This window comes from Drosophila miranda (assembly GCF_003369915.1).
Source record: "Drosophila miranda strain MSH22 chromosome Y unlocalized genomic scaffold, D.miranda_PacBio2.1 Contig_Y2_pilon, whole genome shotgun sequence".
Taxonomy (NCBI): domain Eukaryota; kingdom Metazoa; phylum Arthropoda; class Insecta; order Diptera; family Drosophilidae; genus Drosophila; species Drosophila miranda.
In genome coordinates this window covers 4,534,398-4,604,593 of record NW_022881614.1, presented here as the reverse complement: position 1 = coordinate 4,604,593, position 70,196 = coordinate 4,534,398, and the positions used below count along the sequence as shown (strand labels likewise).

General features: G+C 44.1%; 5 protein-coding genes and 3 long non-coding RNA genes across 14 annotated transcripts; 2 read left to right on the top strand and 6 right to left on the bottom strand.

Moving 5' to 3' along the window:
• Positions 1-1,815: 1,815 nt before the first annotated feature.
• Positions 1,816-2,719, bottom strand: LOC117192359. 3 transcript variants are annotated; one of them, XR_004474313.1, is made up of 3 exons: positions 2,318-2,719; positions 2,036-2,252; positions 1,816-1,965 (listed from the first exon to the last, which is right to left on the bottom strand). It is a non-coding gene; the product is annotated as an uncharacterized LOC117192359 (long non-coding RNA). The 3 variants fall into 3 exon arrangements; XR_004474314.1 differs by having other exon boundaries at positions 2,036-2,211; XR_004474315.1 differs by having other exon boundaries at positions 2,036-2,201.
• A 2,044-nt stretch (positions 2,720-4,763) lies between these two features.
• On the bottom strand, positions 4,764-5,676 carry LOC117192930 (mitochondrial import receptor subunit TOM40 homolog 2-like). Its single transcript, XM_033397660.1, has 2 exons — positions 5,311-5,676; positions 4,764-5,198 (listed from the first exon to the last, which is right to left on the bottom strand). The coding sequence occupies exons 1-2, from the start codon at positions 5,674-5,676 to the stop codon at positions 4,764-4,766; spliced, it is 801 nt and encodes a 266-aa protein (XP_033253551.1).
• A 2,757-nt stretch (positions 5,677-8,433) lies between these two features.
• LOC117192358 lies at positions 8,434-9,338 on the bottom strand. Of its 3 annotated transcripts, none has more exons than XR_004474310.1 (3): positions 8,936-9,338; positions 8,654-8,870; positions 8,434-8,583 (listed from the first exon to the last, which is right to left on the bottom strand). It is a non-coding gene; the product is annotated as an uncharacterized LOC117192358 (long non-coding RNA). The 3 variants fall into 3 exon arrangements; XR_004474311.1 differs by having other exon boundaries at positions 8,654-8,829; XR_004474312.1 differs by having other exon boundaries at positions 8,654-8,819.
• Positions 9,339-11,378: 2,040 nt separating this feature from the next.
• On the bottom strand, positions 11,379-11,861 carry LOC117192929 (mitochondrial import receptor subunit TOM40 homolog 1-like). Its single transcript, XM_033397659.1, has one exon. It carries the CDS (start codon positions 11,859-11,861, stop codon positions 11,379-11,381), a length of 483 nt encoding a protein of 160 aa, XP_033253550.1.
• LOC117192354 (mitochondrial import receptor subunit TOM40 homolog 1-like) lies at positions 11,845-17,307 on the bottom strand. Its single transcript, XM_033396995.1, has 2 exons — positions 17,061-17,307; positions 11,845-12,160 (listed from the first exon to the last, which is right to left on the bottom strand). Exons 1-2 carry the CDS (start codon positions 17,190-17,192, stop codon positions 11,864-11,866), a joined length of 429 nt encoding a protein of 142 aa, XP_033252886.1. The 5' UTR covers positions 17,193-17,307; the 3' UTR covers positions 11,845-11,863.
• LOC117192355 lies at positions 14,135-14,975 on the bottom strand. Of its 3 annotated transcripts, none has more exons than XR_004474306.1 (3): positions 14,578-14,975; positions 14,296-14,512; positions 14,135-14,225 (listed from the first exon to the last, which is right to left on the bottom strand). It is a non-coding gene; the product is annotated as an uncharacterized LOC117192355 (long non-coding RNA). The 3 variants fall into 3 exon arrangements; XR_004474307.1 differs by having other exon boundaries at positions 14,296-14,471; positions 14,578-14,972; XR_004474308.1 differs by having other exon boundaries at positions 14,296-14,461; positions 14,578-14,972.
• An 11,579-nt stretch (positions 17,308-28,886) lies between the features above and the next one.
• On the top strand, positions 28,887-65,947 carry LOC117192923 (probable RNA methyltransferase bin3). The gene is made up of 5 exons (XM_033397655.1): positions 28,887-29,829; positions 63,381-64,356; positions 64,887-65,085; positions 65,147-65,696; positions 65,899-65,947. The coding sequence occupies exons 1-5, from the start codon at positions 29,018-29,020 to the stop codon at positions 65,945-65,947; spliced, it is 2,586 nt and encodes an 861-aa protein (XP_033253546.1). The 5' UTR covers positions 28,887-29,017.
• Positions 65,948-66,102: 155 nt separating this feature from the next.
• Positions 66,103-67,785, top strand: LOC117193415 (probable RNA methyltransferase bin3). The gene is made up of 3 exons (XM_033398166.1): positions 66,103-66,303; positions 66,437-66,583; positions 66,655-67,785. Exons 1-3 carry the CDS (start codon positions 66,112-66,114, stop codon positions 67,429-67,431), a joined length of 1,116 nt encoding a protein of 371 aa, XP_033254057.1. The 5' UTR covers positions 66,103-66,111; the 3' UTR covers positions 67,432-67,785.
• Positions 67,786-70,196: the final 2,411 nt, after the last annotated feature.

Genomic DNA, 70,196 nt, shown 5'->3' with positions numbered 1-70,196 from the left:
GGAGAGCCATACTGACTTAGTATCGGGTATAAATTTAGAGTTGCGGTCTCCGCAGCAACTCACAACGTTCCCCCTCGTTTTTTTTTAAGTATGACAAATACTTGGAGAACAAATACAGGTACAGTGATATCTGGAACAAACGTATTAAGGGCAGAGTAAATATAACTATAAAACGAGTTAACAGTTGCATCTATGTTCGGTAATGAATAAAGAAACGACCAATCAACACGCGAGAGATGTAGATCTAAATCGATAAAGTTTGTTTTGCGAAAACACTTTATGTGACAAGGAGCCATGGAACTGTCAGCACCTCCAGATTGTGAACACTTCAGTGATATCAACAAAGTTGGATGGTAAGGATCTTCAGGGAGAGATATTGGGCTTGCTCTAGATACCGTAGCAAGAGAACCATCGTTAACAAAAACGAGGTCAAGAAGTCTGACCCTAATGTTTTTAACGGCATTAATTTGGACAAGGGAAATATCCGTTAGCCCATTGATAAAGTCATTATGGCAATTGGGAAACAACAGGTTAGCGTCATCACAAGGCAGCCAAGAAAGAAATGGGAGGTTAAAGTCCCCCATGACAATAATTCGATCATTGCACCCTAATGCTGAAACAACAGTATTAATTGCTGAGAGGTGGTGTAAGTAAAGCTCAGCATCAGACCTGGGAGGAATGTAAGAGCAGGTTAAATAGAACGAGGTGGAACGTTGTGAGTTGCTGCGGACACCGCAACTCTACGGTTATACCCGATACTAAGTCAGTATGGCTCTCCTCCGGCAGACGCCGCTAATATTAAACGACACGACAAAGAGTGCGTGCGAGAGAGACAGAAAATCAGTCTGAGCGTGACGTCGGGCGCTGCGTAGCCACTGCAAATTGATTTGTTCCTATTGGCTATAAAAACTATCTGATCTGACCCAGATTCAGCAATCTGATAGATATGGTCATTATCTATGATTCTGCGTTTTTAGTTTTCTCGAATGTGCAATATTGTGGATGCAACAGATTTTCGTCCTTTGTGTGGGCGGAAGGGGGTGAATTGAAATTTTAAGATACACGTTTTATAGTAAGATCTAACAGGAGTGCGGATACCAAATTTGGTTACTCTAGCCTGAATAGTCTCTGAGATTTGTGAATATCCCCAGATTTTCATCCTTTGCGGGGGCGGAAGGGGGTGTGGCGAAATTTTGAAACAAACTCGTCTCGGTCCGATATATTAGGAGTGTGGATACCAAATTTGGTTGCTCTAGCTTTTATAGTCTCTGAGATCTAGGCGCTAATGTTTTACTCTAAGCAAAGCCGGCTATGCTACGTGTGTGTTAGAGAGAGACGGGCGAGAAAAAATGAAATTGTTTTCTTGATTCTGGCTATAATAATTATACGATCTGGTTCAGATTTTGCACTCTAGAAGATATAGTCATCTTCTACGATTCTGCGTTTTTAGTTTTCTCGTATCGTCGAAATTGTGGATGCTACAGATTTTCGCCCTTTGTGGGGGCGGAAGTGGGCGGGGCAAAGTTTTGAAATATTCTTGTAGCAGTGACATATCACAGAATTCTGGATACAAAACATCGTTGCGCTTGCTCTTATAGTCTTTGAGCACTAGGCGCTGAAGGGGACGGACAGACGGACGGACGGACAGACGGACAGACGGACAGACAGACATGGCTCAATCGACTCTGCTATTGATGCTGATCAAGAAAAGGATTCGGAAACGATTCCTTTTGGACGTTGCACACATCCACTTTTACCACAAATCTAATATACCCCAATACTCCTTTTGAGTATCGGGTATAAAAACACAATGTCTTTCATTATAACGAATAATTTTTAATTATATGATGCTTAGCCTACTCCTGGTTTTTGGCAAGACACTTCTTCTTAAACACCCTTTTCTTCATCCTTTGCATTGCCTTCCGCACAGTGTTTTCGGGGGCTCATCGCCAGGCGGAATACATTCTGTAATTAATATTTGTTTTAATTTATATGAAAAATTTTTAAATCTCTAGAAGTGTAAATGGTATTTTACCTAGCAAAGCTGCAAAAAATTCTTTGTGGGTCCTAAGGGCCTTCTTCCCTTGGACCCCATCGACGTTATAGGCTAGAACAATTTCCTCACTCAAAATAAAGTTTAAGCCGCTCAAAACGCCAGCTGGCTGGAGAATCGATTTCATTGCTGTTATCTGTTATCTTTCCTGCACAACGCTTACTTTGCAATGTTAGCTTCCCTTTCACTCTTACGGAGTCTACGCAAATACCTTTTGGTCATCATTTTATTTGAAATATATAATATGTATATATTTGCACGTACCTGTTTATATTAATTTGATTTATTTATTAATTCTTTTCCACTTTTTTAATAAATGTTTACACAAAAGACTCTTCCAGCGATTAGATGTTGTACAGAAGTGAACAAAATCAACGCATAAAGCAAACGAGGAAACAAATGCATTTTGTTTGTGTAAATTCTTGTCTCTTTCATTCCACGAGCGCAACTACAGTAAAATATCACGATTAACTTACCATTTCGGTGCTTATTGCATGTCGTGGCTCGGTAAAAACTAGCTGAGTGGGCACTTTAACTCCACGGAATTGCGGTTATTTGCCGCCTTCAAAAACAAACCGAAGGCGGCTTCGTTTTTCGGTTCTTTTTCGACTGGTCCGCGTTCGCTTCCCGCGTAACTAGTTGCAGAACTAGTACATTGTAGTCGACGAAGACCTGGTCCGCGTTCGCTTCCCGCGTAACTAGTTGCAGAACTAGTACATTGTAGTCGACGAAGACCTGGTCTGCGTTCGCTTCCCGCGTAACTAGTTGCGTAGCTAGTTACGCGGTAAGCAGCGCATAACTAGTTCGAGAGGGGTCTTCTGGCAAAACAGAAGATTGATACAAAGGGAAAACCCTGCATTTTGGATACAAATTTTGCAATTTTTAAATTACTTAAAGGCAAAAAATTCCCACAAAATTAACAGAAATTCAATTGGCAAGTATTGTTCGGGAAAATAGGTTAAATTATGTGCTAAGCAAGTTCTAGGTAAATCCTGGGATACTTTCCTCGAGGAAATCATATTTTATGATTATATAAGGTATCAATCAGTCGCCACAAACACGTGGCGGCCCTGTTGGCCTGTTAGTACCTATTAATTAATGATGAAACACACACACAAACACTTTTCAGGCCAGGGAGATGTCAAGCGGAAGCACAGCTTCCTGCGACGGAGATACAGAGGGGCCCCCAAGGCTAAAGGACAACCACATGAGAGAGAGAGAGAGAGAGAGAGAGAGAGAGAGAGAGTACACCCAGACACCCACTAAAACCCATCCACTGGGCATTGGGGGGTGGGGGTGGGAGTAGCCAAAACAAAGGCTATCTCCTCTCTGACAACTTTCGCACGTCGCTGAACTTTGGCCCCGCCATTGTTTGGCATCGAATATCTCTCTAGTATATACATATGTGTATATTTATGTCTGTAAATGGTAGCCTTTTAATTAACACACAAGCAAGCAGACAACGAGTGTGTCTAGACAAGACGATACCCTCTAAATACCCTCTGCGGCAGCTCTCTGGAGACCTTTTAACCTGGAGTTTCCTGTGGGAAATGGAATCCACCCGTCTATTCAGTTTCTTAACAATCTCTTGGGTCTTGGGTCTCCCAAATCAATGGAAGTAATGCCCATACCCGTACTGCTTGCATCCTTTGCTTTTCCATTCAGATCTGTGTTGTACTATTGAAAAAAAAAAAAAACACACAAATGAAATGTGTTTTGTGTTTTTCCTTTTTCCTGCATGCAGTTTTCGTGAAAAGTTTCGCAAATCCTGCACTTTAACCCCGAAAAGCGGATTAAAAGCGTGCGTGTGGAGTGGTGGGGAGTGCTAATGCCTTTCACGGATACGCTTTGCATTCGAGCCGCCATTTTGTATTGACCTTGAATGGGGCATAAACGGAAGGCAGCCCGGCGGTGGGGTGCTGCGGGCTGCCTTATGGAGTGGCAGGGCAGTGCTGCGAGTGCTGCTGATTGAAAGTCAATGCAGCGCAAAGGGATTGATGGGATTCCTGATGATGATTTCATGTACAATCTCGCCATTAGCTTGCATCATTTTTGCAGTTCGTCAGCGGCTGATGGCTGATGCCTGATGGCTGATGGCCTTAAATTTTTGATTGAAACGGATGCGGAAATAAAGGTCACGGGTCATATAGTACCTATGAATCCGTTAATCCACAGGCCCACCATGGAGGTTGTAAGGCTATCGTTTTTATAGTCGATATTCTCTCCTTCTCCAAAATTATTGATCCCTCGAAGGAACGCGATTTTCTGTGGCTATTTTTTTGTTAGATATAACTCAAATTTTTTATATTAATTATTAATTAATTAATATTAATAAACTTAATTTTTCTGATTTGATTTTTTGAATAAAATTTATAAATTTCCACAAATTGTTTGTTTTTAAAAATTGAGCGATTTTTAATTTTAATCGTGTACAAAAAAAAATCCTCGATGGAGCGGGAAGTTTTGGCATTGGGACATATTTCTTTTTTAATAGATTTAAGATTTTTTTTTTCGCCTAAAAAAGTTTTACTCTAAGAAATATAATAATATACCCGATATTCCATCCATAGTGCAGTTTATACGAAAGAGGGAGGGGTCAACAATCGCATGTTTTTGAGTGGATTTTTGTTCGATTTTTGTTTAGGCCTAACTCCAACAAATTCAATTTGATAAAAAAGAAAAGCAGTATTTTTGGCATAGTTTTGAGCCATCAGCCAATGACCACCCCGGCTCCGATTTTAAACTGGCCCGTTTTGTGCTGCATGCAACCAGAGAGCAGAAACGTGAAGGGGGAGTGCTGCAGCCGCTTCTCGAGCTCCCCGCAGACGCGCCAGCTGGTGTCGAGGCTGGCGCGGAACTGAACGTCCCCCTTTTGTATCTTCGACTGATAGGAGATCGTTGCCACCGAGGCCATCGTGCGCAGACAGGTCTCCACCTCGAGTCCGATCTGCAGCTGTTCGCTGCACTTCCGATAGTGCCCCAGATGGATGCCCGGCGGCCCGATTTTGGCGCAAGACATCGACTGGCCGTTGTCGTAGCGTCCCACCAGCGAGACGATGGCGTTCTGGCCGCCCGGCACATTGTAGCCGCACTGGTAGGCCAACTCCGAGCCGACGGTCCAGCGGGGGCCACGGACTGGAGGAGGCTGGCCACGATCATGCCGCAGCGAGTGGCGAGTCCGGGCGAGGCCATAGTCAGCGAGAGCGTGCAGTCGCCGCCGCGGTAGTCGGCCGTCGCCTGGTTGGGCGTGTTCTGACGTTGCAGTTGAGATTGCCCTGTCCGTCGAGGTCGGCCAACAGCACGGGGTACGCTTCGGTGGCGGTGTGCTTCTGGGTGCCCGCGTAGATGCTCTGGAAGTGGTAGCTGGGCGACGTGTTGTTTATGTGGAGCGTGTGCGACATCTGAAAGTGGTTGCTCAGCGCCTTGTTCAGCATTATCTTGGCGCCCTCGAAGCAGTTCGGCTGTGTCTCGCGCACCTTGTTGAACAGCTCCTCCACCGTACCGGGATTCTCCAAGGACTCGGGCTTCGGCGGGGTCGGCTTCTGCCAGGACTGGTACGATGAAGGAGGAGGAGGCGGCGGCGGCAGCGGTGGCGGATGGCGACCACTCGATGCAAACACCATCTCGGATCAAAATATAACGTTCAAAAATAAATTTTTACAAGTTTGTAAAAAATATTTTGTACAGGACTTTCCAGAGACTTGTCCACACTGAGACGAAAAAATGTTCTGAATGGAAGGCAAATGAAAATTGACAACAAGAAACACACATCGCATTTTGCAGCACTGAAAATAGTGTCAATAAGTGTTTGACAATGCTCTTTGAAGCGTTGGCAGACGGAATTTACGTTTTAAATGCCAGAAAACTCTCAGTAGGTGTCAAAGAACGAATATATTTATTATATTTACACATAAATTTAATTTTAATTACGAAACTACACAAGAAACCCCAAACAGCGAGGGAGCGAAAGAGCGAGGGAGACAGATGGCAGGGGAAACCGCTCTCTTCTCGCCCTGTCTCTCTCTAACACACACGTAGCATAGGCGGATTTGCTTAGAGAAAAACATTAGCGCGTAGATCTCAGAGACTACAAAAGCTAGAGCAACCAAATTTGGTATCCACACTCCTAATATATCGGACCGAGACGAGTTTGTTTCAAAATTTCGCCACACCCCCTTCCGCCCCCGCAAAGGATGAAAATCTGGGGATATTCACAAATCTCAGAGACTATTAAGGCTAGAGTAACCAAATTTGGTATCCGCACTCCTGTTAGATCTCACTATAAAACGTATATCTCAAAATTTCGCCCCACCCCCTTCCGCCCCCACAAAGGACGAAAATCTGTTGCATCCACAATATTGAGGATACGAGAAAACTAAAAACGCAGAATCATAGATAATGATTATATATATCAGATTGCTGAATCTGGATCAGATCAGATCATTTTTATAGCCAAAAGGAACAAATCAATTTGCACTGGCTACGCAGCGCCCGACGTCACGCTCAGACTGATTTTCTGTCTCTCTCGCACGCACTCCTTGTCGTGTCGTTTAATATTAGTGGCGTCTGCCGGAGGAGAGCCATACTGACTTAGTATCGGGTATAAATTTAGAGTTGCGGTCTCCGCAGCAACTCACAACGTTCCCCCTCGTTTTTTTTTAAGTATGACAAATACTTGGAGAACAAATACAGGTACAGTGATATCTGGAACAAACGTATTAAGGGCAGAGTAAATAGAACTATAAAACGAGTTAACAGTTGCATCTATGTTCGGTAATGAATAAAGAAACGACCAATCAACACGCGAGAGATGTAGATCTAAATCGATAAAGTTTGTTTTGCGAAAACACTTTATGTGACAAGGAGCCATGGAACTGTCAGCACCTCCAGATTGTGAACACTTCAGTGATATCAACAAAGTTGGATGGTAAGGATCTTCAGGGAGAGATATTGGGCTTGCTCTAGATACCGTAGCAAGAGAACCATCGTTAACAAAAACGAGGTCAAGAAGTCTGACCCTAATGTTTTTAACGGCATTAATTTGGACAAGGGAAATATCCGTTAGCCCATTGATAAAGTCATTATGGCAATTGGGAAACAACAGGTTAGCGTCATCACAAGGCAGCCAAGAAAGAAATGGGAGGTTAAAGTCCCCCATGACAATAATTCGATCATTGCACCCTAATGCTGAAACAACAGTATTAATTGCTGAGAGGTGGTGTAAGTAAAGCTCAGCATCAGACCTGGGAGGAATGTAAGAGCAGGTTAAATAGAACGAGGTGGAACGTTGTGAGTTGCTGCGGACACCGCAACTCTACGGTTATACCCGATACTAAGTCAGTATGGCTCTCATCCGGCAGACGCCGCTAATATTAAACGACACGACAAAGAGTGCGTGCGAGAGAGACAGAAAATCAGTCTGAGCGTGACGTCGGGCGCTGCGTAGCCACTGCAAATTGATTTGTTCCTATTGGCTATAAAAATTATCTGATCTGATCCAGATTCAGCAATCTGATAGATATGGTCATTATCTATGATTCTGCGTTTTTAGTTTTCTCGAATGTGCAATATTGTGGATGCAACAGATTTTCGTCCTTTGTGTGGGCGGAAGGGGGTGAATTGAAATTTTAAGATACACGTTTTATAGTAAGATCTAACAGGAGTGCGGATACCAAATTTGGTTACTCTAGCCTGAATAGTCTCTGAGATTTGTGAATATCCCCAGATTTTCATCCTTTGCGGGGGCGGAAGGGGGTGTGGCGAAATTTTGAAACAAACTCGTCTCGGTCCGATATATTAGGAGTGTGGATACCAAATTTGGTTGCTCTAGCTTTTATAGTCTCTGAGATCTAGGCGCTAATGTTTTACTCTAAGCAAAGCCGGCTATGCTACGTGTGTGTTAGAGAGAGACGGGCGAGAAAAAATGAAATTGTTTTCTTGATTCTGGCTATAATAATTATACGATCTGGTTCAGATTTTGCACTCTAGAAGATATAGTCATCTTCTACGATTCTGCGTTTTTAGTTTTTCGAAATTGTGGATGCTACAGATTTTCTCCCTTTGTGGGGGCGGAAGTGGGCGGGGCAAAGTTTTGAAATATTCTTGTAGCAGTGACATATCACAGAATTCTGGATACAAAACATCGTTGCGCTTGCTCTTATAGTCTTTGAGCACTAGGCGCTGAAGGGGACGGACAGACGGACGGACGGACAGACGGACAGACGGACAGACAGACATGGCTCAATCGACTCTGCTAGTGATGCTGATCAAGAAAAGGATTCGGAAACGATTCCTTTTGGACGTTGCACACATCCACTTTTACCACAAATCTAATATACCCCAATACTCCTTTTGAGTATCGGGTATAAAAACACAATGTCTTTCATTATAACGAATAATTTTTAATTATATGATGCTTAGCCTACTCCTGGTTTTTGGCAAGACACTTCTTCTTAAACACCCTTTTCTTCATCCTTTGCATTGCCTTCCGCACAGTGTTTTCGGGGGCTCATCGCCAGGCGGAATACATTCTGTAATTAATATTTGTTTTAATTTATATGAAAAATTTTTAAATCTCTAGAAGTGTAAATGGTATTTTACCTAGCAAAGCTGCAAAAAATTCTTTGTGGGTCCTAAGGGCCTTCTTCCCTTGGACCCCATCGACGTTATAGGCTAGAACAATTTCCTCACTCAAAATAAAGTTTAAGCCGCTCAAAACGCCAGCTGGCTGGAGAATCGATTTCATTGCTGTTATCTGTTATCTTTCCTGCACAACGCTTACTTTGCAATGTTAGCTTCCCTTTCACTCTTACGGAGTCTACGCAAATGCCTTTTGGTCATCATTTTATTTGAAATATATAATATGTATATATTTGCACGTACCTGTTTATATTAATTTGATTTATTTATTAATTCTTTTCCACTTTTTTAATAAATGTTTACACAAAAGACTCTTCCAGCGATTAGATGTTGTACAGAAGTGAACAAAATCAACGCATAAAGCAAACGAGGAAACAAATGCATTTTGTTTGTGTAAATTCTTGTCTCTTTCATTCCACGAGCGCAACTACAGTAAAATATCACGATTAACTTACCATTTCGGTGCTTATTGCATGTCGTGGCTCGGTAAAAACTAGCTGAGTGGGCACTTTAACTCCACGGAATTGCGGTTATTTGCCGCCTTCAAAAACAAACCGAAGGCGGCTTCGTTTTTCGGTTCTTTTTCGACTGGTCCGCGTTCGCTTCCCGCGTAACTAGTTGCAGAACTAGTACATTGTAGTCGACGAAGACCTGGTCCGCGTTCGCTTCCCGCGTAACTAGTTGCAGAACTAGTACATTGTAGTCGACGAAGACCTGGTCCGCGTTCGCTTCCCGCGTAACTAGTTGCGTAGCTAGTTACGCGGTAAACAGCGCATAACTAGTTCGAGAGGGGTCTTCTGGCAAAACAGAAGATTGATACAAAGGGAAAACCCTGCATTTTGGATACAAATTTTGCAATTTTTAAATTACTTAAAGGCAAAAAATTCCCACAAAATTAACAGAAATTCAATTGGCAAGTATTGTTCGGGAAAATAGGTTAAATTATGTGCTAAGCAAGTTCTAGGTAAATCCTGGGATACTTTCCTCGAGGAAATCATATTTTATGATTATATAAGGGATCAATCAGTCGCCACAAACACGTGGCGGCCCTGTTGGCCTGTTAGTGCCTATTAATTAATGATGAAACACATACACAAACACTTTTCAGGCCAGGGAGATGTCAAGCGGAAGCACAGCTTCCTGCGACGGAGATACAGAGGGGCCCCCAAGGCTAAAGGACAACCACATGAGAGAGAGAGAGAGAGAGAGAGAGAGAGAGAGAGAGAGTACACCCAGACACCCACTAAAACCCATCCACTGGGCATTGGGGGGTGGGGGTGGGAGTAGCCAAAACAAAGGCTATCTCCTCTCTGACAACTTTCGCACGTCGCTGAACTTTGGCCCCGCCATTGTTTGGCATCGAATATCTCTCTAGTATATATGTGTATATTTATGTCTGTAAATGGTAGCCTTTTAATTAACACACAAGCAAGCAGACAACGAGTGTGTCTAGACAAGACGATACCCTCTAAATACCCTCTGCGGCAGCTCTCTGGAGACCTTTTAACCTGGAGTTTCCTGTGGGAAATGGAATCCACCCGTCTATTCAGTTTCTTAACAATCTCTTGGGTCTTGGGTCTCCCAAATCAATGGAAGTAATGCCCATACCCGTACTGCTTGCATCCTTTGCTTTTCCATTCAGATCTGTGTTGTACTATTGAAAAAAAAAAAAAACACACAAATGAAATGTGTTTTGTGTTTTTCCTTTTTCCTGCATGCAGTTTTCGTGAAAAGTTTCGCAAATCCTGCACTTTAACCCCGAAAAGCGGATTAAAAGCGTGCGTGTGGAGTGGTGGGGAGTGCTAATGCCTTTCACGGATACGCTTTGCATTCGAGCCGCCATTTTGTATTGACCTTGAATGGGGCATAAACGGAAGGCAGCCCGGCGGTGGGGTGCTGCGGGCTGCCTTATGGAGTGGCAGGGCAGTGCTGCGAGTGCTGCTGATTGAAAGTCAATGCAGCGCAAAGGGATTGATGGGATTCCTGATGATGATTTCATGTACAATCTCGCCATTAGCTTGCATCATTTTTGCAGTTCGTCAGCGGCTGATGGCTGATGCCTGATGGCTGATGGCCTTAAATTTTTGATTGAAACGGATGCGGAAATAAAGGTCACGGGTCATATAGTACCTATGAATCCGTTAATCCACAGGCCCACCATGGAGGTTGTAAGGCTATCGTTTTTATAGTCGATATTCTCTCCTTCTCCAAAATTATTGATCCCTCGAAGGAACGCGATTTTCTGTGGCTATTTTTTTGTTAGATATAACTCAAATTTTTTATATTAATTATTAATTAATTAATATTAATAAACTTAATTTTTCTGATTTGATTTTTTGAATAAAATTTATAAATTTCCACAAATTGTTTGTTTTTAAAAATTGAGCGATTTTTAATTTTAATCGTGTAAAAAAAAAATCCTCGATGGAGCGGGAAGTTTTGGCATTGGGACATATTTCTTTTTTAATAGATTTAAGATTTTTTTTTTCGCCTAAAAAAGTTTTACTCTAAGAAATATAATAATATACCCGATATTCCATCCATAGTGCAGTTTATACGAAAGAGGGAGGGGCCAACAATCGCATGTTTTTGAGTGGATTTTTGTTCGATTTTTGTTTAGGCCTAACTCCAACAAATGCAATTTGATAAAAAAGAAAAGCAGTATTTTTGGCATAGTTTTGAGCCATCAGCCAATGACCACCCCGGCTCCGATTTTAAACTGGCCCGTTTTGTGCTGCATGCAACCAGAGAGCAGAAACGTGAAGGGGGAGTGCTGCAGCCGCTTCTCGAGCTCCCCGCAGACGCGCCAGCTGGTGTCGAGGCTGGCGCGGAACTGAACGTCCCCCTTTTGTATCTTCGACTGATAGGAGATCGTTGCCACCGAGGCCATCGTGCGCAGACAGGTCTCCACCTCGAGTCCGATCTGCAGCTGTTCGCTGCACTTCCGATAGTGCCCCAGATGGATGCCCGGCGGCCCGATTTTGGCGCAAGACATCGACTGGCCGTTGTCGTAGCGTCCCACCAGCGAGACGATGGCGTTCTGGCCGCCCGGCACATTGTAGCCGCACTGGTAGGCCAACTCCGAGCCGACGGTCCAGCGGGGGGCCACGGACTGGAGGAGGCTGGCCACGATCATGCCGCAGCGAGTGGCGAGTCCGGGCGAGGCCATAGTCAGCGAGAGCGTGCAGTCGCCGCCGCGGTAGTCGGCCGTCGCCTGGTTGGGCGTGTTCTGACGTTGCAGTTGAGATTGCCCTGTCCGTCGAGGTCGGCCAACAGCACGGGGTACGCTTCGGTGGCGGTGTGCTTCTGGGTGCCCGCGTAGATGCTCTGGAAGTGGTAGCTGGGCGACGTGTTGTTTATGTGGAGCGTGTGCGACATCTGAAAGTGGTTGCTCAGCGCCTTGTTCAGCATTATCTTGGCGCCCTCGAAGCAGTTCGGCTGTGTCTCGCGCACCTTGTTGAACAGCTCCTCCACCGTACCGGGATTCTCCAAGGACTCGGGCTTCGGCGGGGTCGGCTTCTGCCAGGACTGGTACGATGAAGGAGGAGGAGGCGGCGGCGGCAGCGGTGGCGGATGGCGACCACTCGATGCAAACACCATCTCGGATCGAAATATAACGTTCAAAAATAAATTTTTACAAGTTTGTAAAAAATATTTTGTACAGGACTTTCCAGAGACTTGTCCACACTGAGACGAAAAAATGTTCTGAATGGAAGGCAAATGAAAATTGACAACAAGAAACACACACATTTTGCAGCACTGAAAATAGTGTCAATAAGTGTTTGACAATGCTCTTTGAAGCGTTGGCAGACGGAATTTACGTTTTAAATGCCAGAAAACTCTCAGTAGGTGTCAAAGAACGAATATATTTATTATATTTACACATAAATTTAATTTTAATTACGAAACTACACAAGAAACCCCAAACAGCGAGGGAGCGAAAGAGCGAGGGAGACAGATGGCAGGGGAAACCGCTCTCTTCTCGCCCTGTCTCTCTCTAACACACACGTAGCATAGGCGGCTTTGCTTAGAGTAAAACATTAGCGCCTAGATCTCAGAGACTATAAAAGCTAGAGCAACCAAATTTGGTATCCACACTCCTAATATATCGGACCGAGACGAGTTTGTTTCAAAATTTCGCCACACCCCCTTCCGCCCCCGCAAAGGATGAAAATCTGGGGATATTCACAAATCTCAGAGACTATTCAGGCTAGAGTAACCAAATTTGGTATCCGCACTCCTGTTAGATCTCACTATAAAACGTATATCTCAAAATTTCGCCCCACCCCCTTCCGCCCCCACAAAGGACGAAAATCTGTTGCATCCACAATATTGAGGATACGAGAAAACTAAAAACGCAGAATCATAGATAATGATTATATATATCAGATTGCTGAATCTGGATCAGATCAGATCATTTTTATAGCCAAAAGGAACAAATCAATTTGCACTGGCTACGCAGCGCCCGACGTCACGCTCAGACTGATTTTCTGTCTCTCTCGCACGCACTCCTTGTCGTGTCGTTTAATATTAGTGGCGTCTGCCGGAGGAGAGCCATACTGACTTAGTATCGGGTATAAATTTAGAGTTGCGGTCTCCGCAGCAACTCACAACGTTCCCCCTCGTTTTTTTTTAAGTATGACAAATACTTGGAGAACAAATACAGGTACAGTGATATCTGGAACAAACGTATTAAGGGCAGAGTAAATAGAACTATAAAACGAGTTAACAGTTGCATCTATGTTCGGTAATGAATAAAGAAACGACCAATCAACACGCGAGAGATGCAGATCTAAATCGATAAAGTTTGTTTTGCGAAAACACTTTATGTGACAAGGAGCCATGGAACTGTCAGCACCTCCAGATTGTGAACACTTCAGTGATATCAACAAAGTTGGATGGTAAGGATCTTCAGGGAGAGATATTGGGCTTGCTCTAGATACCGTAGCAAGAGAACAAATGAAATTGTTTTCTTGATTCTGGCTATAATAATTATACGATCTGGTTCAGATTTTGCACTCTAGAAGATATAGTCATCTTCTACGATTCTGCGTTTTTAGTTTTCTCGTATCGTCGAAATTGTGTATGCTACAGATTTTCGCCCTTTGTGGGGGCGGAAGTTGGCGGGGCAAAGTTTTGAAATATTCTTGTAGCAGTGACATATCACAGAATTCTGGATCCAAAACATCGTTGCGCTTGCTCTTATAGTCTTTGAGCACTAGGCGCTGAAGGGGACGGACAGACAATCGACTCTGCTATTGATGCTGATCAAGAAAAGGATTCGGAAACGATTCCTTTTGGACGTTGCACTCATCCACTTTTACCACAAATCTAATATACCCCAATACTCCTTTTGAGTATCGGGTATAAAAACACAATGTCTTTCATTATAACGAATAATTTTTAATTATCTGCTGCTTAGCCTACTCCTGGTTTTTGGCATGACTCTTCTTCTTAAACACCCTTTTCTTCATCCTTTGCATTGCCTTCCGCACAGTGTTTTCGGGGGGCTCATCGCCAGGCGGAATACATTCTGTAATTAATATTTGTTTTAATTTATATGAAAAATTTTTAAATCTCTAGAAGTGTAAATGGTATTTTACCTAGCAAAGCTGCAAAAAATTCTTTGTGGGTCCTAAGGGCCTTCTTCCCTTGGACCCCATCGACGTTATAGGCTAGAACAATTTCCTCACTCAAAATAAAGTTTAAGCCGCTCAAAACGCCAGCTGGCTGGAGAATCGATTTCATTGCTGTTATCTGTTATCTTTCCTGCACAACGCTTACTTTGCAATGTTAGCTTCCCTTTCACTCTTACGGAGTCTACGCAAATGCCTTTTGGTCATCATTTCATTTGAAATATATAATATGTATATATTTGCACGTACCTGTTTATATTAATTTGATTTATTTATTAATTCTTTTCCACTTTTTTAATAAATGTTTACACAAAAGACTCTTCCAGCGATTAGATGTTGTACAGAAGTGAACAAAATCAACGCATAAAGCAAACGAGGAAACAAATGCATTTTGTTTGTGTAAATTCTTGTCTCTTTCATTCCACGAGCGCAACTACAGTAAAATATCACGATTAACTTACCATTTCGGTGCTTATTGCATGTCGTGGCTCGGTAAAAACTAGCTGAGTGGGCACTTTAACTCCACGGAATTGCGGTTATTTGCCGCCTTCAAAAACAAACCGAAGGCGGCTTCGTTTTTCGGTTCTTTTTCGACTGGTCCGCGTTCGCTTCCCGCGTAACTAGTTGCAGAACTAGTACATTGTAGTCGACGAAGACCTGGTCCGCGTTCGCTTCCCGCGTAACTAGTTGCGTAGCTAGTTACGCGGTAAACAGCGCATAACTAGTTCGAGAGGGGTCTTCTGGCAAAACAGAAGATTGATACAATGGGAAAACCCTGCATTTTGGATACAAATTTTGCAATTTTTAAATTACTTAAAGGCAAAAAATTCCCACAAAATTAACAGAAATTCAATTGGCAAGTATTGTTCGGGAAAATAGGTTAAATTATGTGCTAAGCAAGTTCTAGGTAAATCCTGGGATACTTTCCTCGAGGAAATCATATTTTATGATTATATAAGGTATCAATCAGTCGCCACAAACACGTGGCGGCCCTGTTGGCCTGTTAGTGCCTATTAATTAATGATGAAACACACACACAAACACTTTTCAGGCCAGGGAGATGTCAAGCGGAAGCACAGCTTCCTGCGACGGAGATACAGAGGGGCCCCCAAGGCTAAAGGACAACCACATGAGAGAGAGAGAGAGAGAGAGAGAGAGAGAGAGAGAGAGAGAGTACACCCAGACACCCACTAAAACCCATCCACTGGGCATTGGGGGGTGGGGGTGGGAGTAGCCAAAACAAAGGCTATCTCCTCTCTGACAACTTTCGCACGTCGCTGAACTTTGGCCCCGCCATTGTTTGGCATCGAATATCTCTCTAGTATATATGTGTATATTTATGTCTGTAAATGGTAGCCTTTTAATTAACACACAAGCAAGCAGACAACGAGTGTGTCTAGACAAGACGATACCCTCTAAATACCCTCTGCGGCAGCTCTCTGGAGACCTTTTAACCTGGAGTTTCCTGTGGGAAATGGAATCCACCCGTCTATTCAGTTTCTTAACAATCTCTTGGGTCTTGGGTCTCCCAAATCAATGGAAGTAATGCCCATACCCGTACTGCTTGCATCCTTTGCTTTTCCATTCAGATCTGTGTTGTACTATTGAAAAAAAAAAATAAAACACACAAATGAAATGTGTTTTTCCTTTTTCCTGCATGCAGTTTTCGTGAAAAGTTTCGCAAATCCTGCACTTTAACCCCGAAAAGCGGATTAAAAGCGTGCGTGTGGAGTGGTGGGGAGTGCTAATGCCTTTCACGGATACGCTTTGCATTCGAGCCGCCATTTTGTATTGACCTTGAATGGGGCATAAACGGAAGGCAGCCCGGCGGTGGGGTGCTGCGGGCTGCCTTATGGAGTGGCAGGGCAGTGCTGCGAGTGCTGCTGATTGAAAGTCAATGCAGCGCAAAGGGATTGATGGGATTCCTGATGATGATTTCATGTACAGTCTCGCCATTAGCTTGCATCATTTTTGCAGTTCGTCAGCGGCTGATGGCTGATGCCTGATGGCTGATGGCCTTAAATTTTTGATTGAAACGGATGCGGAAATAAAGGTCACGGGTCATATAGTACCTATGAATCCGTTAATCCACAGGCCCACCATGGAGGTTATAAGGCTATCGTTTTTATAGTCGATATTCTCTCCTTCTCCAAAATTATTGATCCCTCGAAGGAACGCGATTTTCTGGGGCTATTTTTTTGTTAGATTTAACTCAAATTTTTTATATTAATTATTAATTAATTAATATTAATAAACTTAATTTTTCTGATTTGATTTTTTGAATAAAATTTATAAATTTCCACAAATTGTTTGTTTTTAAAAATTGAGCGTTTTAATTTTAATCGTGTACAAAAAAAAATCCTCGATGGAGCGGGAAGTTTTGGCATTGGGACATATTTCTTTTTTAATAGATTTAAGATTTTTTTTTTCGCCTAAAAAAGTTTTACTCCAAGTAATATAATAATGTACCCGATATTCCATCCATAGTGCAGTTTATACGAAAGAGGGAGGGGCCAACAATCGCATGTTTTTGAGTGGATTTTTGTTCGATTTTTGTTTAGGCCTAACTCCAACAAATTCAATTTGAAAAAAAAGACAAGCAGTATTTTTGGCATAGTTTTGAGCCATCAGCCAATGACCACCCCGGCTCCGATTTTAAACTGGCCCGTTTTGTGCTGCATGCAACCAGAGAGCAGAAACGTGAAGGGGGAGTGCTGCAGCCGCTTCAGCTCCTCCACCGTACCGGGATTCTCCAAGGACTCGGGCTTCGGCGGGGTCGGCTTCTGCCAGGACTGGTACGATGAAGGAGGAGGAGGCGGCGGCGGCAGCGGTGGCGGATGGCGACCACTCGATGCAAACACCATCTCGGATCAAAATATAACGTTCAAAAATAAATTTTTACAAGTTTGTAAAAAATATTTTGTACAGGACTTTCCAGAGACTTGTCCACACTGAGACGAAAAAATGTTTTGAATGGAAGGCAAATGAAAATTGACAACAAGAAACACACATCGCATTTTGCAGCACTGAAAATAGTGTCAATAAGTGTTTGACAATGCTCTTTGAAGCGTTGGCAGACGGAATTTACGTTTTAAATGCCAGAAAACTCTCAGTAGGTGTCAAAGAACGAATATATTTATTATATTTACACATAAATTTAATTTTAATTACGAAACTACACAAGAAACCCCAAACAGCGAGGGAGTGAAAGAGCGAGGGAGACAGATGGCAGGGGAAACCGCTCTCTTCTCGCCCTGTCTCTCTCTAACACACATGTAGCATAGGCGGCTTTGCTTAGAGTAAAACATTAGCGCCTAGATCTCAGAGACTACAAAAGCTAGAGCAACCAAATTTGGTATCCACACTCCTAATATATCGGACCGAGACGAGTTTGTTTCAAAATTTCGCCACACCCCCTTCCGCCCCCGCAAAGGATGAAAATCTGGGGATATTCACAAATCTCAGAGACTATTAAGGCTAGAGTAACCAAATTTGGTATCCGCACTCCTGTTAGATCTCACTATAAAACGTATATCTCAAAATTTCGCCCCACCCCCTTCCGCCCCCACAAAGGACGAAAATCTGTTGCATCCACAATATTGAGGATACGAGAAAACTAAAAACGCAGAATCATAGATAATGATTATATATATCAGATTGCTGAATCTGGATCAGATCAGATCATTTTTATAGCCAAAAGGAACAAATCAATTTGCACTGGCTACGCAGCGCCCGACGTCACGCTCAGACTGATTTTCTGTCTCTCTCGCACGCACTCCTTGTCGTGTCGTTTAATATTAGTGGCGTCTGCCGGAGGAGAGCCATACTGACTTAGTATCGGGTATAAATTTAGAGTTGCGGTCTCCGCAGCAACTCACAACGTTCCCCCTCGTTTTTTTTTAAGTATGACAAATACTTGGAGAACAAATACAGGTACAGTGATATCTGGAACAAACGTATTAAGGGCAGAGTAAATAGAACTATAAAACGAGTTAACAGTTGCATCTATGTTCGGTAATGAATAAAGAAACGACCAATCAACACGCGAGAGATGTAGATCTAAATCGATAAAGTTTGTTTTGCGAAAACACTTTATGTGACAAGGAGCCATGGAACTGTCAGCACCTCCAGATTGTGAACACTTCAGTGATATCAACAAAGTTGGATGGTAAGGATCTTCAGGGAGAGATATTGGGCTTGCTCTAGATACCGTAGCAAGAGAACCATCGTTAACAAAAACGAGGTCAAGAAGTCTGACCCTAATGTTTTTAACGGCATTAATTTGGACAAGGGAAATATCCGTTAGCCCATTGATAAAGTCATTATGGCAATTGGGAAACAACAGGTTAGCGTCATCACAAGGCAGCCAAGAAAGAAATGGGAGGTTAAAGTCCCCCATGACAATAATTCGATCATTGCACCCTAATGCTGAAACAACAGTATTAATTGCTGAGAGGTGGTGTAAGTAAAGCTCAGCATCAGACCTGGGAGGAATGTAAGAGCAGGTTAAATAGAACGAGGTGGAACGTTGTGAGTTGCTGCGGACACCGCAACTCTACGGTTATACCCGATACTAAGTCAGTATGGCTCTCCTCCGGCAGACGCCGCTAATATTAAACGACACGACAAAGAGTGCGTGCGAGAGAGACAGAAAATCAGTCTGAGCGTGACGTCGGGCGCTGCGTAGCCACTGCAAATTGATTTGTTCCTATTGGCTATAAAAATTATCTGATCTGATCCAGATTCAGCAATCTGATAGATATGGTCATTATCTATGATTCTGCGTTTTTAGTTTTCTCGAATGTGCAATATTGTGGATGCAACAGATTTTCGTCCCTTGTGTGGGCGGAAGGGGGTGAATTGAAATTTTAAGATACACGTTTTATAGTAAGATCTAACAGGAGTGCGGATACCAAATTTGGTTACTCTAGCCTGAATAGTCTCTGAGATTTGTGAATATCCCCAGATTTTCATCCTTTGCGGGGGCGGAAGGGGGTGTGGCGAAATTTTGAAACAAACTCGTCTCGGTCCGATATATTAGGAGTGTGGATACCAAATTTGGTTGCTCTAGCTTTTATAGTCTCTGAGATCTAGGCGCTAATGTTTTACTCTAAGCAAAGCCGGCTATGCTACGTGTGTGTTAGAGAGAGACGGGCGAGAAAAAATGAAATTGTTTTCTTGATTCTGGCTATAATAATTATACGATCTGGTTCAGATTTTGCACTCTAGAAGATATAGTCATCTTCTACGATTCTGCGTTTTTAGTTTTCTCGTATCGTCGAAATTGTGGATGCTACAGATTTTCGCCCTTTGTGGGGGCGGAAGTGGGCGGGGCAAAGTTTTGAAATATTCTTGTAGCAGTGACATATCACAGAATTCTGGATCCAAAACATCGTTGCGCTTGCTCTTATAGTCTTTGAGCACTAGGCGCTGAAGGGGACGGACAGACGGACAGACGGACGGACGGACAGACGGACAGACGGACAGACAGACATGGCTCAATCGACTCTGCTATTGATGCTGATCAAGAAAAGGATTCGGAAACGATTCCTTTTGGACGTTGCACACATCCACTTTTACCACAAATCTAATATACCCCAATACTCCTTTTGAGTATCGGGTATAAAAACACAATGTCTTTCATTATAACGAATAATTTTTAATTATATGATGCTTAGCCTACTCCTGGTTTTTGGCAAGACACTTCTTCTTAAACACCCTTTTCTTCATCCTTTGCATTGCCTTCCGCACAGTGTTTTCGGGGGGCTCATCGCCAGGCGGAATACATTCTGTAATTAATATTTGTTTTAATTTATATGAAAAATTTTTAAATCTCTAGAAGTGTAAATGGTATTTTACCTAGCAAAGCTGCAAAAAATTCTTTGTGGGTCCTAAGGGCCTTCTTCCCTTGGACCCCATCGACGTTATAGGCTAGAACAATTTCCTCACTCAAAATAAAGTTTAAGCCGCTCAAAACGCCAGCTGGCTGGAGAATCGATTTCATTGCTGTTATCTGTTATCTTTCCTGCACAACGCTTACTTTGCAATGTTAGCTTCCCTTTCACTCTTACGGAGTCTACGCAAATGCCTTTTGGTCATCATTTCATTTGAAATATATAATATGTATATATTTGCACGTACCTGTTTATATTAATTTGATTTATTTATTAATTCTTTTCCACTTTTTTAATAAATGTTTACACAAAAGACTCTTCCAGCGATTAGATGTTGTACAGAAGTGAACAAAATCAACGCATAAAGCAAACGAGGAAACAAATGCATTTTGTTTGTGTAAATTCTTGTCTCTTTCATTCCACGAGCGCAACTACAGTAAAATATCACGATTAACTTACCATTTCGGTGCTTATTGCATGTCGTGGCTCGGTAAAAACTAGCTGAGTGGGCACTTTAACTCCACGGAATTGCGGTTATTTGCCGCCTTCAAAAACAAACCGAAGGCGGCTTCGTTTTTCGGTTCTTTTTCGACTGGTCCGCGTTCGCTTCCCGCGTAACTAGTTGCAGAACTAGTACATTGTAGTCGACGAAGACCTGGTCCGCGTTCGCTTCCCGCGTAACTAGTTGCAGAACTAGTACATTGTAGTCGACGAAGACCTGGTCCGCGTTCGCTTCCCGCGTAACTAGTTGCGTAGCTAGTTACGCGGTAAACAGCGCATAACTAGTTCGAGAGGGGTCTTCTGGCAAAACAGAAGATTGATACAATGGGAAAACCCTGCATTTTGGATACAAATTTTGCAATTTTTAAATTACTTAAAGGCAAAAAATTCCCACAAAATTAACAGAAATTCAATTGGCAAGTATTGTTCGGGAAAATAGGTTAAATTATGTGCTAAGCAAGTTCTAGGTAAATCCTGGGATACTTTCCTCGAGGAAATCATATTTTATGATTATATAAGGTATCAATCAGTCGCCACAAACACGTGGCGGCCCTGTTGGCCTGTTAGTGCCTATTAATTAATGATGAAACACACACACAAACACTTTTCAGGCCAGGGAGATGTCAAGCGGAAGCACAGCTTCCTGCGACGGAGATACAGAGGGGCCCCCAAGGCTAAAGGACAACCACATGAGAGAGAGAGAGAGAGAGAGAGAGAGAGAGAGAGAGAGAGAGAGAGTACACCCAGACACCCACTAAAACCCATCCACTGGGCATTGGGGGGTGGGGGTGGGAGTAGCCAAAACAAAGGCTATCTCCTCTCTGACAACTTTCGCACGTCGCTGAACTTTGGCCCCGCCATTGTTTGGCATCGAATATCTCTCTAGTATATATGTGTATATTTATGTCTGTAAATGGTAGCCTTTTAATTAACACACAAGCAAGCAGACAACGAGTGTGTCTAGACAAGACGATACCCTCTAAATACCCTCTGCGGCAGCTCTCTGGAGACCTTTTAACCTGGAGTTTCCTGTGGGAAATGGAATCCACCCGTCTATTCAGTTTCTTAACAATCTCTTGGGTCTTGGGTCTCCCAAATCAATGGAAGTAATGCCCATACCCGTACTGCTTGCATCCTTTGCTTTTCCATTCAGATCTGTGTTGTACTATTGAAAAAAAAAAATAAAACACACAAATGAAATGTGTTTTTCCTTTTTCCTGCATGCAGTTTTCGTGAAAAGTTTCGCAAATCCTGCACTTTAACCCCGAAAAGCGGATTAAAAGCGTGCGTGTGGAGTGGTGGGGAGTGCTAATGCCTTTCACGGATACGCTTTGCATTCGAGCCGCCATTTTGTATTGACCTTGAATGGGGCATAAACGGAAGGCAGCCCGGCGGTGGGGTGCTGCGGGCTGCCTTATGGAGTGGCAGGGCAGTGCTGCGAGTGCTGCTGATTGAAAGTCAATGCAGCGCAAAGGGATTGATGGGATTCCTGATGATGATTTCATGTACAGTCTCGCCATTAGCTTGCATCATTTTTGCAGTTCGTCAGCGGCTGATGGCTGATGCCTGATGGCTGATGGCCTTAAATTTTTGATTGAAACGGATGCGGAAATAAAGGTCACGGGTCATATAGTACCTATGAATCCGTTAATCCACAGGCCCACCATGGAGGTTATAAGGCTATCGTTTTTATAGTCGATATTCTCTCCTTCTCCAAAATTATTGATCCCTCGAAGGAACGCGATTTTCTGGGGCTATTTTTTTGTTAGATTTAACTCAAATTTTTTATATTAATTATTAATTAATTAATATTAATAAACTTAATTTTTCTGATTTGATTTTTTGAATAAAATTTATAAATTTCCACAAATTGTTTGTTTTTAAAAATTGAGCGTTTTAATTTTAATCGTGTACAAAAAAAAATCCTCGATGGAGCGGGAAGTTTTGGCATTGGGACATATTTCTTTTTTAATAGATTTAAGATTTTTTTTTTCGCCTAAAAAAGTTTTACTCCAAGTAATATAATAATGTACCCGATATTCCATCCATAGTGCAGTTTATACGAAAGAGGGAGGGGCCAACAATCGCATGTTTTTGAGTGGATTTTTGTTCGATTTTTGTTTAGGCCTAACTCCAACAAATTCAATTTGAAAAAAAAGACAAGCAGTATTTTTGGCATAGTTTTGAGCCATCAGCCAATGACCACCCCGGCTCCGATTTTAAACTGGCCCGTTTTGTGCTGCATGCAACCAGAGAGCAGAAACGTGAAGGGGGAGTGCTGCAGCCGCTTCAGCTCCTCCACCGTACCGGGATTCTCCAAGGACTCGGGCTTCGGCGGGGTCGGCTTCTGCCAGGACTGGTACGATGAAGGAGGAGGAGGCGGCGGCGGCAGCGGTGGCGGATGGCGACCACTCGATGCAAACACCATCTCGGATCAAAATATAACGTTCAAAAATAAATTTTTACAAGTTTGTAAAAAATATTTTGTACAGGACTTTCCAGAGACTTGTCCACACTGAGACGAAAAAATGTTTTGAATGGAAGGCAAATGAAAATTGACAACAAGAAACACACATCGCATTTTGCAGCACTGAAAATAGTGTCAATAAGTGTTTGACAATGCTCTTTGAAGCGTTGGCAGACGGAATTTACGTTTTAAATGCCAGAAAACTCTCAGTAGGTGTCAAAGAACGAATATATTTATTATATTTACACATAAATTTAATTTTAATTACGAAACTACACAAGAAACCCCAAACAGCGAGGGAGTGAAAGAGCGAGGGAGACAGATGGCAGGGGAAACCGCTCTCTTCTCGCCCTGTCTCTCTCTAACACACATGTAGCATAGGCGGCTTTGCTTAGAGTAAAACATTAGCGCCTAGATCTCAGAGACTACAAAAGCTAGAGCAACCAAATTTGGTATCCACACTCCTAATATATCGGACCGAGACGAGTTTGTTTCAAAATTTCGCCACACCCCCTTCCGCCCCCGCAAAGGATGAAAATCTGGGGATATTCACAAATCTCAGAGACTATTAAGGCTAGAGTAACCAAATTTGGTATCCGCACTCCTGTTAGATCTCACTATAAAACGTATATCTCAAAATTTCGCCCCACCCCCTTCCGCCCCCACAAAGGACGAAAATCTGTTGCATCCACAATATTGAGGATACGAGAAAACTAAAAACGCAGAATCATAGATAATGATTATATATATCAGATTGCTGAATCTGGATCAGATCAGATCATTTTTATAGCCAAAAGGAACAAATCAATTTGCACTGGCTACGCAGCGCCCGACGTCACGCTCAGACTGATTTTCTGTCTCTCTCGCACGCACTCCTTGTCGTGTCGTTTAATATTAGTGGCGTCTGCCGGAGGAGAGCCATACTGACTTAGTATCGGGTATAAATTTAGAGTTGCGGTCTCCGCAGCAACTCACAACGTTCCCCCTCGTTTTTTTTTAAGTATGACAAATACTTGGAGAACAAATACAGGTACAGTGATATCTGGAACAAACGTATTAAGGGCAGAGTAAATAGAACTATAAAACGAGTTAACAGTTGCATCTATGTTCGGTAATGAATAAAGAAACGACCAATCAACACGCGAGAGATGTAGAGCTAAATCGATAAAGTTTGTTTTGCGAAAACACTTTATGTGACAAGGAGCCATGGAACTGTCAGCACCTCCAGATTGTGAACACTTCAGTGATATCAACAAAGTTGGATGGTAAGGATCTTCAGGGAGAGATATTGGGCTTGCTCTAGATACCGTAGCAAGAGAACCATCGTTAACAAAAACGAGGTCAAGAAGTCTGACCCTAATGTTTTTAACGGCATTAATTTGGACAAGGGAAATATCCGTTAGCCCATTGATAAAGTCATTATGGCAATTGGGAAACAACAGGTTAGCGTCATCACAAGGCAGCCAAGAAAGAAATGGGAGGTTAAAGTCCCCCATGACAATAATTCGATCATTGCACCCTAATGCTGAAACAACAGTATTAATTGCTGAGAGGTGGTGTAAGTAAAGCTCAGCATCAGACCTGGGAGGAATGTAAGAGCAGGTTAAATAGAACGAGGGGGAACGTTGTGAGTTGCTGCGGACACCGCAACTCTACGGTTATACCCGATACTAAGTCAGTATGGCTCTCCTCCGGCAGACGCCGCTAATATTAAACGACACGACAAAGAGTGCGTGCGAGAGAGACAGAAAATCAGTCTGAGCGTGACGTCGGGCGCTGCGTAGCCACTGCAAATTGATTTGTTCCTATTGGCTATAAAAATTATCTGATCTGATCCAGATTCAGCAATCTGATAGATATGGTCATTATCTATGATTCTGCGTTTTTAGTTTTCTCGAATGTGCAATATTGTGGATGCAACAGATTTTCGTCCTTTGTGTGGGCGGAAGGGGGTGAATTGAAATTTTAAGATACACGTTTTATAGTAAGATCTAACAGGAGTGCGGATACCAAATTTGGTTACTCTAGCCTGAATAGTCTCTGAGATTTGTGAATATCCCCAGATTTTCATCCTTTGCGGGGGCGGAAGGGGGTGTGGCGAAATTTTGAAACAAACTCGTCTCGGTCCGATATAATAGGAGTGTGGATACCAAATTTGGTTGCTCTAGCTTTTATAGTCTCTGAGATCTAGGCGCTAATGTTTTACTCTAAGCAAAGCCGCCTATGCTACGTGTGTGTTAGAGAGAGACAGGGCGAGAAAAAATGAAATTGTTTTCTTGATGCTGGCTATAATAATAATACGATCCAATTCAGATTTCGCAGTCTTAAAGATATGGTCATTCTCTACAATTCGTTTTTGGTTTTCTCATATCTTTAAAATTGTGGATGCCACAGATTTTCGTCCTTTGTGGGGGCGGAAGTGGGCGAGCGAAGTTTTGAAATATTTTTGTAGCAGTGACATATCACAGAAGTCTGGATCCAAAACATCGTTGCTCTAGCTTTTATAGTCTTTGAGCACTAGGCGCTGAAAGGGACGGACAGACGGACAGACGGACGGACGGACAGACAGACAGGGCTCAATCGACTCGGCTATTGATGCTGATCAAGAATATATATACTTTATGGGGTCGGAAACGATTCCTTCTGGACGTTACACACATCCACTTTTACCACAAATCTAATATACCCCAATACTCATTTTGAGTATCGGGTATAAAAACCACACACAAAGAGGCTCCATTAAAATGTCGACAAAATTAAACAAAATTTACAATTCCCGGTAGTGGGGCAGGCTCTCTGTCACTCTTCCTCTCTTTATATATGTATTTATGATTTATTAAGTCACTCTGGAAAGGTACCCTTGAAGATAGCTCCTGCTGCCTGCTGCCTGCTGCCTGCTGCCTCGGTCTCCCTTTCATATTGTGCCCCACTTTCCAGGCGGTGGCTGTCTTGGGGCAGGTGGAGGTGGCACGGCACAGAATGCGCGCATATTTAAATTTTAATTACAATTTTCTTTGAGGCATACCAGCCCGGGGCGGGGCGTGTTGTGCTCCCATTTCGCATTCGCGCGCCTAAAAATATGCAAATAAAAATTGCCTTTGCACGAGTGTCAGAGAGGGGGATAGCGAAAGGTGGGAGTGGGTGAGTGAGAGGGGAGTCCTGCTCTAATTTCCGATAGCCTTCTCGTTGGGAAAATATAACCCTAAGGGCATGGCTTCCATGACAGAGCCATCTATCTGTCTCCCTCCCTCTCTGTCTCTCGGAAAAGAGCAAAAATTAATTAACTCTGTAACTGCGAGCCGCACACGGATTTATCGTTAATAAACAAGTCAATCAACAAAAGGGAAATCGAATGGAAATTGTGTGTGAAAATGGGCAAATAACAGTCAAAGGGGAAATCCAAACAAAGTCCACCGTGAAGAAGGAAATCAACAAGATTCTGTGAAATATTCCCATTTTTCCAACAGCTGCAAGAATATGTGTCAAAGGTCAGGAAAAAAGGACTCCACATCATTTACAGTGTCTAATCCCTAAACTCCACATCATTTACAGTGTCTAATCCCGCTAAAATATCCAGGAGTCTCTTTACATTACCTTTCCCCCGTCTGGCGGGTGGAGGGGGCATCCTTAAGAAACTGTTGTCTGGGGGTGGGGTAGACTGGAGCATCTTCCTGGCATCTGTCATATGGGCATTTCTTTTTTTTGAAGGGGGGCGGGGACGGGGGGTTGCCTGGTGTCTATGTCTGTGTCCTGGTGCACAAAAACCGCCAAACGACGAAGGCAGGGGACTGCCCGACTGCTGGGAGTGGCCTCGAGAGAAGCCTCTCAGTTCTGGCCAGAATTTGCCATGTAAATATTAATGCCAGGCCAGACAGAGGGCCCAAAGGGGACCGAGGCAGCAGCGGCAGGTAGCACTACATATAGACCAGAGTCTGTACTAAATTTTTCAAAGCTGTGTCGTTTGGGTCCCCCCTCTGGGCTCTGGCTATGCAAATAATGAATGCAAAATGCCAGAGGCAGAAGCCCCAGAGAGGGGGGAGCCCTAATCCTAAGCTCATTGAGGGAGAGCGAGAGAGAGGCGGCAAGCAATTACATTTTTGTGCAATTAATTTTCATCAGTTTTGTTGTTTCTCTTCTTTGCAGCTGGACAGGAATCCCCCCCTCGGATGCGATGCTACCGAGTGTTGAATGAAGCAATTATCCTCGAAAATGGAAAACTCCAAACTGCAAATCGGCAACTGTGAAAGTGAAAAAGGTTAAAGTGGAGCCTTGACTTTAGATCAAAAACCTTAGAAAAAACTCTTCAGAAAGAGAGAGAGAAGAGCAGAGTGAGCGAAGAGTGCAATCTTATCGATAAATAATCGATTTGGAAATGTAGATCTATTTAGTGAAGGGAAACTGAATGGAAAACATGTGGAAAATTCTACTAAAAAATGAACTTTAAATCTAACGAGGGGGAACGTTGTGAGTTGCTGCGGACACCGCAACTCTACAGTTATACCCGATACTAAGTCAGTATGGCTCACTTCCGGCAGACGCCGCTAATATTAAACGACACGACAAAGAGTGCGTGCGAGAGAGACAGAAAATCAGTCTGAGCGTGACGTCGGGCGCTGCATAGCCAGTGCAAATTGATTTGTTCCTTTTGGCTATAAAAATGATCTGATCTGATCCAGATTCAGCAATCTGATAGATATGATCATTATCTATGATTCTGCGTTTTTAGTTTTCCCGAATAAGCAATATTGTGGATGCAACAGATTTTCGTCCTTTGTGGGAGCGGAAGGGGGTGGGGCGAAATTTTAAGATATATGTTTTATAGTGAGATCTGACAGGAGTACGGATACTAAATTTGGTTACTCTAGCCTTAATAGTCTCTGAGATTTGTGAATATCCCCAGATTTTCATCCTTTGCGGGGGCGGAAGGGGGTGTGGCGAAATTTTGAAACCAACTCGTCTCGGTCCGATATATTAGGAGTGTGGATACCAAATTTGGTTGCTCTAGATTTTATAGTCTCTGAGATCTAGGCGCTAATGTTTTACTCTAAGCAAAGCCGGCTATGCTACGTGTGTGTTAGAGAGAGACAGGGCGAGAAAAAATTAAATTGTTTTCTTGATGCTGGCTATAATAATAATACGATCCAATTCAGATTCTGCAGTCTAAAAGATATGGCCATTCTCTACGATTCTGCGTTTTGGTTTTATCGTATCTTTAAAAATGTGGTTGCCACAGATTTTCGTCCTTTGTGGAGGCGGAAGTGGGCGGGGCGAAGTTTTGAAATTTTTTTGTAGCAGTGACATATTACAGAAGTCTGGATCCAAAACATCGTTGCTCTAGCTCTTATAGTCTTTGAGCACTAGGCGCTGAATGGGACGGACAGACGGACAGACGGACGGACGGACAGACAGACATGGCTCAATCGACTCGGCTATTGATGCTGATCAAGAATATATATACTTTATGGGGTCGGAAACGATTCCTTCTGGACGTTACACACATCCACTTTCACCACAAATCTAATATACCCCAATACTCATTTTAAGTATCGGGTATAAAAATATGTGAATATATTACAAAATATCCATAATAGAATATTAACATTAAAATATTCTATAAAAATATATACAAAAGTAAAATATTAAATACAACAATTGAAAAAAGTCTATGAAAATTATATACTGACTAAACATTAAACAAATAAGTGGAAAAAGTGAAAAAAGTGTTTAAAAGTAAGTGGAAAAAAATATACAAAAATACAGCAAATATGTGTTAAATAAGATCCCGTTCGAAAAGGGATCCAAATGTCAAGTGTTGCCCATTGAAACGATGGATAAGAGGCTCAGCGATAGTCCCGGAGATTGTCGCGTAACCAGATCCAGCATGACGCCCACCCTCCGCTTGGATCACAGTCCCCGGCGGCAACAACAGCAACAACAGCAGCAGCAACCCCAAGAACAACAGCAACCAGAGTGCAGTGGAACATCTGCAACAGCGAAATCCAAATCCAAGTCCAAGTCCTCCACACCTCCCACCACCAAATCCCAGGCAGGGGGTGCCCCAGGTGCCCCTCAGCAACAGCAACAGCAGCATCATCAATTCCGTGCCCCGCAGCAGCAGCAGGGGCCCAAAAACAAGAACAAGGCCTGGAGCAAGAGGGGCCACAAGACCAGTGGCGGCGGCAGCGGCGGCGGCGGCAAGTACAGTGGCATCGCACAGTCGCATCCCAATGGCAGCAGTGGGGCGGCGGGTGCCGGCTTGGGCCTGGCCGGGGGACAACCTCCGGCTGGAGGCGGAGTGTCGCCCACAGTGGCAGCGGCCCACAAGGCCGATCTGGAGAATATACAGAATATCAAGAATCAAATATCCGGCAATGCTGCGAGCCACTATGGCAGCGGCAGCGGTGGCGGTGGCGGCGGGTCGGCCTCCCATCACGGGGGATCGCATCACGGCGGCGGCGGAACAGGCGGCAGCGGGGGCGGGGGACACCACCACCATCACAACACGCGGCTGGCGCAGTTTGCCGCCGGCACGGGGGGAGTGGGGGCTGGTGCGGGCGGCAATGGCATCTCCATCGGAGCGATGGACAAGCACGGACTGAAGGCCCAGCAGCAGCTCTACAAGAAAATGCTGGCGCACAGGTGAGTGGGAAATCCGCAAGCCAGCGAAATGGAGAACATCCGATGGGGGTGTGCCCACAAACCAGTATGACACTTGCTTAAGGTTTTCACTGAATTTCGATTTAAAAGGTGGATTAAAGCTAAACAGGCACCGTAATCCTTATTAGTTCCATTTTAAGGGGAAGTTTCCGTTCTAAAAATGTAATTTTTTTAATAATTTTTTTTTTTTTGTATAAAATATTTATTTAGCAAAAACTTTTTGCTACGTTTTATTTGCAACGAATAGCAAGAATTTATTAAATTTGTTGTTACAAAATATTTTAAAATAGCTGAAATGTCAAAATTCTTGTATCGAAAAAAATTCCTGCATTTTTAGGCCATTTTTTTGGGCCTCAGAACGGAAGCCTCCCCTTAAAAATCAGAGAAAAAAACACATAATTTGAAGTTTTCGGGATATTTTTCGATAAAGTATAAGTTTACGGAGCTGAGAAAATCTTAAAACTAATTGAGATAAGACAAGCACATTTTAAAAATTCATTTATTTGTATGAGAAGATGGCTTTAAATCCCATTCTTGGGCCTAAACCAAATTAGCGGCAATTTTATTATTACTTTTTTATACCCGATACTCAAAATGAGTATTGGGGTATATTAGATTTGTGGTAAAAGTGGATGTGTGTAACGTCCAGAAGGAATCGTTTCCGACCCCATAAAGTATTTATATTCTTGATCAGCATCAATAGCCGAGTCGATTGAGCCATATCTGTCTGTCCGTCCGTCCGTCTGTCCGTCTGTCCGTCCCTATTAGCGCCTAGTGCTCAAAGACTATAAGAGCTAGAGCAACGATGTTTTGGATCCAGACTTCTGTGATATGTCACTGCTACAAAAATATTTTAAAACTTCGCCCCGCCCACTTCCGCCCCCCCAAAGGATTTTAAAGATACGAGAAAACCAAAAACGCAGAATCGTAGAGAATGACCATATCTTTTAGACTGCAGAATTTGAATAAGATCGTATTATTATTATAGCCAGCATCAAGAAAACAATTTAATTTTTTCTCGCCCTGTCTCTCTCTAACACACACGTAGCATAGGCGTCTTTGCTTAGAGTAAAACATTAGCGCCTAGATCTCAGAGACTATAAAAGCTAGAGCAACCAAATTTGGTATCCACACTCCTAATATATCGGATCGAGACGAGTTTGTTTCAAAATTTCGCCACACCCCCTTCCGCCCCCGCAAAGGATGAAAATCTGGGGATATTCAAAAATCTCAGAGACTATTAAGGCTAGAGTAACCAAATTTGGTATCCGCACTCCTGTTAGATCTTACTACAAAACGTGTATCTCGAAATTTCGCCCCACCCCCTTCTGCCACACAAAGGACGAAAATCTGTTGCATCCACAATTTTGAAGATACGAGAAAACTAAAAACGCAGAATGATAGATAATGACCATATCTATCAGATTGTTGAATCTGGATCAGATCAGATCATTTTTATAGCCAAAAGGAACAAATCAATTTGCACTGGCTACGCAGCGCCCGACGTCACGCTCAGACTGATTTTCTGTCTCTCTCTCACGCACTCTTTGTCGTGTCGTTCAATATTAGCGGCGTCTGCCGGAGCAGAGCCATACTGACTTAGTAACTCACAACGTTCCCCCTCGTTATACCCGATACTCAAAATGAGTATTGGGGTATATTAGATTTATGGTAAAAGTGGATGTGTGTAACGTCCAGAAGGAATCGTTTCCGACCCCATAAAGTATATATATTCTTGATCAGCATCAATAGCCGAGTCGATTGAGCCCTGTCTGTCTGTCCGTCCGTCCGTCTGTCCGTCTGTCCGTCCCCTTCAGCGCCTAGTGCTCAAAGACTATAAGAGCTAGAGCAACGATGTTTTGGGTCCAGACTTCTGTGATATGTCACTGCTACAAAAATATTTCAAAACTTCGCCCCGCCCACTTCCGCCCCACAAAGGACGAAAATCTGTTGCATCCACAATATTGAGGATACGAGAAAACTAAAAACGCAGAATCATAGATAATGATCATATCTATCAGATTGCTGAATCTGGATCAGATCAGATCATTTTTATAGCCAAAAGGAACAAATCAATTTGCACTGGCTACGCAGCACCCGACGTAACGCTCAGACTGGTTTTCTGTCTCTCTCGCACGCACTCCTTGTCGTGTCGTTTAATATTAGCGGCGTCTGCCGGAGGAGAGCCATACTGACTTAGTATCGGGTATAACTGTAGAGTTGCGGTCTCCGCAGCAACTCACAACGTTCCCCTCGTTCTTTTTATATCCGATACTCAAAATGAGTATTGGGGTATATTAGATTTGTGGTAAAAGTGGATGTGTGTAACGTCCAGAAGGAATCGTTTCCGACCCCATAAAGTATATATATTCTTGATCAGCATCAATAGCCGAGTCGATTGAGTCCTGTCTGTCTGTCCGTCCGTCCGTCGTCTGTCTGTCCGTCTGTCCGTCCCCTTCAGCGCCTAGTGCTCAAAGACTATAAAAGCTAGAGCAACGATGTTTTGGATCCAGACTTCTGTGATATGTCACTGCTACAAAAATATTTCAAAACTTCGCCCCGCCCACTTCCGCCCCCACAAAGGACGAAAATCTGTGGCATCCACAATTTTAAAGATATGAGAAAATCAAAGACGTAGAATTGTAGAGAATGACCATATCTTTAATACTGCGGAATCTGAATTGGATCGTATCATTATTATAGCCAGCAGCAAGAAAACAATTTAATTTTTTCTCGCCCTGTCTCTCTCTAACACACACGTAGCATAGGCGGCTTTGATTAGAGTAAAACATTAGCGCCTAGATCTCAGAGACTACAAAAGCTAGAGCAACCAAATTTGGTATCCACACTCCTAATATATCGGACCGAGACGAGTTTGTTTCAAAATTTCGCCACACTCCCTTCCGCCCCCGCAAAGGACGAAAATCTGGGGATATTCAAAAATCTCAGAGACTATTAAGGCTAGAGTAACCAAATTTGGTATCCGCACTCCTGTTAGATCTTACTATAAAACGTGTATCTCGAAATTTCGCCCCACCCCCTTCCGCCCACACAAAGAACGAAAATCTGTTGCATCCACAATTTTGAAGATACGAGAAAACTATAAACGCAGAATGATAGATAATGACCATATCTATCAGATTGTTGAATCTGGATCAGATCAGATCATTTTTATAGCCAAAAGGAACAAATCAATTTGCACTGGCTACGCAGCGCCCGACGTCACGCTCAGACTGATTTTCTGTCTCTCTCTCACGCACTCTTTGTCGTGTCGTTCAATATTAGCGGCGTCTGCCGGAGCAGAGCCATACTGACTTAGTAACTCACAACGTTCCCCCTCGTTATACCCGATACTCAAAATGAGTATTGGGGTATATTAGATTTATGGTAAAAGTGGATGTGTGTAACGTCCGAAAGGAATCGTTTCCGACCCCATAAAGTATATATATATATTCTTGATCAGCATCAATAGCCGAGTCGATTGAGCCATGTCTGTCTGTCCGTCTGTCCGTCTGTCCGTCCGTCCGTCTGTCCGTCTGTCCGTCCGTCCGTCTGTCCGTCTGTCCGTTTGTCCGTCCAGACTTCTGTGATATGTCACTGCTACAAAAATATTTCAAAACTTCGCCCCGCCCACTTCCGCCCCCACAGAGGATGAAAATCTGTGGCATTCACAATTTTAAAGATATGTGAAAACCAAAAACGTAGAATTGTAGAGAATGACCATATCTTTAAGACTGCGGAATCTGAATTGGATCCTATTATTATTATAGCCAGCATCAAGAAAACAATTTCATTTTTTCTCGCCCTGTCTCTCTCTAACACACACGTAGCATAGGCGGCTTTGCTTAGAGTAAAACATTAGCGCCTAAATCTCAGAGACTACAAAAGCTAGAGCAACCAAATTTGGTATCCACACTCCTAATATATCGGACCGAGACGAGTTTGTTTCAAAATTTCGCAACATCCCCTTCCGCCCCCGCAAAGGACGAAAATCTGGAGATATTAAAAAATCTCAGAGATTATTAAGGCTAGAGTAACCAAATTTGGTATCCGCACTCCTGTTAGATCTCACTATAAAACGTATATCTCAAAATTTCGCCACACCCCCTTCCGCCCCCGCAAAGGACGAAAATCTGGAGATATTAAAAAATCTCAGAGACTATTAAGGCTAGAGTAACCAAATTTGGTATCCGCACTCCTGTTAGATCTTACTATAAAACGTGTATCTCAAAATTTCGCCCCACCCCCTTCCGCCCACACAAAGGACGAAAATCTGTTGCATCCACAATTTTGAAGATACGAGAAAACTAAAAACGCAGAATGATAGATAATGACCATATCTATCAGATTGTTGAATCTGGATCAGATCAGATCATTTTTATAGCCAAAAGGAACAAATCAATTTGCACTGACTACGCAGCGCCCGACGTCACGCTCAGACTGATTTTCTGTCTCTCTCTCACGCACTCTTTGTCGTGTCGTTCAATATTAGCGGCGTCTGCCGGAGCAGAGCCATACTGACTTAGTATCGGGTATAACTGTAGAGTTGCGGTCTCCGCAGCAACTCACAACGTTCCCCCTCGTTTTTTTTATATCCGATACTCAAAATGAGTATTGGGGTATATTAGATTTGTGGTAAAAGTGGATGTGTGTAACGTCCAGAAGGAATCGTTTCCGACCCCATAAAGTATATATATTCTTGATCAGCATCAATAGCCGAGTCGATTGAGTCCTGTCTGTCTGTCCGTCCGTCCGTCGTCTGTCTGTCCGTCTGTCCGTCCCCTTCAGCGCCTAGTGCTCAAAGACTATAAGAGCTAGAGCAACGATGTTTTGGATCCAGACTTCTGTGATATGTCACTGCTACAAAAATATTTCAAAACTTCGCCCCGCCCACTTCCGCCCCCACAAAGGACGAAAATCTGTGGCATCCACAATTTTAAAGATATGAGAAAACCAAAAACGTAGAATTGTAGAGAATGACCATATCTTTAAGACTGCGGAATCTGAATTGGATCGTATTATTATTATAGCCAGCATCAAGAAAACAATTTCATTTTTTCTCGCCCTGTCTCTCTCTAACACACACGTAGCATAGGCGGCTTTGCTTAGAGTAAAGCATTAGCGCCTAGATCTCAGAGACTACAAAAGCTAGAGCAACCAAATTTGGTATCCACACTCCTAATATATTTTTGTTTCAAAATTTCGCCACACCCCCTTCCGCCCCCGCAAAGGACGAAAATCTGGAGATATTAAAAAATCTCAGAGACTATTAAGGCTAGAGTAACCAAATTTGGTATCCGCACTCCTGTTAGATCTCACTATAAAACGTATATCTCAAAATTTCGCGTATCCTCAATATTGTGGATGCAACAGATTTTCGTCCTTTGTGGGGGCGGAAGGGGGTTCCCCACAAAGGACGAAAATCTGTTGCATCCACAATATTGAGGATACGAGAAAACTAAAAACGCAGAATAATAGATAATGATCATATATATCAGATTGCTGAATCTGGATCAGATAATTTTTATAGCCAAAAGGAACAAATCAATTTGCACTGGCTACGCAGCGCCCGACGTCACGCTCAGACTGATTTTCTGTCTCTCTCTCACGCACTCTTTGTCGTGTCGTTCAATATTAGCGGCGTCTGCCGGAGCAGAGCCATACTGACTTAGTAACTCACAACGTTCCCCCTCGTTATACCCGATACTCAAAATGAGTATTGGGGTATATTAGATTTATGGTAAAAGTGGATGTGTGTAACGTCCAAAAGGAATCGTTTCCGACCCCATAAAGTATATATATTCTTGATCAGCATCAATAGCCGAGTCGATTGAGCCATGTCTGTCTGTCCGTCTGTCCGTCTGTCCGTCCGTCCGTCTGTCCGTCTGTCCGTCCGTCCGTCTGTCCGTCTGTCCGTTTGTCCGTCCAGACTTCTGTGATATGTCACTGCTACAAAAATATTTCAAAACTTCGCCCCGCCCACTTCCGCCCCCACAGAGGATGAAAATCTGTGGCATCCACAATTTTAAAGATATGTGAAAACCAAAAACGTAGAATTGTAGAGAATGACCATATCTTTAAGACTGCGGAATCTGAATTGGATCCTATTATTATTATAGCCAGCATCAAGAAAACAATTTCATTTTTTCTCGCCCTGTCTCTCTCTAACACACACGTAGCATAGGCGGCTTTGCTTAGAGTAAAACATTAGCGCCTAAATCTCAGAGACTACAAAAGCTAGAGCAACCAAATTTGGTATCCACACTCCTAATATATCGGACCGAGACGAGTTTGTTTCAAAATTTCGCCACACCCCCTTCCGCCCCCGCAAAGGACGGAAATCTGGAGATATTCAAAAATCTCAGAGACTATTAAGGCTAGAGTAACCAAATTTGGTATCCGCACTCCTGTTAGATCTCACTATAAAACGTATATCTCAAAATTTCGCCTTACCCCCTTCCGCCCCCACAAAGGACGAAAATCTGTTGCATCCACAATATTGAGGATACGAGAAAACTAAAAACGCAGAATCATAGATAATGATCATATCTATCAGATTGCTGAATCTGGATCAGATCAGATCATTTTTATAGCCAAAAGGAACAAATCAATTTGCACTGGCTACGCAGCGCCCGACGTCACGCTCAGACTGATTTTCTGTCTCTCTCGCACGCACTCCTTGTCGTGTCGTTTAATATTAGCGGCGTCTGCCGGAGGAGAGCCATACTGACTTAGTATCGGGTATAACTGTAGAGTTGCGGTCTCCGCAGCAACTCACAACGTTCCCCCTCGTTTTTTTTTATATCCGATACTCAAAATGAGTATTGGGGTATATTAGATTTGTGGTAAAAGTGGATGTGTGTAACGTCCAGAAGGAATCGTTTCCGACCCCATAAAGTATATATATTCTTGATCAGCATCAATAGCCGAGTCGATTGAGTCCTGTCTGTCTGTCCGTCCGTCCGTCGTCTGTCTGTCCGTCTGTCCGTCCCCTTCAGCGCCTAGTGCTCAAAGACTATAAGAGCTAGAGCAACGATGTTTTGGATCCAGACTTCTGTGATATGTCACTGCTACAAAAATATTTCAAAACTTCGCCCCGCCCCCACAAAGGACGAAAATCTGTGGCATCCACAATTTTAAAGATATGAGAAAACCAAAAACGTAGAATTGTAGAGAATGACCATATCTTTAAGACTGCGGAATCTGAATTGGATCGTATTATTATTATAGCCAGCATCAAGAAAACAATTTCATTTTTTCTCGCCCTGTCTCTCTCTAACACACACGTAGCATAGGCGGCTTTGCTTAGAGTAAAACATTAGCGCCTAGATCTCAGAGACTACAAAAGCTAGAGCAACCAAATTTGGTATCCACACTCCTAATATATCGGACCGAGACGAGTTTGTTTCAAAATTTCGCCACACCCCCTTCCGCCCCCGCAAAGGACGAAAATCTGGAGATATACAAAAATCTCAGAGACTATTAAGGCTAGAGTAACCAAATTTGGTATCCGAACTCCTGTTAGATCTCACTATAAAACGTATATCTCAAAATTTCGCCCCACCCCCTTCCGCCCCCACAAAGGACGAAAATCTGTTGCATCCACAATATTGAGGATACGAGAAAACTAAAAACGCAGAATCATAGATAATGATCATATCTATCAGATTGCTGAATCTGGATCAGATCAGATAATTTTTATAGCCAAAAGGAACAAATCAATTTGCACTGGCTACGCAGAGCCCGACGTCACGCTCAGACTGATTTTCTGTCTCTCTCTCACGCACTCTTTGTCGTGTCGTTCATTATTAGCGGCGTCTGCCGGAGCTGAGCCATACTGACTTAGTAACTCACAACGTTCCCCCTCGTTATACCCGATACTCAAAATGAGTATTGGGGTATATTAGATTTATGGTAAAAGTGGATGTGTGTAACGTCCAAAAGGAATCGTTTCCGACCCCATAAAGTATATATATTCTTGATCAGCATCAATAGCCGAGTCGATTGAGCCATGTCTGTCTGTCCGTCTGTCCGTCTGTCCGTCCGTCCGTCTGTCCGTCTGTCCGTCGGTCCGTCTGTCCGTCTGTCCGTCCGTCCGTCTGTCCGTCTGTCCGTTTGTCCGTCCAGACTTCTGTGATATCTCACTATTACACAAATATTTGAAAACTTCGCCCCGCCCCCTTCCGCCCCCACAAAGGACGAAAATCTGTGGCATCCACAATTTTAAAGATATGAGAAAACCAAAAACGTAGAATTGTAGAGAATGACCATATCTTTAAGACTGCGGAATCTGAATTGGATCGTATTATTATTATAGCCAGCATCAAGAAAACAATTTCATTTTTTCTCGCCCTGTCTCTCTCTAACACACACGTAGCATAGGCGGCTTTGCTTAGAGTAAAACATTAGCGCCTAGATCTCAGAGACTACAAAAGCTAGAGCAACCAAATTTGGTATCCCCACTCCTAATATATCGGACCGAGACGAGTTTGTTTCAAAATTTCGCCACACCCCCTTCCGCCCCCGCAAAGGACGAAAATCTGGAGATATTCAAAAATCTCAGAGACTATTAAGGCTAGAGTAACCAAATTTGGTATCCGCACTCCTGTTAGATCTTACTATAAAACATGTATCTCAAAATTTCGCCCCACCCCCTTCCGCCCACACAAAGGACGAAAATCTGTTGCATCCACAATATTGCACATTCGAGAAAACTAAAAACGCAGAATCATAGATAATGACCATATCTATCAGATTGCTGAATCTGGATCAGATCAGATCATTTTTATAGTCAATAGGAACAAATCAATTTGCAGTGGCTACGCAGCGCCCGACGTCACGCTCAGACTGATTTTCTGTCTCTCTCGCACGCACTCTTTGTCGTGTCGTTTAATATTAGCGGCGTCTGCCGGAGGAGAGCCATACTGACTTAGTATCGGGTATAACTGTAGAGTTGCGGAGTCCGCAGCAACTCTGAACGTTCCCCCTCGTTTTAATAATTATACTCGATACTCAAAATGAGTATTGGGGTATATTAGATTTGTGGTAAAAGTGGATGTGTGTAACGTCCAGAAGGAATCGTTTCCGACCCCATAAAGTATGTATATTCTTGATCAGCATCAATAGCCGAGTCGATTGAGTCCTGTCTGTCTGTCCGTCCGTCCGTCGTCTGTCTGTCCGTCTGTCCGTCCCCTTCAGCGCCTAGTGCTCAAAGAATATAAGAGCTAGAGCAACGATGTTTTGGATCCAGACTTCTGTGATATGTCACTGCTACAAAAATATTTCAAAACTTCGCCCCGCCCACTTCCGCCCCCACAAAGGACGAAAATCTGTGGCATCCCTAATTTTAAAGATATGAGAAAACCAAAAACGATTGAGCCCTGTCTGTCTGTCCGTCTGTCCGTCCGTCCGTCCGTCCGTCCGACCCCTTCAGCGCCTAGTGCTCAAAGACTATAAGAGCTAGAGCAACGATGTTTTGGATCCAGACTTCTGTGATATGTCACTGCTACAAAAATATTTCAAAACTTCGCCCCGCCCACTTCCGCCCCCACAAAGGACGAAAATCTGTGGCATCCACAATTTTAAAGATATGAGAAAACCAAAAACGTAGAATTGTAGAGAATGACCATATCTTTAAGACTGCGGAATCTGAATTGGATCGTATTATTATTATAGCCAGCATCAAGAAAACAATTTCATTTTTTCTCGCCCTGTCTCTCTCTAACACACACGTAGCATAGGCGGCTTTGCTTAGAGTAAAACATTAGCGCCTAGATCTCAGAGACTACAAAAGCTAGAGCAACCAAATTTAGTATCCACACTCCTAATATATCGGACCGAGACGAGTTTGTTTCAAAATTTCGCCCACTCCCTTCCGCCCCCGCAAAGGACGAAAATCTGGGGATATTCAAAAATCTCAGAGACTATTAAGGCTAGAGTAACCAAATTTGGTATCCGCACTCCTGTTAGATCTTACTATAAAACGTGTATCTCGAAATTTCGCCCCACCCCCTTCCGCCCACACAAAGGACGAAAATCTGTTGCATCCACAATTTTGAAGATACGAGAAAACTAAAAACGCAGAATGATAGATAATGACCATATCTATCAGATTGTTGAATCTGGATCAGATCAGATAATTTTTATAGCCAAAAGGAACAAATCAATTTGCACTGGCTACGCAGCGCCCGACGTCACGCTCAGACTGATTTTCTGTCTCTCTCTCACGCACTCTTTGTCGTGTCGTTCAATATTAGCGGCGTCTGCCGGAGCAGAGCCATACTGACTTAGTAACTCACAACGTTCCCCCTCGTTATACCCGATACTCAAAATGAGTATTGGGGTATATTAGATTTATGGTAAAAGCGGATGTGTGTAACGTCCAAAAGGAATCGTTTCCGACCCCATAAAGTATATATATTCTTGATCAGCATCAATAGCCGAGTCGATTGAGCCATGTCTGTCTGTCCGTCTGTCCATCCGTCCGTCTGTCCGTCTGTCCGTCCGTCCGTCTGTCCGTCCGTCCGTCTGTCCGTCTGTCCGTTTGTCCGTCCAGACTTCTGTGATATGTCACTGCTACAAAAATATTTCAAAACTTCGCCCCGCCCGTTTCCGCCCCCACAGAGGCCGAAAATCTGTGGCATCCACAATTTTAAAGATATGAGAAAACCAAAAACGTAGAATTGTAGAGAATGACCATATCTTTAAGACTGCGGAATCTGAATTGGATCGTATTATTATTATAGCCAGCATCAAGAAAACAATTTCATTTTTTCTCGCCCTGTCTCTCTCTAACACACACGTAGCATAGGCGGCTTTGCTTAGAGTAAAACATTAGCGCCTAGATCTCAGAGACTACAAAAGCTAGAGCAACCAAATTTGGTATCCACACTCCTAATATATCGGACCGAGACGAGTTTGTTTCAAAATTTCGCCACACCCCCTTCCGCCCCCGCAAAGGACGAAAATCTGGAGATATTCAAAAATCTCAGAGACTATTAAGGCTAGAGTAACCAAATTTGGTATCCGCACTCCTGTTAGATCTTACTATAAAACGTGTATCTCAAAATTTCGCCCCACCCCCTTCCGCCCACACAAAGGACGAAAATCTGTTGCATCCACAATTTTGAAGATACGAGAAAACTAAAAACGCAGAATGATAGATAATGACCATATCTATCAGATTGTTGAATCTGGATCAGATCAGATCATTTTTATAGCCAAAAGGAACAAATCAATTTGCACTGGCTACGCAGCGCCCGACGTCACGCTCAGACTGATTTTCTGTCTCTCTCTCACGCACTCTTTGTCGTGTCGTTTAATATTAGCGGCGTCTGCCGGAGGAGAGCCATACTGACTTAGTATCGGGTATAACTGTAGAGTTGCGGTGTCCGCAGCAACTCTGAACGTTCCCCCTCGTTTTAATAATTATACTCGATACTCAAAATGAGTATTGGGGTATATTAGATTTGTGGTAAAAGTGGATGTGTGTAACGTCCAGAAGGAATCGTTTCCGACCCCATAAAGTATATATATTCTTGATCAGCATCAATAGCCGAGTCGATTGAGTCCTGTCTGTCTGTCCGTCCGTCCGTCGTCTGTCTGTCCGTCTGTCCGTCCCCTTCAGCGCCTAGTGCTCAAAGACTATAAGAGCTAGAGCAACGATGTTTTGGATCCAGACTTCTGTGATATGTCACTGCTACAAAAATATTTCAAAACTTCGCCCCGCCCACTTCCGCCCCCACAAAGGACGAAAATCTGTGGCATCCACAATTTTAAAGATATGTGAAAACCAAAAACGTAGAATTGTAGAGAATGACCATATCTTTAAGACTGCGGAATCTGAATTGGATCGTATTATTATTATAGCCAGCATCAAGAAAACAATTTCATTTTTTCTCGCCCTGTCTCTCTCTAACACACACGTAGCATAGGCGGCTTTGCTTAGAGTAAAACATTAGAGTCTAGATCTCAGAGACTACAAAAGCTAGAGCAACCAAATTTAGTATCCACACTCCTAATATATCGGACCGAGACGAGTTTGTTTCAAAATTTCGCCACACCCCCTTCCGCCCCCGCAAAGGACGGAAATCTGGAGATATTCAAAAATCTCAGAGACTATTAAGGCTAGAGTAACCAAATTTGGTTCCGCACTCCTGTTAGATCTTACTATAAAACGTGTATCTCAAAATTTCGCCCCACCCCCTTCCGCCCACACAAAGGACGAAAATCTGTTGCATCCACAATTTTGAAGATACGAGAAAACTAAAAACGCAGAATGATAGATAATGACCATATCTATCAGATTGTTGAATCTGGATCAGATCAGATCATTTTTATAGCCAAAAGGAACAAATCAATTTGCACTGGCTACGCAGCGTCCGACGTCACGCTCAGACTGATTTTCTGTCTCTCTCTCACGCACTCTTTGTCATGTCGTTCCGGCGTCTGCCGGAGCAGAGCCATACTGACTTAGTATCGGGTATAACTGTAGAGTTGCGGTCTCCGCAGCAACTCACAACGTTCCCACTCGTTTTTTTTATATCCGATACTCAAAATGAGTATTGGGGTATATTAGATTTGTGGTAAAAGTGGATGTGTGTAACGTCCAGAAGGAATCGTTTCCGACCCCATAAAGTATATATATTCTTGATCAGCATCAATAGCCGAGTCGATTGAGCCATGTCTGTCTGTCCGTCTGTCCGTCCGTCCGTCTGTCCGTCTGTCCGTTTGTCCGTCCCCTTCAGCGCCTAGTGCTCAAAGACTATAAGAGCTAGAGCAACGATGTTTTGGATCCAGACTTCTGTGATATGTCACTGCTACAAGAATATTTCAAAACTTTGCCCCGCCCACTTCCGCCTCCACAAAGGGCGAAAATCTGTGGCATTCACAATTTCGACGATACGAGAAAACTAAAAACGCAGAATCGTAGAAAATGACTATATCTTCTAGAGTGCAAAATCTGAACTAGATCGTATAATTATTATAGCCAGAATCAAGAAAACAATTTCATTTTTTCTCGCCCTGTCTCTCTCTAACACACACGTAGCATAGCCGGCTTTGCTTAGAGTAAAACATTAGCGCCTAGATCTCAGAGACTATAAAAGCTAGAACAACCAAATTTGGTATCAACACTCCTTATATATCGGACCGAGACGAGTTTGTTTCAAAATTTCGCCACACCCCCTTCCGCCCCCGCAATGGATGAAAATCTGGGGATATTCACAAATCTCAGAGACTATTAAGGATAGAGTAACCAAATTTGGTATCCGCACTCCTGTTAGATCTCACTATAAAACGTATATCTCAAAATTTCGCCCCACCCCCTTTCGCCCCCACAAAAGACGAAAATCTGTTGCATCCACAATATTGCACATTCGAGAAAACTAAAAACGCAGAATCATAGATAATGACCATATCTATCAGATTGCTGAATCTGTATCAGATCAGATCATTTTTATAGCCAATAGGAACAAATCAATTTGCAGTGGCTACGCAGCGCCCGACGTCACGCTCAGACTGATTTTCTGTCTCTCTCGCACGCACTCTTTGTCGTGTCGTTTAATATTAGCGGCGTCTGCCGGAGGAGAGCCATACTGACTTAGTATCGGGTATAACTGTAGAGTTGCGGTGTCCGCAGCAACTCACAACGTTCCCCCTCGTTTTAATAATTATATCCGATACTCAAAATGAGTATTGGGGTATATTAGATTTGTGGTGAAAGTGGATGTGTGTAACGTCCAGAAGGAATCGTTTCCGACCCCATAAAGTATATATATTCTTGATCAGAATCAATAGCCGAGTCGATTGAGCCCTGTCTGTCTGTCCGTCTGTCCGTCCGTCCGTCCGTCCGTCCGACCCCTTCAGCGCCTAGTGCTCAAAGACTATAAGAGCTAGAGCAACGATGTTTTGGATCCAGACTTCTGTGATATGTCACTGCTACAAAAATATTTCAAAACTTCGTATTATTATTATAGCCAGCATCAAGAAAACAATTTCATTTTTTCTCGCCCTGTCTCTCTCTAACACACACGTAGCATAGGCGGCTTTGCTTAGAGTAAAACATTAGCGCCTAGATCTCAGAGACTACAAAAGCTATAGCAACCAAATTTGGTATCCACACTCCTAATATATCGGACCGAGACGAGTTTGTTTCAAAATTTCGCCACACTCCCTTCCGCCCCCGCAAAGGACGAAAATCTGGGGATATTCAAAAATCTCAGAGACTATTAAGGCTAGAGTAACCAAATTTGGTATCCGCACTCTTGTTAGATCTTACTATAAAACGTGTATCTCAAAATTTCGCCCCACCCCCTTCCGCCCACACAAAGGACGAAAATCTGTTGCATCCACAATTTTGAAGATACGAGAAAACTAAAAACGCAGAATGATAGATAATGACCATATCTATCAGACTGTTGAATCTGGATCAGATCAGATCATTTTTATAGCCAAAAGGAACAAATCAATTTGCACTGGCTACGCAGCGCCCGACGTCACGCTCAGACTGATTTTCTGTCTCTCTCTCACGCACTCTTTGTCGTGTCGTTCAATATTAGCGGCGTCTGCCGGAGCAGAGCCATACTGACTTAGTATCGGGTATAACTGTAGAGTTGCGGTCTCCGCAGCAACTCACAACGTTCCCCCTCGTTTTTTTTATATCCGATACTCAAAATGAGTATTGGGGTATATTAGATTTGTGGTAAAAGTGGATGTGTGTAACGTCCAGAAGGAATCGTTTCCGACCCCATAAAGTATATATATTCTTGATCAGCATCAATAGCCGAGTCGATTGAGTCCTGTCTGTCTGTCCGTCCGTCCGTCGTCTGTCTGTCCGTCTGTCCGTCCCCTTCAGCGCCTAGTGCTCAAAGACTATAACGCTAGAGCAACGATGTTTTGGATCCAGACTTCTGTGATATGTCACTGCTACAAAAATATTTCAAAACTTCGCCCCGCCCACTTCCGCCCACACAAAGGACGAAAATCTGTTGCATCCACAATTTTGAAGATACGAGAAAACTAAAAACGCAGAATGATAGATAATGACCATATCTATCAGATTGTTGAATCTGGATCAGATCAGATCATTTTTATAGCCAAAAGGAACAAATCAATTTGCACTGGCTACGCAGCGCCCGACGTCACGCTCAGACTGATTTTCTGTCTCTCTCTCACGCACTCTTTGTCGTGTCGTTCAATATTAGCGGCGTCTGCCGGAGGAGAGCCATACTGACTTAGTATCGGGTATAACTGTAGAGTTGCGGTGTCCGCAGCAACTCTGAACGTTCCCCCTCGTTTTAATAATTATACTCGATACTCAAAATGAGTATTGGGGTATATTAGATTTATGGTAAAAGTGGATGTGTGTAACGTCCAAAAGGAATCGTTTCCGACCCCATAAAGTATATATATTCTTGATCAGCATCAATAGCCGAGTCGATTGAGCAATGTCTGTCTGTCCGTCCGTCCGTCTGTCCGTCTGTCCGTCCGTCCGTCTGTCCGTCTGTCCGTCCGTCCGTCTGTCCGTTTGTCCGTCCAGACTTCTGTGATATGTCACTGCTACAAAAATATTTCAAAACTTCGCCCCGCCCACTTCCGCCCCCACAGAGGACGAAAATCTGTGGCATCCACAATTTTAAAGATATGTGAAAACCAAAAACGTAGAATTGTAGAGAATGACCATATCTTTAAGACTGCGGAATCTGAATTGGATCCTATTATTATTATAGCCAGCATCAAGAAAACAATTTCATTTTTTCTCGCCCTGTCTCTCTCTAACACACACGTAGCATAGGCGGCTTTGCTTAGAGTAAAACATTAGCGCCTAGATCTCAGGGACTACAAAAGCTAGAGCAACCAAATTTGGTATCCACACTCCTAATATATCGGACCGAGACGAGGTTTGTTTCAAAATTTCGCAACACCCCCTTCCGCCCCCGCAAAGGACGAAAATCTGGAGATATTAAAAAATCTCAGAGATTATTAAAGCTAGAGTAACCAAATTTGGTATCCGCTCTCCTGTTAGACCTGACTATAAAACGTATATCTCAAGATTTCGCCCCACCCCCTTCCGCCCCCACAAAGGACGAAAATCTGTTGCATCCACAATATTGAGGATACGAGAAAACTAAAAACGCAGAATCATAGATAATGATCATATATATCAGATTGCTGAATCTGGATCAGATCAGATCATTTTTATAGCCAAAAGGAACAAATCGATTTGCACTGGCTACGCAGCACCCGACGTCACGCTCAGACTGATTTTCTGTCTCTCTCGCACGCACTCCTTGTCGTGTCGTTTAATATTAGCGGCGTCTGCCGGAGGAGAGCCATACTGACTTAGTATCGGGTATAACTGTAGAGTTGTGGTCTCCGCAGCAACTCACAACGTTCCCCCTCGTTTTTTTTATATCCGATACTCAAAATGAGTATTGGGGTATATTAGATTTGTGGTAAAAGTGGATGTGTGTAACGTCCAGAAGGAATCGTTTCCGACCCCATAAAGTATATATATTCTTGATCAGCATCAATAGCCGAGTCGATTGAGTCCTGTCTGTCTGTCCGTCCGTCCGTCGTCTGTCTGTCCGTCTGTCCGTCCCCTTCAGCGCCTAGTGCTCAAAGACTATAAGAGCTAGAGCAACGATGTTTTGGATCCAGACTTCTGTGATACGTCACTGCTACAAAAATATTTCAAAACTTCGCCCCGCCCACTTCTGCCCCCACAAAGGACGAAAATCTGTGGCATCCACAATTTTAAAGATATGAGAAAACCAAAAACGTAGAATTGTAGAGAATGACCATATCTTTAAGACTGCGGAATCTGAATTGGATCGTATTATTATTATAGCCAGCATCAAGAAAACAATTTCATTTTTTCTCGCCCTGTCTCTCTCTAACACACACGTAGCATAGGCGGCTTTGCTTAGAGTAAAACATTAGCGCCTAGATCTCAGAGACTACAAAAGCTAGAGCAACCAAATTTGGTATCCACACTCCTCATATATCGGACCGAGACGAGTTTGTTTCAAAATTTCGCCACACCCCCTTCCGCCCCCGCAAAGGACGAAAATCTGGAGATATTAAAAAATCTCAGAGACTATTAAGGCTAGAGTAACCAAATTTGGTATCCGCACTCCTGTTAGATCTCACTATAAAACGTATATCTCAAAATTTCGCGTATCCTCAATATTGTGGATGCAACAGATTTTCGTCCTTTGTGGGGAACCCCCTTCCGCCCCCACAAAGGACGAAAATCTGTTGCATCCACAATATTGAGGATACGAGAAAACTAAAAACGCAGAATCATAGATAATGATCATATATATCAGATTGCTGAATCTGGATCAGATCAGATAATTTTTATAGCCAAAAGGAACAAATCAATTTGCACTGGCTACGCAGCGCCCGACGTCACGCTCAGACTGATTTTCTGTCTCTCTCTCACGCACTCTTTGTCGTGTCGTTCAATATTAGCGGCGTCTGCCGGAGCAGAGCCATACTGACTTAGTAACTCACAACGTTCCCCCTCGTTATACCCGATACTCAAAATGAGTATTGGGGTATATTAGATTTATGGTAAAAGTGGATGTGTGTAACGTCCAAAAGGAATCGTTTCCGACCCCATAAAGTATATATATTCTTGATCAGCATCAATAGCCGAGTCGATTGAGCCATGTCTGTCTGTCCGTCTGTCCGTCTGTCCGTCCGTCCGTCTGTCCGTCTGTCCGTCCGTCCGTCTGTCCGTCTGTCCGTTTGTCCGTCCAGACTTCTGTGATATGTCACTGCTACAAAAATATTTCAAAACTGCGCCCCGCCCACTTCCGCCCCCACAGAGGATGAAAATCTGTGGCATCCACAATTTTAAAGATATGTGAAAACCAAAAACGTAGAATTGTAGAGAATGACCATATCTTTAAGACTGCGGAATCTGAATTGGATCCTATTATTATTATAGCCAGCATCAAGAAAACAATTTCATTTTTTCTCGCCCTGTCTCTCTCTAACACACACGTAGCATAGGCGGCTTTGCTTAGAGTCCTTCCGCCCCCGCAAAGGACGAAAATCTGGAGATATTCAAAAATCTCAGAGACTATTAAGGCTAGAGTAACCAAATTTGGTATCCGCACTCCTGTTAGATCTCACTATAAAACGTATATCTCAAAATTTCGCCCCACCCCCTTCCGCCCCCACAAAGGACGAAAATCTGTTGCATCCACAATATTGAGGATACGAGAAAACTAAAAACGCAGAATGATAGATAATGATCATATCTATCAGATTGCTGAATCTGGATCAGATCAGATAATTTTTATAGCCAAAAGGAACAAATCAATTTGCACTGGCTACGCAGCGCCCGACGTCACGCTCAGACTGATTTTCTGTCTCTCTCTCACGCACTCTTTGTCGTGTCGTTCAATATTAGCGGCGTCTGCCGGAGCAGAGCCATACTGACTTAGTAACTCACAACGTTCCCCCTCGTTATACCCGATACTCAAAATGAGTATTGGGGTATATTAGATTTGTGGTAAAAGTGGATGTGTGTAACGTCCAAAAGGAATCGTTTCCGACCCCATAAAGTAAATATATTCTTGATCAGCATCAATAGCCGAGTCGATTGAGCCATGTCTGTCTGTCCGTCTGTCCGTCTGTCCGTCCGTCCGTCTGTCCGTCTGTCCGTCGGTCCGTCTGTCCGTCTGTCCGTCCGTCCGTCTGCCCGTCTGTCCGTTTGTCCGTCCAGACTTCTGTGATATGTCACTGCTACAAAAATATTTCAAAACTTCGCCCCGCCCACTTCCGCCCCCACAAAGGACGAAAATCTGTGGCATCCACAATTTTAAAGATATGAGAAAACCAAAAACGTAGAATTGTAGAGAATGACCATATCTTTAAGACTGCGGAATCTGAATTGGATCGTATTATTATTATAGCCAGCATCAAGAAAACAATTTCATTTTTTCTCGCCCTGTCTCTCTCTAACACACACGTAGCATAGGCGGCTTTGCTTAGAGTAAAACATTAGCGCCTAGATCTCAGAGACTACAAAAGCTAGAGCAACCAAATTTGGTATCCACACTCCTAATATATCGGACCGAGACGAGTTTGTTTCAAAATTTCGCCACACCCCCTTCCGCCCCCGCAAAGGACGAAAATCTGGAGATATTAAAAAATCTCAGAGACTATTAAGGCTAGAGTAACCAAATTTGGTATCCGCACTCCTGTTAGATCTCACTATAAAACGTATATCTCAAAATTTCGCCTTACCCCCTTCCGCCCCCACAAAGGACGAAAATCTGTTGCATCCACAATATTGAGGATACGAGAAAACTAAAAACGCAGAATGATAGATAATGATCATATCTATCAGATTGCTGAATCTGGATCAGATCAGATAATTTTTATAGCCAAAAGGAACAAATCAATTTGCACTGGCTACGCAGCGCCCGACGTCACGCTCAGACTGATTTTCTGTCTCTCTCTCACGCACTCTTTGTCGTGTCGTTCAATATTAGCGGCGTCTGCCGGAGCAGAGCCATACTGACTTAGTAACTCACAACGTTCCCCCTCGTTATACCCGATACTCAAAATGAGTATTGAGGTATATTAGATTTGTGGTAAAAGTGGATGTGTGTAACGTCCAAAAGGAATCGTTTCCGACCCCATAAAGTATATATATTCTTGATCAGCATCAATAGCCGAGTCGATTGAGCCATGTCTGTCTGTCCGTCTGTCCGTCTGTCCGTCCGTCCGTCTGTCCGTCTGTCCGTCGGTCCGTCTGTCCGTCTGTCCGTCCGTCCGTCTGCCCGTCTGTCCGTTTGTCCGTCCAGACTTCTGTGATATGTCACTACTACAAAAATATTTCAAAACTTCGCCCCGCCCACTTCCGCCCCCACAAAGGACGAAAATCTGTGGCATCCACAATTTTAAAGATATGAGAAAACCAAAAACGTAGAATTGTAGAGAATGACCATATCTTTAAGACTGCGGAATCTGAATTGGATCGTATTATTATTATAGCCAGCATCAAGAAAACAATTTCATTTTTTCTCGCCCTGTCTCTCTCTAACACACACGTAGCATAGGCGGCTTTGCTTAGAGTAAAACATTAGCGCCTAGATCTCAGAGACTACAAAAGCTAGAGCAACCAAATTTGGTATCCACACTCCTAATATATCGGACCGAGACGAGTTTGTTTCAAAATTTCGCCACACCCCCTTCCGCCCCCGCAAAGGACGAAAATCTGGAGATATTAAAAAATCTCAGAGACTATTAAGGCTAGAGTAACCAAATTTGGTATCCGCACTCCTGTTAGATCTCACTATAAAACGTATATCTCAAAATTTCGCCCCACCCCCTTCCGCCCCCACAAAGGACGAAAATCTGTTGCATCCACAATATTGAGAATACGATAAAACTAAAAACGCAGAATCATAGATAATCATATATATCAGATTGCTGAATCTGGATCAGATCAGATCATTTTTATAGCCAAAAGGAACAAATCGATTTGCACTGGCTACGCAGCACCCGACGTCACGCTCAGACTGATTTTCTGTCTCTCTCGCACGCACTCCTTGTCGTGTCGTTTAATATTAGCGGCGTCTGCCGGAGGAGAGCCATACTGACTTAGTATCGGGTATAACTGTAGAGTTGCGGTCTCCACGTTCCCACTCGTTTTTTTTATATCCGATACTCAAAATGAGTATTAGGGTATATTAGATTTGTGGTAAAAGTGGATGTGTGTAACGTCCAGAAGGAATCGTTTCCGACCCCATAAAGTATATATATTCTTGATCAGCATCAATAGCCGAGTCGATTGAGTCCTGTCTGCCTGTCCGTCCGTCCGTCGTCTGTCTGTCCGTCTGTCCGTCCCCTTCAGCGCCTAGTGCTCAAAGACTATAAGAGCTAGAGCAACGATGTTTTGGATCCAGACTTCTGTGATATGTCACTGCTACAAAAATATTTCAAAACTTCGCCCCGCCCACTTCCGCCCCCACAAAGGACGCAAATCTGTGGCATCCACAATTTTAAAGATATGAGAAAACCAAAAACGTAGAATTGTAGAGAATGACCATATCTTTAAGACTGCGGAATCTGAATTGGATCGTATTATTATTATAGCCAGCATCAAGAAAACAATTTCATTTTTTCTCGCCCTGTCTCTCTCTAACACACACGTAGCATAGGCGGCTTTGCTTAGAGTAAAACATTAGCGCCTAGATCTCAGAGACTACAAAAGCTAGAGCAACCAAATTTGGTATCCACACTCCTAATATATCGGACCGAGACGAGTTTGTTTCAAAATTTCGCCACACCCCCTTCCGCCCCCGCAAAGGACGAAAATCTGGAGATATTAAAAAATCTCAGAGACTATTAAGGCTAGAGTAACCAAATTTGGTATCCGCACTCCTGTTAGATCTCACTATAAAACGTATGTCTCAAAATTCCGCCGCACCCCCTTCCGCCCCCACAAAGGACGAAAATCTGTTGCATCCACAATATTGAGAATACGAGAAAACTAAAAACGCAGAATCATAAATAATGATCATATATATCAGATTGCTGAATCTGGATCAGATCAGATCATTTTTATAGCCAAAAGGAACAAATCGATTTGCACTGGCTACGCAGCACCCGACGTCACGCACAGACTGATTTTCTGTCTCTCTCGCACGCACTCCTTGTCGTGTCGTTTAATATTAGCGGCGTCTGCCGGAGGAGAGCCATACTGACTTAGTATCGGGTATAACTGTAGAGTTGCGGTCTCCGCAGCAACTCACAACGTTCCCCCTCGTTTGTTTTATATCCGATACTCAAAATGAGTGTTAGGGTATATTAGATTTGTGGTAAAAGTGGATGTGTGTAACGTCCAGAAGGAATCGTTTCCGACCCCATAAAGTATATATATTCTTGATCAGCATCAGCCGATCAATTGAGTCCTGTCTGTCTGTCCGTCCGTCCGTCGTCTGTCTGTCCGTCTGTCCGTCCTCTTCAGCGCCCAGTGCTCAAAGACTATAAGAGCTAGAGCAACGATGTTTTGGATCCAGACTTCTGTGATATGTCACTGCTACAAAAATATTTCAAAACTTCGCCCCGCCCACTTCCGCCCCCACAAAGGACGAAAATCTGTGGCATCCACAATTTTAAAGATATGAGAAAACCAAAAACGTAGAATTGTAGAGAATGACCATATCTTTAAGACTGCGGAATCTGAATTGGATCGTATTATTATTATAGCCAGCATCAAGAAAACAATTTCATTTTTTCTCGCCCTGTCTCTCTCTAACACACACGTAGCATGGGCGGCTTTGCTTAGAGTAAAACATTAGCGCCTAGATCTCAGAGACTACAAAAGCTAGAACAACCAAATTTGGTATCCACACTCCTTATATATCGGACCGAGACGAGTTTGTTTCAAAATTTCGCCACACCCCCTTCCGCCCCCGCAAAGGACGAAAATCTGGAGATATTAAAAAATCTCAGAGACTATTAAGGCTAGAGTAACCAAATTTGGTATCCGCACTCCTGTTAGATCTCACTATAAAACATGTATCTCAAAATTTCGCCCCACCCCCTTCCGCCCCCACAAAGGACGAAAATCTGTTGCATCCACAATATTGCACATTCGAGAAAACTAAAAACGCAGAATCATAGATAATGACCATATCTATCAGATTGCTGAATCTGGATCAGATCAGATCATTTTTATAGTCAATAGGAACAAATCAATTTGCAGTGGCTACGCAGCGCCCGACGTCACGCTCAGACTGATTTTCTGTCTCTCTCGCACGCACTCTTTGTCGTGTCGTTTAATATTAGCGGCGTCTGCCGGAGGAGAGCCATACTGACTTAGTATCGGGTATAACTGTAGAGTTGCGGTGTCCGCAGCAACTCTGAACGTTCCCCCTCGTTTTAATAATTATACTCGATACTCAAAATGAGTATTGGGGTATATTAGATTTGTGGTAAAAGTGGATGTGTGTAACGTCCAGAAGGAATCGTTTCCGACCCCATAAAGTATATATATTCTTGATCAGCATCAATAGCCGAGTCGATTGAGTCCTGTCTGTCTGTCCGTCCGTCCGTCGTCTGTCTGTCCGTCTGTCCGTCTGTCCGTCCCCTTCAGCGCCTAGTGCTCAAAGAATATAAGAGCTAGAGCAACGATGTTTTGGATCCAGACTTCTGTGATATGTCACTGCTACAAAAATATTTCAAAACTTCGCCCCGCCCACTTCCGCCCCCACAAAGGACGAAAATCTGTGGCATCCACAATTTTAAAGATATAAGAAAACCAAAAACGTAGAATTGTAGAGAATGACCATATCTTTAAGACTGCGCAATCTGAATTGGATCGTATCATTATTATAGCCAGCATCAAGAAAACAATTTAATTTTTTCTCGCCCTGTCTCTCTCTAACACACACGTAGCATAGGCGGCTTTGCTTAGAGTAAAACATTAGCGCCTAGATCTCAGAGACTACAAAAGCTAGAGCAACCAAATTTCAAAACTTCGCCCTGCCCACTTCCGCCCCACAAAGGACGAAAATCTGTGGCATCCACAATTTTAAAGATATGAGATAACCAAAAACGTAGAATTGTAGAGAATGACCATATCTTTAAGACTGCGGAATCTGAATTGGATCGTATTATTATTATAGCCAGCATCAAGAAAACAATTTCATTTTTTCTCGCCCTGTCTCTCTCTAACACACACGTAGCATAGGCGGCTTTGCTCAGAGTAAAACATTAGCGCCTAGATCTCAGAGACTACAAAAGCTAGAGCAACCAAATTTGGTATCCACACTCCTTATATATCGGACCGAGACGAGTTTGTTTCAAAATTTCGCCACACCCCCTTCCGCCCCCGCAAAGGACGAAAATCTGGAGATATTCAAAAATCTCAGAGACTATTAAGGCTAGAGTAACCAAATTTGGTATCCGCACTCCTGTTAGATCTCACTTTAAAACGTATATCTCAAAATTTCGCACCACCCCCTTCCGCCCACACAAAAGACGAAAATCTGTTGCATCCACAATATTGAGGATACGAGAAAACTAAAAACGCAGAATCATAGATAATGATCATATCTATCAGATTGCTGAATCTGGATCAGATCAGATCATTTTTATAGCCAAAAGGAACAAATCAATTTGCACTGGCTACACAGCCCACGACGTCACGCTCAGACTGATTTTCTGTCTCTCTCGCACGCACTCGCAGCAACTCACAACGTTCCCCCTCGTGTAATAACTATACCCGATACTCAAAATGAGTATTGGGGTATATTAGATTTGTGGTAAAAGTGGATGTGTGTAACGTCCAGAAGGAATCGTTTCCGACCCCATAAAGTATATATATTATTGATCAGCATCAATAGTCGAGTCGATTGAGCCATGTCTGTCTGTCCGTCCGTCCGTCTGTCCGTCCGTCCGTCTGTCCGTCCGTCCGTCTGTCCGTCTGTCCGTCCCCTTCAGCGCCTAGTGCTCAAAGACTATAAGAGCTAGAGCAACGATGTTTTGGATCCAGACTTCTGTGATATGTCACTGCTACAAAAATATTTCAAAACTTCGCCCCGCCCACTTCCGCCCCCACAAAGGACGAAAATCTGTGGCATCCACAATTTTAAAGATATGAGAAAACCAAAAACGTAGAATTGTAGAGAATGACCATATCTTTAAGACGGCGGAATCTGAATTGGATCGTATTATTATTATAGCCAGCATCAAGAAAACAATTTCATTTCTTTCGCCCTGTCTCTCTCTAACACACACGTAGCATAGGCGGCTTTGCTTAGAGTAAAACATTAGCGCCTAGATCTCAGAGACTATAAAAGCTAGAGCAACCAAATTTGGTATCCACACTCCTAATATATCGGACCGAGACGAGTTTGTTTCAAAATTTCGCCACACCCCCTTCCGCCCCCGCAAAGGATGAAAATCTGGGGATATTCACAAATCTCAGAGACTATTAAGGCTACAGTAATAAAATTTCGTATCCGCACTCCTGTTAGATCTCACTATAAAACGTATATCTCAAAATTTCGCCCCACCCCCTTCCGCCCCCACAAAGGACGAAAATCTGTTGCATCCACAATATTGAGGATACGAGAAAACTAAAAACGCAGAATCATAGATAATGATCATATATATCAGATTGCTGAATCTGGATCAGATCAAATCATTTTTATAGCCAATAGGAACAAATCAATTTGCAGTGGCTACGCAGCGCCCGACGTCACGCTCAGACTGATTTTCTGTCTCTCTCGCACGCACTCTTTGTCGTGTCGTTTAATATTAGCGGCGTCTGCCGGAGGAGAGCCATACTGACTTAGTATCGGGTATAACCGTAGAGTTGCGGTGTCCGCAGCAACTCACAACGTTCCCCCACGTTAATTTTAATTTTTATACCCGATACTCAAAATGAGTATTGGGGTATATTAGATTTGTGGTGAAAGTGGATGTGTGTAACGTCCAGAAGGAATCGTTTCCGACCCCATAAAGTATATATATTCTTGATCAGCATCAATAGCCGAGTCGATTGAGCCCTGTCTGTCTGTCTGTCTGTCCGTCTGTCCGTCCGACCGTCTGTCCGTCCCCTTCAGCGCCTAGTGCTCAAAGACTATAAGAGCTAGAGCAACGATGTTTTGGATCCAGACTTCTGTGATATGTCACTGCTACAAAAATATTTCAAAACTTCGCCCCGCCCACTTCCGCTCCACAAAGGACGAAAATCTGTGGCATCCACATTTTTAAAGATACGAATAAATCAAAAACGCAGAATCGTAGAGAATAACCATATCTTTTAGACTGCAGAATCTGAATTGGATCGTATTATAATTATAGCCAGCATCAAGAAAACAATTTCATTTTTTCTCGCCCTGTCTCTCTCTAACACACACGTAGCATAGCCGGCTTTGCTTAGAGTAAAACATTAGCGCCTAGATCTCAGAGACTACAAAAGCTAGAGCAACCAAATTTGGTATCCACACTCCAAATATATCGGACCGAGACGAGTTTGTTTCAAAATTTCGCCACACCCCCTTCCGCCCCCGCAAAGGATGAAAATCTGGGGATATTCACAAATCTCAGAGACTTTTAAGGCTAGAGTAACCAAATTTGGTATCCGCACTCCTGTTAGATCTCACTTTAAAACATATATCTCAAAATTTCGCACAACCCCCTTCCGCCCACACAAAGGACGAAAATCTGTTGCATCCACAATATTGAGGATACGAGAAAACTAAAAACGCAGAATCATAGATAATGATCATATCTATCAGATTGCTAAATCTGGATCAGATCAGATCATTTTTATAGCCAAAAGGAACAAATCAATTTGCACTGGCTACACAGCCCACGACGTCACGCTCAGACTGATTTTCTGTCTCTCTCGCACGCACTCTTTGTCGTGTCGTTCAATATTAGCGGCGTCTGCCGGAGGAGAGCCATACTGACTTAGTATCGGGTATAACTGTAGAGTTGCGGTGTCCGCTGCAACTCACAACGTTCCCCCTCGTTTTTTATACCCGATACTCAAAATGAGTATTGGGGTATATTAGATTTGTGGTAAAAGTGGATGTGTGTAACGTCCAGAAGGAATCGTTTCCGACCCCATAAAGTATATTTATTCTTGATCAGCATCAATAGCCGAGTCGATTGAGCCCTGTCTGTCTGTCCGTCCGTCTGTCCGTCTGTCCGTCTATCCGTCCGTCCGTCTGTCCGTCTGTCCGTCCCTTCAGCGCCTAGTGCTCAAAGACTATAAGAGCTAGAGCAACGATGTTTTGGATCCAGACTTCTGTGATATGTCACTGCTACAAAAATATTTCAAAACTTCGCCCCACCCACTTCCGCCCCCACAAAGGACGAAAATCTGTGGCATCCACAATTTTAAAGATATGAGAAAACCAAAAACGTAGAATTGTAGAGAATGACCATATCTTTAAGACTGCGGATCTGAATTGGATCGTATTATTATTATAGCCAGCATCAAGAAAACAATTTCATTTTTTTCGCCCTGTCTCTCTCTAACACACACGTAGCATAGGCGGCTTTGCTTAGAGTAAAACATTAGCGCCTAGATCTCAGAGACTATAAAAGCTAGAGCAACCAAATTTGGTATCCACACTCCTAATATATCGGACCGAGACGAGTTTGTTTCAAAATTTCGCCACACCCCCTTCCGCCCCCGCAAAGGATGAAAATCTGGGGATATTCACAAATCTCAGAGACTATTAAGGCTACAGTAATAAAATTTCGTATCCGCACTCCTGTTAGATCTCACTATAAAACGTATATCTCAAAATTTCGCCCCACTCCCTTCCGCCCCCTCAAAGGACGAAAATCTGTTGCATCCACAATATTGAGGATCCGAGAAAACTAAAAACGCAGAATCATAGATAATGATCATATATATCAGATTGCTGAATCTGGATCAGATCAAATCATGTTTATAGCCAATAGGAACAAATCAATTTGCAGTGGCTACGCAGCGCCCGACGTCACGCTCAGACTGATTTTCTGTCTCTCTCGCACGCACTCTTTGTCGTGTCGTTTAATATTAGCGGCGTCTGCCGGAGGAGAGCCATACTGACTTAGTATCGGGTATAACCGTAGAGTTGCGGTGTCCGCAGCAACTCACAACGTTCCCCCTCGTTAATTTTAATTTTTATACCCGATACTCAAAATGAGTATTGGGGTATATTAGATTTGTGGTGAAAGTGGATGTGTGTAACGTCCAGAAGGAATCGTTTCCGACCCCATAAAGTATATATATTTTTGATCATCATCAATAGCCGATTTGATTGAGCCCTGTCTGTCTGTCTGTCTGTCCGTCTGTCCGTCTGTCCGTCCGACCGTCTGTCCGTCCCCTTCAGCGCCTAGTGCTCAAAGACTATAAGAGCTAGAGCAACGATGTTTTGGATCCAGACTTCTGTGATATGTCACTGCTACAAAAATATTTCAAAACTTCGCACCGCCCATTTCCGCCCCCACAAAAGACGAAAATCTGTGGCATCCACAATTTTAAAGATATGAGAAAACCAAAAACGTAGAATTGTAGAGAATGACCATATCTTTAAGACTGCGGAATCTGAATTGGATCGTATTATTATTAAATCCAGCATCAAGAAAACAATTTCATTTTTTCTCGCCCTGTCTCTCTCTAACACACACGTAGCATAGCCGGCTTTGCTTAGAGTAAAACATTAGCGCCTAGATCTCAGAGACTATAAAAGCTAGAGCAACCAAATTTGGTATCCACACTCCTAATATATCGGACCGAGACGAGTTTGTTTCAAAATTTCGCCACACCCCCTTCCGCCCCCGCAAAGAACGAAAATCTGGGGATATTTAAAAATCTCAGAGACTATTAAGGCTAGAGTAACCAAATTTGGTATCCGCACTCCTGTTAGATCTTACTCTAAAACGTGTATCTCAAAATTTCACCCCACCCCCTTCCGCCCACACAAAGGACGAAAATCTGTTGCATCCACAATATTGCACATTCGAGAAAACTAAAAACGCAGAATCATAGATAATGACCATATCTATCAGATTGCTGAATCTGGATCAGATCAGATCATTTTTATAGCCAATAGGAACAAATCAATTTGCAGTGGCTTCGCAGCGCCCGACGTCACGCTCAGACTGATTTTCTGTCTCTCTCGCACGCACTCTTTGTCGTGTCGTTTAATATTAGCAGCGTCTGCCGGAGGAGAGCCATACTGACTAAGTATCGGGTATAACTGTAGAGTTGCGGTGTCCGCAGCAACTCACAACGTTCCCCCTCGTTTTTATATCCGATACTCAAAATGAGTATTGGGGTATATTAGATTTGTGGTAAAAGTGGATGTGTGTAACGTCCAGAAGGAATCGTTTCCGACCCCATAAAGTATATATATTCTTGATCAGCATCAATAGCCGAGTCGATTGAGTCCTGTCTGTCTGTCCGTCCGTCCGTCCGTCTGTCTGTCCGCGTTTTCAGATGTCCGTCCCCTTCAGCGCCTAGTGCTCAAAGACTATAAGAGCTAGAGCAACGATGTTTTGGATCCAGACTTCTGTGATATGTCACTGCTACAAAAATATTTCAAAACTTCGCCCCGCCCACTCCCACCCCCACAAAGGACGAAAATCTGTGGCATCCACAATTTTAAAGATATGAGAAAACCAAAAACGCAGAATCGTAGAGAATGACCATATCTTTAAGACTGCGGAAACTGAATTGGATCGTATTATTATTATAGCCAGCATCAAGAAAACAATTTCATTTTTTCTCGCCCTGTCTCTCTCTAACACACACGTAGCATAGCCGGCTTTGCTTAGAGTAAAACATTAGCGCCTAGATCTCAGAGACTATAAAAGCTAGAGCAACCAAATTTGGTATCCACACTCCTAATATATCGGACCGAGACGAGTTTGTTTCAAAATTTCGCCACACCCCCTTCCGCCACCGCAAAGAACGAAAATCTGGGGATATTTAAAAATCTCAGAGACTATTAAGGCTAGAGTAACCAAATTTGGTATCCTCACTCCTGTTAGATCTTACTATAAAACGTGTATCTCAAAATTTCGCCCCACCCCCTTCCGCCCACACAAAGGACGAAAATCTGTTGCATCCACAATATTGCACATTCGAGAAAACTAAAAACGCAGAATCATAGATAATGACCATATCTATCAGATTGCTGAATCTGGATCAGATCAGATCATTTTTATAGCCAATAGGAACAAATCAATTTGCAGTGGCTACGCAGCGCCCGACGTCACGCTCAGACTGATTTTCTGTCTCTCTCGCACGCTCTCTTTGTCGTGTCGTTTAATATTAGCGGCGTCTGCCGGAGGAGAGCCATACTGACTTAGTATCGGGTATAACTATAGAGTTGCGGTGTCCGCAGCAACTCACAACGTTCCCCCTCGTTTTTATATCCGATACTCAAAATGAGTATTGGGGTATATTAGATTTGTGGTAAAAGTGGATGTGTGTAACGTCCAGAAGGAATCGTTTCCGACCCCATAAAGTATATATATTCTTGATCAGCATCAATAGCCGAGTCGATTGAGTCCTGTCTGTCTGTCCGTCCGTCCGTCCGTCTGTCTGTCCGTCTGTCCGTCCCCTTCAGCGCCTAGTGCTCAAAGACTATAAGAGCTAGAGCAACGATGTTTTGGATCCAGACTTCTGTGATATGTCACTGCTACAAAAATATTTCAAAACTTCGCCCCGCCTACTCCCACTCCCACAAAGGACGAAAATCTGTGGCATCCACAATTTTAAAGATATGAGAAAACCAAAAACGCAGAATCGTAGAGAATGACCATATATTTAAGACTGGGGAATCTGAATTGGATCGTAATATTATTATAGCCAGCATCAAGAAAACAATTTCATTTTTTCTCGCCCTGTCTCTCTCTAACACACACGTAGCATAGCCGGCTTTGCTTAGAGTAAAACATTAGCGCCTAGATCTCAGAGACTATAAAAGCTAGAGCAACCAAATTTGGTATCCACACTCCTAATATATCGGACCGAGACGAGTTTGTTTCAAAATTTCGCCACACCCCCTTCCGCCCCCGCAAAGAACGAAAATCTGGGGATATTTAAAAATCTCAGAGACTATTAAGGCTAGAGTAACCAAATTTGGTATCCGCACTCCTGTTAGATCTTACTATAAAACGTGTATCTCAAAATTTCACCCCACCCCCTTCCGCCCACACAAAGGACGAAAATCTGTTGCATTCACAATATTGCACATTCGAGAAAACTAAAAACGCAGAATCATAGATAATGACCATATCTATCAGATTGCTGAATCTGGATCAGATCAGATCATTTTTATAGCCAATAGGAACAAATCAATTTGCAGTGGCTACGCAGCGCCCGACGTCACGCTCAGACTGATTTTCTGTCTCTCTCGCACGCACTCTTTGTCGTGTCCTTTAATATTAGCGGCGTCTGCCGGAGGAGAGCCATACTGACTTAGTATCAGGGTATAACTGTAGAGTTGCGGTGTCCGCAGCAACTCACAACGTTCCCCCTCGTTTTTATATCCGATACTCAAAATGAGTATTGGGGTATATTAGATTTGTGGTAAAAGTGGAACGTCCAGAAGGAATCGTTTCCGACCCCATAAAGTATATATATTCTTGATCAGCATCAATAGCCGAGTCGATTGAGTCCTGTCTGTCTGTCCGTCCGTCCGTCCGTCTGTCCGTCTGTCCGTCCCCTTCAGCGCCTAGTGCTCAAAGACTATAAGAGCTAGAGCAACGATGTTTTGGATCCAGACTTCTGTGATATGTCACTGCTACAAAAATATTTCAAAACTTCGCCCCGCCTACTCCCACCCCCAGAAAGGACGAAAATCTGTGGCATCCACAATTTTAAAGATATGAGAAAACCAAAAACGCAGAATCGTAGAGAATGACCATATCTTTAAGACTGCGGAATCTGAATTGGATCGTAATATTATTATAGCCAGCATCAAGAAAACAATTTCATTTTTTCTCGCCCTGTCTCTCTCTAACACACACGTAGCATAGCCCGGCTTTGCTTAGAGTAAAACATTAGCGCCTAGATCTCAGAGACTATAAAAGCTAGAGCAACCAAATTTGGTATCCACACTCCTAATATATCGGACCGAGACGAGTTTGTTTCAAAATTTCGCCACACCCCCTTCCGCCCCCGCAAAGAACGAAAATCTGGGGATATTTAAAAATCTCAGAGACTATTAAGGCTAGAGTAACCAAATTTGGTATCCGCACTCCTGTTAGATCTTACTATAAAACGTGTATCTCAAAATTTCACCCCACCCCTTTCCGCCCACACAAAGGACGAAAATCTGTTGCATTCACAATATTGCACATTCGAGAAAACTAAAAACGCAGAATCATAGATAATGACCATATCTATCAGATTGCTGAATCTGGATCAGATCAGATCATTTTTATAGCCAATAGGAACAAATCAATTTGCAGTGGCTACGCAGCGCCCGACGTCACGCTCAGACTGATTTTCTGTCTCTCTCGCACGCACTCTTTGTCGTGTCGTTTAATATTAGCGGCGTCTGCCGGAGGAGAGCCATACTGACTTAGTATCGGGTATAACTGTAGAGTTGCGGTGTCCACAGCAACTCACAACGTTCCCCCTCGTTTTTATATCCGATACTCAAAATGAATGAGCTCAAAAAGATTTGTGGTAAAAGTGGATGTGTGTAACGTCCTGAAGGAATCGTTTCCGACCCCATAAAGTAAATATATATTCTTGATCAGCATCAATAGCCGAGTCGATTGAGTCCTGTCTGTCTGTCCGTCCGTCCGTCCGTCTGTCTGTCCGTCTGTCCGTCCCCTTCAGCGCCTAGTGCTCAAAGACTATAAGAGCTAGAGCAACGATGTTTTGGATCCAGACTTCTGTGATATGTCACTGCTACAAAAATATTTCAAAACTTCGCCCCGCCCACTCCCACCCCCACAAAGAACGAAAATCTGTGGCATCCACAATTTTAAAGATATGAGAAAACCAAAAACGCTGAATCGTAGAGAATGACCATATCTTTAAGACTGCAGAGTTTGAATAAGATCGTTTATTATTATAGCCAGCATCAGGAAAACAATTTCATTTTTTCTCGCCCTGTCTCTCTCTAACACACACGTAGCATAGGCGGCTTTGCTTAGAGTAAAACATTAGCGCCTAGATCTCAGAGACTATAAAAGCTAGAGCAACCAAATTTGGTATCCACACTCCTAATATATCGGACCGAGACGAGTTTGTTTCAAAATTTCGCCACACCCCCTTCCGCCCCCGCAAAGGACGAAAATCTGGGGATATTCAAAAATCTCAGAGACTATTAAGGCTAGAGTAACCACATTTGGTATCCGCACTCCTGTTAGATCTTTCTATAAAACGTGTATCACAAATATTCGCGCCACCCCCTTCCGCCCACACAACGGACGAAAATCTGTTGCATCCACAATATTGCACATTCGAGAAAACTAAAAACGCAGAATCAGAGATAATGACCATATCTATCAGATTGCTGAATCTGGATCAGATCAGATCATTTTTATAGCCAATAGGAACAAATCAATTTGCAGTGGCTACGCAGCGCCCGACGTCACGCTCAGACTGATTTTCTGTCTCTCTCGCACGCACTCTTTGTCGAGTCGTTTAATATTAGCGGCGTCTGCCGGAGGAGAGCCATACTGACTTAGTATCGGGTATAACCGTAGAGTTGCGGTGTCCGCAGCAACTCACAACGTTCCCCCTCGTTTTTATTAAATTTATAAATTGTATTTGGTATTGGTTTTTTTTCCGTCTATTTTAAGTGAATAAATTCGCGAATGAAAAAAAGAGTTTTTTTTACGGTCCCTGAACACTTGTCGGATAAAAGAGGTTCTTGAATGCAGGAAAGGGGTCGAAAGCCGTCGCAAAGTATTTAATTGGGTGTCATACGGGTACCGGGTATGCGCTGAATGAAGCCGAAGAATTCCATTCTGTAGCATTCCTTTCGCTTATCTTCATTTCCACTCCATTCCATTCCGACCAGGGGCCATCATCATCATGTGCTGTGCGCCGGAAACAATGCCAATCACACGTGCTGCCTGGTCACCGGCTGCAACGGAACCAGCGGCGGCGGAGGAGGAGGAGGCGGCGGCGTGGCTGGAGGTAATAGTGGCATCAATGCCGTGGGAGGCGTGAACGCCGGATGCAAGGATGCGCAGAGCAACAAGGACACCAGCTCGCTCAGCGGAAACAGCAACATCTCGGGCAGCGCAGCGGCGGCGGCTGCAGCGGCCAATGCCGTGCACTACTGCTGCGGGAGGTCCAAGTTCTTCCTGCCGGAGAAGCGGCTGCGGAAGGAGGTGATTGTGCCGCCCACCAAGTTCCTGCTGGGCGGCAACATCTCGGATCCCCTCAACCTCAACTCGCTGCAGCACGAGAACACCTCGAACGCGTCGAGCAGCAACAACACGCCGGCGACGACGCCGCGCCGGTCGCCGACTACGACGCCGCCCAAGGTGGAGGTCATCATACCGCCCAATATCCACGACCCGCTGCACCTGCTCGACCCCGTCGACTCGATGGAGTACGAGAAGCAGCTGACGTCGCCGATGAAGCGGGGCGGCATGCTTACGCGCGGCAGCCACCTGAAGCTGCAGCAGCAGCCGCAGGCGCACCACCGCCAGCACAGGCCGCGGAAGAACCGCCAGCCGCAAGCATTCGACTCGACCAACGCCTCCCATGCGGGCGACGACGGGGGCGAGGGCAGCGAAACGCTCTCCGTCTCCCTGGACGAGGCGGGGACCTCATCCTCGGCGGCATCGCCGGTGGCGCCACTCGCTGCCGCCGGCTCTGCCGCTGCTGCGTCCCTCAGTCTGCTACTGAGCGAAGCCGCCGCACCGGCATCTGCATCGGCATCGTCATCGGATACGGGCGGAACGGCGGAAATGGGCCAGCAGCAGGCGCATGTCCGCTCGATGGCCACGGCAGAGATGCCGGCTCCCACGCCCACAGAGGCGGCTGTCCAGTTGGGCGGCATCGCACCGGCACTGGCACAGGCCCAGGCACTGGCACTGGCACCGGAACAAATGGAATGCAACATGAGTCTGCTCTCGTCGCCGACAGCGCCGCCAGCTGCATCATCGTCACCGCAACAGCAGCAGCAGCAAGATGTGTCCATTGCAGCGTCAGAGGGGGATGTGTCTGGCTCCACAGAGCTGTTATTGAGTGCCTCGAAGTCGGCATCGACCTCGGCCTCGGCCGCAGCCCTGGCCGTGGCCTCGACCCTTGCGGAGAGGCGGGCACAGGTCAGCCGGGACTTGCGCCTGGATTTGAGCAGCACGTGCTACGGCGTCGGCGGCACGGGCCTCAGCTTCGGCAGCAGCAGTGCGGCCAGCATCGGCAGTGGCAGTGGCAGCGGCAACGGCGGTGGCGGTGGCAGGAAGAGGAAAATCAGCGAAGGCAACAATTCCCAAAAGAGCAAGGTAGGGAAATCCTTTGAAATCTCACCCATTTGAAGCCATATCTAATCCGTTTTTTGTATCTCTGATAGAAATTCCATCGTAACGATGGAATGGACAAGATCGTGAGTCCCGTGGTGCCACAGCCAGTGGCATGGAAGCGTCCGCCACGTTTGCTGCAGCCCAGCGGTACCCGGAAGCCGAAAACGCGACGATCCACGTCTTTCAGCGAAACGTACCTGCTCAGCCCCGTAGAGGAGCAGCCGCCCAGGCAGTTGCCCCTCATCGAGGGTGAGTTGCAGTCTCCATCCCTCTGGACCCTTAACTAATTCCGATTTCCCCTCGATTGCAGTGAACATCCCACGCGACGATACGCCAGATCTATCGGAGCAAGGCCTGGGCAGCCCCATGAGCACCACATCGGCGGCCACCTCACATACGGCCGGGGAACAGGACTCCCTGCCGCCGGACACCGCGGCCGCCGTCGAGTCAACAGCAGCCGGGACGGTGGTAAAGCCGATGCCCGAGGAGCCGACCCTCATGCTGGAGCCGGCCCTGATACCGCCCCTCAACAAGCTGCTCAAGTTCCGGGCGGATGGGGTGAAGTACCGCTACGGGAACTTTGACCGCTACGTGGACTTTCGGCAGCTGAATGAGTTCCGGGACGTGCGGCTGCAGGTGTTCCAGCGGCATGTGGAGCTCTTCCAGAACAAGGACATCCTGGACATTGGCTGCAACGTGGGCCACATGACCATCACGGTGGCCCGCCACCTGGCCCCGAAGACCATACTGGGCATCGACATCGACCGGGAGCTGGTGGGCCGGGCCCGGCGCAATCTGTCCATCTTCGTGCGCATACCCAAGGAGGAGAAGGTGAAGATGGAGGTGAAGCAGGAGCCCACGTCTCAGCTGGTGAAGAGCGAACCCATGGACGACGATGAGGAGGCTGCCGCCGGGAGTCTGCACAAGAAAACGCGACGTGGCAAGAAGCGACGCAAGGCGCTACAGGATCAAAAGCAGCTGCTGCATCCTCACCACCACCATCATCCCCATCACCATCATCCCCACCATCATCATCATCACCACCACCATCATCACCATCAGAACCAGGAGCAACGGCAGCAGCAGCTCAAATTGGATGCACTCCTTGTGAAGCCGCACGAGTTCTTTCCCATCTACTTTCCGCTGACGTACGGCGGCATGCCGCAACTGGCGCCGCCGCCGGCAGGGAAGTCCCCGAACCTCTCCACGAACAAGAACCAGTTCCCGGCGAACGTCTTCTTCCGGCAAACGAACCCCGTCTTCAAGGACGAGTCGATGATGGCCAACGATACGCAGCAGTACGATCTCATTCTGTGCCTCTCCGTGACCAAGTGGATCCATCTCAATTTCGGGGATGCCGGCCTCAAGCTGGCCTTCAAGCGGATGTTCAACCAGCTGCGGCCCGGCGGCAAGCTCATACTGGAGGCCCAGAACTGGGCCAGCTACAAGAAGAAGAAGAACCTCACGGTAAGTGACGGATCATCCGTGGAGTCTGCATATTAGAGCCATTTGGTATTCGCTTCGTATCGCCGAAAATTTCGTTTTTTCTTTCTCGCTCACTCTCCATTTGATTCGCAAACTGATTCGATCTCTTTTGCAGGCGGAGATCTACAACAACTACAAGCAAATCGATCTCTTTCCGAACAAATTCCACGAGTTCTTGCTCAGCTCCGAGGTGGGCTTCAGTCACAGCTACACGCTGGGCGTGCCTCGGCACATGAACAAGGGATTCTGTCGGCCCATTCAGGTGAGTGCTGCCACATGGCAGGTGCCCTGCGATTCGCATTTGATAAACCGCATTTTGCTCTCTTTATGCAGCTGTACGCCAAGGGCGACTACACACCGAACCATGTCCGATGGAGCGATGCCTACTATCCGCAGACGCCGTACGAGGCCTATCGCGGGATCTACGCCACCTTGCCGGCCCATCGGATGAGTGCCGGTGGCAGCCACAGCGGGCACGCGCCGCTGCTGCACATGAGCAGCTCGAGTCGGTCGCAGAACTACGATACGCCGCACTATGCGGGCAGCGCCTCGGGGTCGGCCAGCCTGCGGCAGACGCCGCACTACCAGCCCACCTACAATCCCCTGGAGACGGACTCCTACCAGCCCAGCTACGACATGGAGTCGTACGGAGGCAATCACATGTACGTGTTCGCCTCGCCGCTCTACCAGACGGTCTGGTCGCCGCCAGCCTCGCTGCGGAAGAGCTCCTCGCACACGCCCGTCTTTGGCAGCGTTCGGGAGGCGGAGCTGGACGGCGACAGCAGCATCGGGGGCGGCGGCAGCGGCGGCGGCAGCTACCATCGGCACGTCTATCCGCCGAACGATGACACCTGCTCCCCGAATGCCAACTCTGGGAACGCGTTCAACTCGATCAGCGATGCGGACACGGACGACTCGAATCAGCTGCCCAGCGGCAGTCGGCCCCATGTGTATGCCACCAATTGTGGCGAGAGCTCCTCCTCGCCGCAGGTGAACCACCACGAGGCCACCGCAGAGTTTGTCGAGGACGTCCTGATGGACGATGAGCAGAAGACGCAGGTCGCCGGCGGCACGCCCACCGCCTACCACAGTGATCTGTCGGATGCCTGAGCGGGTGAGGGCGGCGGCAGGGGCGGAACGAAGACGGCTCGCAAGAAAGGAAGAAAAGAAAAATGTGTCAAAAACAAACAAAAAAGATAAAAACGGATAAACAAGCAAAAGAAAAATTCAAAAATTGTTTGAAACAAAAGAAAAAAAAAACGAAAACAAAAATATGTAACGGTAAACGAGACGCTTAATTGTAATTTAAAAAGTAACAGAATCACACAGATATATACTAGTGCTAGTTAGCGCATGCTAGTTTGTTATGGAATAGCTCGAATGTTTGTAAATGTATTGATGCCAATTGCTTATATTCGGAAAGGTTACAGTCTTGACAATTATTTAAATCAAAAACGAGGTGGAACGTTGTGAGTTGCTGCGGACACCGCAACTCTACAGTTATCCCCGATACTAAGTCAGTATGGCTCTCCTCCGGCAGACGCCGCTAATATTGAACCACACGACAAAGAGTGCGTGCGAGAGAGACAGAAAATCAGTCTGAGCGTGACGTCGGGCGCTGCGTAGCCACTGAAAATTGATTTCTTGCTTTTGGCTACAAAAATGATCCGACCTGATCCAGATTCAGCAATCTGATAGATATGGTCATTATCTATGATTCTGCGTTTTTAGATTTCTCGAATGTGCAATATTGTGGATGCAACAGATTTTCGTCTTTTGTGGGTGGCGGAAGGGGGTGGGGCGAAATTCTGAGATCTAACAGAAGTGCGGATACCAAATTTGGTTACTCTAGCCTTAATAGTCTCTGCGATTTGTGGATGCCCCAGATTTTCGTCCTTTGCGGGGGCGGAAGGGGGTGTGGCGAAATTTGGACACGAAACGGTCAAGGTCCGATATCACAGGAGTGTGGATACCAAATTTGGTTGCTCTGGCTCTTATAGGTTCTGAGATCCTTGAACTCATATTTTGCAATTGACAAAACCGACCATGAAACCTGTGTGTTAGAGAGAGACAGAGCGAGAAAGAATGAAATTGTTTTCTTGATTCTGGCTATAATCATTATACGATCTGGTTCAGATTTTGCACTGTAGAAGATATGGTCATCCTCACCGATTCTGCTTTTTTGGTTTTATCGTATCTTTAAAAATGTGGATGCCACAGATTTTCGTCCTTTGTGGGGGCGGAAGTGGGCGGGGCGAAGTTTTGAAATATTTTTGTAGCAGTGACATATCACAGAAGTCTGGATCCAAAACATCGTTGCTCTAGCTCTTATAGTCTTTGAGCAATAGGCGCTGAAGGGGACGGACGGACAGACGGACAGACAGACAGGGCTCAATCGACTCGGCTATTGATGCTGATCAAGAATATATATACTTTATGGGGTCGGAAACGATTCCTTCTGAACGTTACACACATCCACTTTTTCCACAAATCTAATATACCCCAATACTCATTTTGAGTATCGGGTATAATTAAAGTGGGGAACCATCTTAGTAAAATTCTATGCATACATTTTTGCTGAATGGGCATTTTTGGTCTGGCCAAAATAATAAGTACACTGGTGTTATTTATAAATTTTGAAGGATTAGATAAGGATTTGGTCAAAGGATTGTTGGTTTTTATTGAGTTCTTTCATATTTAAAGACATGAGAGTTTAAAAAAATTCTTTAGTTAGGCCCTACTCCTGAAGAAAAGAAGTTTTCCATAAGTCTTCAAAAAGAAAGGAAAATTCTCCGGGAAATTGCGAAAAGTCTTGGACGCTCGGAATTTTTTGTTCAGAATGCTTTAATATCTAAAGTGGTTATTGAAAATCGAGGATGGAAGAAGAAATCTTTACAAACAACGGACACCCGCATAATCAGTCTTGCAAAAAAGGATCAGTTCATGTCTTCCAAGGCCATATCCGCTCAAATTGGCAAAGAAAAATCAGGTCTGATGGTTCGTCGGAGACTTCAATATATAAACCTTACAGGACGTATAGTCCGAAAAGTTCCCTTACTCCGAGTAAAAATTTTGAAGATGATGCAAAAAGTCGTTGAAAATCATTTGGCATGGTCTGGGTCAGATGGGTCTTAGAAGTGGAATAATATATTATTGAGAGATGAAACAAAAATAAATCATTTTGATAATGACTCCAAAAGATGTATACAACGACCCAAAGGCAAAGAATTCGACTTCCGGTACACAAAGAAAATGGTTAAGAACGGAGACCGATGTATAGGTATCTGAGGCCATTTTTCTTGGCATGACGTTGAGCCGGTACATCGCATAACTGATCATGTGATCCAATTCGGGTATAAAAAAATTTGACAGTCATTATACAACCTTGAGCTGAGGAAAACATGCCCTTAAGATGGGTGTTTCTAACGGAAAATTACCCAAAGCACACCTCAAAGGTGGTGAAGGCTTGGTTTACGGGAAAAAATGTAAACGTTATGGCTTGGCCAAGTCAGTTTCCTGACTTAAACCCATTTTAAAACCTTTGGGGTGACTTAAAACGTCGAATTGGTAAAAATTCTATTCGAAAAGAAAAAGAATTGTGGAGAATTTGTGCAAAAAACGTGGTATAAGATTCCAGTGGATACTTGCCGCAAACTTATTGCTAGTATGCCAAGAAGAATGGCCAAAATCATCCAAAATAAGTGTGGCTATATAGGATACTATTAAAAATTTATAAATTATAAGAAAAAAGTGTAAAAAATTTGAAACGCTTTTAGTTTTTCGCTTTGGAGAATTGCTGTACTTATTATTTTGGCCAGCCCTTATTTATGATTTTAAGGTTTAATCGATCATAAAATATATATTTGAAATGAAAA

Bases quoted from the DNA above. Each gene is read 5' to 3' on its own strand.
- LOC117192930 (XM_033397660.1), bottom strand. From the start codon at position 5,676: ATGGTGTTTGCATCGAGTGGTCGCCATCCGCCACCGCTGCCGCCGCCG. The intron at 5,199-5,310 runs GTCAGAACACGC...GATCGTGGCCAG, and splicing joins AGGGCAATCTCAACTGCAAC to CCTCCTCCAGTCCGTGGCCC.
- LOC117192929 (XM_033397659.1), bottom strand. From the start codon at position 11,861: ATGGCCTCGCCCGGACTCGCCACTCGCTGCGGCATGATCGTGGCCAGC.
- LOC117192354 (XM_033396995.1), bottom strand. From the start codon at position 17,192: ATGGTGTTTGCATCGAGTGGTCGCCATCCGCCACCGCTGCCGCCGCCG. The intron at 12,161-17,060 runs GAGCTGAAGCGG...GGTACGGTGGAG, and splicing joins AGAATCCCGGTACGGTGGAG to GAGCTGTTCAACAAGGTGCG.
- LOC117192923 (XM_033397655.1), top strand. From the start codon at position 29,018: ATGGATAAGAGGCTCAGCGATAGTCCCGGAGATTGTCGCGTAACCAGA. The intron at 29,830-63,380 runs GTGAGTGGGAAA...CATTCCGACCAG, and splicing joins AAGAAAATGCTGGCGCACAG to GGGCCATCATCATCATGTGC. The intron at 64,357-64,886 runs GTCCAGTTGGGC...TATCTCTGATAG, and splicing joins CCACGCCCACAGAGGCGGCT to AAATTCCATCGTAACGATGG.
- LOC117193415 (XM_033398166.1), top strand. From the start codon at position 66,112: ATGATGGCCAACGATACGCAGCAGTACGATCTCATTCTGTGCCTCTCC. The intron at 66,304-66,436 runs GTAAGTGACGGA...TCTCTTTTGCAG, and splicing joins AGAAGAAGAAGAACCTCACG to GCGGAGATCTACAACAACTA. The intron at 66,584-66,654 runs GTGAGTGCTGCC...CTCTTTATGCAG, and splicing joins GATTCTGTCGGCCCATTCAG to CTGTACGCCAAGGGCGACTA.